The 72,089-nt window shown below is 34.7% G+C and overlaps 2 protein-coding genes and 3 long non-coding RNA genes across 5 annotated transcripts; 1 reads left to right on the forward strand and 4 right to left on the reverse strand.

Moving 5' to 3' along the window:
- The first annotated feature begins 3,655 nt into the window (after positions 1-3,655).
- On the forward strand, positions 3,656-24,891 carry LOC131939364 (uncharacterized). The gene is made up of 12 exons (XM_059297653.1): positions 3,656-3,758; positions 9,078-9,211; positions 10,576-10,662; positions 12,306-12,504; positions 15,624-15,702; positions 16,058-16,189; positions 19,228-19,380; positions 20,508-20,696; positions 20,851-21,057; positions 22,182-22,358; positions 22,797-22,946; positions 24,173-24,891. The coding sequence occupies exons 1-12, from the start codon at positions 3,747-3,749 to the stop codon at positions 24,187-24,189; spliced, it is 1,536 nt and encodes a 511-aa protein (XP_059153636.1). The 5' UTR covers positions 3,656-3,746; the 3' UTR covers positions 24,190-24,891.
- A 1,889-nt stretch (positions 24,892-26,780) lies between these two features.
- LOC131939394 (uncharacterized) lies at positions 26,781-32,735 on the reverse strand. The gene is made up of 8 exons (XM_059297677.1): positions 32,666-32,735; positions 31,435-31,635; positions 30,031-30,149; positions 29,875-29,944; positions 28,987-29,166; positions 28,090-28,239; positions 27,342-27,408; positions 26,781-27,027 (listed from the first exon to the last, which is right to left on the reverse strand). The coding sequence occupies exons 2-8, from the start codon at positions 31,547-31,549 to the stop codon at positions 26,781-26,783; spliced, it is 948 nt and encodes a 315-aa protein (XP_059153660.1). The 5' UTR covers positions 31,550-31,635; positions 32,666-32,735.
- Positions 32,736-32,762: 27 nt separating this feature from the next.
- Positions 32,763-35,834, reverse strand: LOC131939371 (uncharacterized). The gene is made up of 3 exons (XR_009386413.1): positions 35,771-35,834; positions 35,253-35,387; positions 32,763-32,818 (listed from the first exon to the last, which is right to left on the reverse strand). It is a non-coding gene; the product is annotated as an uncharacterized LOC131939371 (long non-coding RNA).
- A 3,335-nt stretch (positions 35,835-39,169) lies between these two features.
- Positions 39,170-41,555, reverse strand: LOC131939375 (uncharacterized). The gene is made up of 3 exons (XR_009386415.1): positions 41,446-41,555; positions 39,403-39,495; positions 39,170-39,290 (listed from the first exon to the last, which is right to left on the reverse strand). It is a non-coding gene; the product is annotated as an uncharacterized LOC131939375 (long non-coding RNA).
- A 15,690-nt stretch (positions 41,556-57,245) lies between these two features.
- LOC131939376 (uncharacterized) lies at positions 57,246-58,220 on the reverse strand. Its single transcript, XR_009386416.1, has 3 exons — positions 58,149-58,220; positions 57,507-57,581; positions 57,246-57,312 (listed from the first exon to the last, which is right to left on the reverse strand). It is a non-coding gene; the product is annotated as an uncharacterized LOC131939376 (long non-coding RNA).
- Positions 58,221-72,089: the final 13,869 nt, after the last annotated feature.

Consider the following 72,089-nt stretch of genomic DNA (forward strand, 5'->3'; position numbering starts at 1 on the left):
TACTATAAAATTTAATACTGAATTTTATTGTATTTCACAACACATATTTAAAAAAAAATATAATTAAAAAAAGAATTTTTACCATATTTTCAGAAGAAGAGTCCCTGATGTATGTAAATGATTTCCTTTAAGTTTCCCCAACTTAGAAACACAAAAAATAGGCTTATCAATTAAGAAGAATTTTTTTTTTCTGGAGCCTAGCTCATTAAATCTCTCGCGGGCCATGGCTCCATTTTTACTTTCTCGTATATACGAAGTATAGAGAAAGTATTGTAACCGTGCACAAAAAAAACATGAAATTTTGACAGTTTTCACCGTTTTACTCCTCAGTCCTTCATCACATCCGGAGTATAGAGGACTTTTTTTAATCAGGCAAAAATTATAAATACAAATATATAAACATTTTCGCGTTTTATGCGTTATCGAGTCATAAAAACTGGACTTTGCAATTCTGTCCCTATGTCTGTGTGTCTGTGTGTAAACACGATAACTTGAGTACCTTTACAGCTAGGTTGATGAAATTTCATATAGATCTATAAGTATTTTATCAAAATCGTAGATCCTGATCAAATTTTGAGCGATTTCCGATAACCGGAAGTGTTAGTTTTTCTACTTTGAATGTTTCAAAAGCCTATAACTTGAGTACTATTTGAGATAGTTAAATTAAATTTCAAACGTAAGTAAAAGATCTAATTCTGTCAAATTTGGAGTAATTTCCGTTGATCGGAAGTACTAATTTACGCTATTTCCGATTTCTCGAAAAACGCATGTAAATTTATAAAGTACTAATAATATTGCGCACTATTATGCACATTTTGTTTTGGCGTTCGCTTGGTGCGCAATTCTTTTTTCTATGAGATTCTATTCTATTGTTAAAAGTTTAAGAAATTAAAAATCATGTCTATATTCCAAGTTATATAAGAATATTCGAGAAAGTTTAAGGGAGATAACTCCCGGTTTATTTCTTTTTACATCCTCTTTATACCCATTGTCAATCTACCTCAAAACATGCCCGCCGTATATTTACACCCCACACGATCATTTAACCGCTTCACCGTTTAAAATCACAGCATATATCCTATACACATTCGAACGAAACTGTTGTATTAAAAATAGATACACATTGAATTTATAAGATTTTGTTACCAATCCACAAACGAAAAAAAAAAAATCCACTAACAAAAAAAAAAAAAAAAAAAAAAAAGAAATAAAGAAACCAACCAAAAATAAAAAAATGAACATACATACATTGTGAGTTAATTAATTAAAATACCTCACGTGATTGATGCCACAGGTTGCTGCCTCAAATTATAACAGTACCGAGACTGGCGACCGGAACAAATACTTACACAGGTAACATTCCTATAATGATTTATGCCAGCATTAAAGAAATCACGTATCGATTTCGTGTGTTTTATTCTATGCTTTTTAAGACATTCAACTAATGTGAGATATATGTATGTTAAATATGCAGTGGTAGATCAAAATAATGATTTAGAATGCTCAGCAATCTCCTTTCTAAATTATGATATTTATATTAAATATATCAGAGTCGTAAGCGGTGTGACCTACTTAGGTCTAGTAATGTTTTATTTTTAGTTTGACATTTGTTATAATACCATATATGGTCTGTGGTGCAATAACCGGTTTTTTTTCCGCTGTCTTACTAAGAGAGTCTTAGACTCAGAAATTTTCCATCGAGAGATGATTGATTGTTTCAGACCAGATGACCACCCCAACCAATGGTCTTATGATTTGAAGGTGACCTTCCATGTTACCTAAGTCTATAAATAGATCGCCCACAGGTGTCTCGAGGCAGTCTTTGGTCAGACGTCGTTGAATAGAGATAAGCCCTGTGTGTTGCCGTGCAGTATTAAGTTGTTATATTACTTGTGAATAAGTAATTCTTTATGCTTATAGCAGTGTTATGTATACAGTGGTGATTTTTCTGAAGTGTTAAAGCGGTGATAGTGTATCATACTATTTATTCCCACGAATTGTAAGTTGGGTTTTGATCATTCTGTATATCCATTTTATTCTTGTATAAATCTAGTGTTCTGCCACGACTTTGTACACTCATTACAAGTTATATGCAGATTAAAGGTTTTGTTGGCATCATTAGTTTCTCTAGTGTTTCCCCTAGACATCAATTACGAGTCCTAGCGAGCTAGTGTGTCAATTTTCTTTTATTTAGGCTTATCGCCATCTGTGTGTAATCAGTTAAACGAATCCGGGAGCGTTCGCCATCTATCTGGCTGATAGATTGGTGTCCGTTACAGCGGGGAGAGGGGGGGGGGGGTCTGTGGAACGCACCGTGTTACACCATTTTGGGGGTGGGGTTACACCATGGCAAAAAGTGACAAAACATACAGAAAAAATATGCATTCAATCACCAGTTGTATTTAAATTCCATTAGTGTACTACTTGATTTCATACACTCTGTTATATTTCTGCTTTAGGCACTACTATCCAGACTGATGATCCTATTGCGGTTATAGTGCTCTCCCAAACAATAGTCGACGGTAAAACTTTGTTTTACCCAGCAGGTAATTTATTTATATTATGATGGCAAACGATAGATGACGCGGTTGTAAGAATTTGATGGTGGTGGATGGCGCTGTTCTAACCATATGGTGGATGGCGTTGTTCTAATCATGTGGTGGATGACGCTGTTCTAATCATATGGTGGATGGCGCTGTTCTAATCATGTGGTGGCTGGCGCTGTTCTAATCATGTGGTGGCTGGCGCTGTTCTAATCATATGGTGGATGGCGTTGTTCTAATCATGTGGTGGATAACGCTGTTCTAACCATAAGGTGGATGGCGCTGTTCTAATCATGTGGTGGATAACGCTGTTCTAATCATGTGGTGGGTGGCTGGTGCTGTTTTAATCATGTGGTGGATGGCGCTGTTTTAATCATGTGGTGGATGACGCTGTTTTAATCATGTAATGGATGGCGCTGTTCTAATTATGTGGTGGATGGCGCTGTTCTAATCATGTGGTGGGTGGATGACGCTGTTCTAATCATGTGGTGGGTGGCTGGTGCTGTTTTAATCATGTGGTGGGTGGCTGGTGCTGTTTTAATCATGTAATGGATGGCGCTGTTCTAATTATGTGGTGGATGGCGCTGTTCTAATCATGTGGTGGATGGATGACGCTGTTCTAATCATGTGGTGGGTGGCTGGTGCTGTTTTAATCATGTGGTGGGTGGCTGGTGCTGTTTTAATCATGTAATGGATGGCGCTGTTCTAATTATGTGGTGGATGACGCTGTTAAAAGTCTATTGTGGACAGTGGGTGGCTATGTTATAGGCGTGTGATCAAGCGGTAAATCTGGATACTACTTCATCGAAAGTTTTGAGTTTATGATACAGTTTCGAGTATGATAGAAGTCCATGAATACCCTTAGATAAGTCAGCTCGGTATAGTCCTGACCACACATTCCCCCAGTATGTAATGGTAATTGTAATATTAAGACTCTACTTCGCCTGCACCAAGAACGGTAAACGACGGTGATGAGTTGTATTTTTATTTACATAAACAGCTAACGTCTATACTTCTTATTGTATTATGTTTTTTTAAGAAATGCTCAAGACACTGACAGTAGATGACTGGTGGAACGAATTCTACTTATTGAACACGTCCGTATTCGATGTTGAGTATTATATTATCGCTGAGCAACCAGACACCATAATCAAAATCCATACACTGGACGAGGTACAAAACGTCTCGTTGACCGAAACTAGCATGGTGTTAAGGGTGAGTCTACAAGTGAATGCCTGAATGTATAAAGAGAAGAGAGAAACTAGCATAGCTTTATCGAAAAGGCAAATGTATATGTAAACTTACACGCACATATATGTAGTATACGCAGACATATATGTTTATAAATGTCAATATAAATATATGGATATACATACATATGCATATGTATATATATATATATATATATATATATATATATATATATATATATATATATATATATATATATCCGCGGGGATAGAAGAAAGTCCGACAAAATATTTAAGAAGGGATTCATCCATGCGTTACCAATCCTATATTCTTAGACTCGTGAACTTGTTTTCTAAAAGTGAGTTATTTAAATGTAAACGATGCCTGCGCTTGGATCATTAATATTGGGACACGGGTTTACCTACACTACCGCGTGAAAACCTTATGTGTACATTAATCAATCACCGAAATAATCAGGTAGAACACAATTCGGTGACCACCCATGTATCAGGGACGTAGAGGGGCGCTCTCAGGAGCACCCCCCCCCCCTCGATTAGACTACCGCATAGGGGCCACGTACGGCCCCTGGCTCCTTAAAAACTAACAGAAGCCATCGTGCCAAATAGCATCCTGTTAACAATGATGCAGATTGCGTCATTCTCAAAAGTGACACAAATGAACAGGATTTTTTTCTTTAGTACGTAAATAAGTATTTGACGTGTTTTAAACATCGGTGTCAATGATGCAATATGTTACTAATAGTCTATTATTCGAAATTAAATATGATTTTTTTAAAGAACCCTTCCCCATACTGTTCTAATGAACTCCCCAAAGTTTGATGGCAATCGGATGAACGCCGTAAAACCGCAATCGACGTTTATTTTTATATACCATATATAGAGAAAATCGCACCCTCCTGTGGCGCCGCCCTTGCGGAAATGAAAATGACTTTTTTTACAAAACCCTTCCCTGAAGTGTTCTAATCTAGTCCCTGAAGTTTGATAGCTATCAGATGAACGTTTTGAGAGCGTAATCGACTATTATTTTTTTATATACCATATATATATAGAAAACAAATCGCGCCTTACCGGGGCGCCACTACTGCGAATTTGAAAAGGTTTTTAGCGCAGAAACCTCCCCAGGAATATTCTGAACAACTTCCCAAAGTTTCACGGCGATATGATGAGAGGTGTAGTAATGCATAAAGGACACACACACATACAGACACACATACATGGTTATCGGATAACGGTGTCACACCAAAATCGACTTATTTTTATAAACCGTATAGAGAGAAAAATCGCACCCTCCCGTGGCGCCGCCCTAGCGAAATAAAAAATGATTTTTTACAGAACCCTTCTCTAGAGTTTTATAGAGTTTTATAATGAACTCCCCAAAGTTTCATGCCTATCGGATAAACGGTGTCACTTTTATTATTTTTATATACCGTAAATAGAGAAAAATCGGACCCTCCCGTGGCGCCGCACTTGCGAATTTAAAAATTATTTTTTACAGAACCCTTCCCTAGAGTGGTATATTGAACTCCCCAAAGTCTCATGGCTATCGGATGAACGATGCCAAACCAAAATCGACTATTATTTTTATATACCTTATATAGAAAAAACAAATCGCGCCGTGTCGGGGCGCCACCCCTGCGAATTTGAAATATTTTTTTTTCGCAGACACCTCCCCAGGAATATTCTCAACAACTTCCTAAGTTTCATCGTGTGAACGGTGTCACGGCAATTCACTTTTATTATTTTTATATACCGTATATAGAAAAAAACCCTCCCTCCCGTGGCGCCGCCCTTGCGAAATTAAAAATGATTTTTGTACAGAACCCTTCCCTAGAGTGTTCTTATCAACTCCCCAAAGTTTCATGCCCATCGGATGAACGGTGTGAAACCGAAATAGACTTTTATTTTTATAAACCTTATATAGAGAAAAATCGCAGCCTCCCGTGGCGCCGCCCTTGAGAAATTAAAAGTATTTTTTTACAGAACCCTTCCCTAGAGTTGTATAATGAACTCCCCAAAGTCTCATGGCTATCGGATGAACGATGTCAAACCAAAATCGACTTTTATTTTTATATACCGTATATAGAAAAAAAAAACAAATCGCGCCCTGTCGGGGCGCCACCCCTGCGAATTCGAATTTTTTTTTTCGCAGAAACCTCCCCAGGAATATTCTCAACAACTTCCCAAAGTTTCACGGCGATGTGATGAGAGGTGTAGTAATGCATAAAGGACACACAGACACACACACACACACACATACATTGCTTTATATATATATACTAGCGTACCCGTCCCCCGCGCGTTGCCGCGGGAATAGAATAAAGTCTGACGAAATATATTAGAAGGATATCACCAATGCATTACCAATCATATGTTCTTAGACGCGTCACCTTGTTTTCTAAAACTGTGTTATTTAAATGTTAACAATGCCTGCGCTTGAATAATAATTATCGGGACACGGGTTTTCCTACACTACCGCATGAAAACCTTGAGTGTATATTAATCACTCACCAAAATAATTAGTTAGAACACACTTCGGTGACCACCCATATGTCAGGGACGTAGAGGGGCACTCTCAGGAGCCCCCCCCCCCCATCCCCCGATTACACTACAGCATTGGCGCAGCGTAAGGCCCCTGGCTCCTTAAAACTAACAGGCGCCATCGTGCTCATAGGATAACCCAGCGTGCCAAATAGCATCCCTTAAACAATGATGCAGATTTCGTCATTGGCTAAAGTGACACAAATGAACAGGATTTTTTTCTTTAACACATAAAAAAATTATTTGACGTGTTTTCAACTTCAGTTTGAGTGATGCAATATGCTAGCGTTACTAATGGTCTATTATTAAATGCTCGGTCTCAATTTCGGCCTGTATCGTCTAATAATAGATGCTTATTGCATCATTCGCAAAGTGACGAAACTGTACAGTAGGTTCCTCATATTCAAGCCGTTATTTTTTCATCTTTCGCAAGGTGACGAAACTGTACAGGATTTTCTCGCGTTACAAAGTTATTTTTAGAAGGCTGTTGTAGTTTTACCGCTGAATATAGTAGTACCCCTTACTCGCTATGCAGGACGCTCGATTAACGGATGCCAAGTGCCAACTTAGTCGCTCTAAAACTCGGCGCCAAACCGTGTACTGACGAAAGTTGTACCCTATATGGCGCCGCCCGTAAGAAACTTTAATTTTCTTTTTCGCAGAAATATTCTCGGGAGTATTCTCATCTACTCCCTAAAGTTTCATGGCACTCAGATGAACCGCATCCGCGTTTTATTTTTTATATACCGTGTATAGAGAAAAAAAATCGCTCCCCCCCCGGTGGTGCGCCGCCCTTGCAATATAAAACAATATTTTTTGCAGAACCCTACCATTGAGTGATCTAATCATCTCCCCAAAGTTTCATGGTACACGGATGAACGGTGTGAAAACGAAATTTTATAAACCGTATAAAGAGTAAAATCGCAGCCGCCCGTGGCGCCGCCCTTGCGAAATTAATAAAGGTTTTTTTTTTTTAACAGAACCCTTCCCTGAATTGTTCTAATGAACTCCCCAAAAGTCTCATGGCTATCGGATAACGGTGTCACACCAAAAACGACTTATTTTTATAAAGAGAAAAATCGCACCCTCTCGTGGCGCCGCCATTGCGAAATTAAAAATGATTGTTTACAGAACCCTTCCCTAGAGTTTTATAACGAACTCCCCAAAGTCTCATGCCTATCGGATAAACGGTGTCACTGCAATTCACTTTTATTATTTTTATATACAGTAAAAAGAGAAAAATCGGACCCTCCCCTGGCGCTGCCCTTGCGAAATTAAAAATTATTTTTTTACAGAACCCTTCCCTGAATTGTTCTAATCATCTCCCTCAAAGTCTCATGGCTATCGGATAACGGTGTCACACCAAAATCGACTTTTATTATTATATACCGTATATAGAAAAAAATCGCACCCTGCCGTGGCGCCGCGCTTGCAAAATTAAAAATGATTTTTACAGAACCCTTTCCTAGAGTTTTATAATGAACTCCCCAAAGTTTCACAGCGATCGTGTGAACGGTGTCACCTCAATTCACTTTTATTATTTTTATATACCGCATAAAGAGAAAAAACAAATCGCGCCCTGCCGGGGCGCCACCCCTGCAAATTTGAAAATGTTTTTAGCGCAGAAATCTCCCCAGTAATATTCTCTACATGTTCCCAAAGTTTCATGGCGATCGTGTGAACAGTGTCAACGCAATTCACTTTTATTTTTTTTATATACCTATTATAGAGAAAAATCGCACCCTCCCGTGGCGCCGCCCTTGCGAAATTAAAAATTATTTTTTTACATAACCCTTTCCTAGATTGTTATAACGAACTCCCCAAAGTTTCATGTCTATCGGATGAACAGTGTAAAAACAAAATAGACTTTTATTTTTATATACCGTATATAGAGAAAAAACAAATCGCGCCCTGCCGGGGCGCCACCCCTGCGAATTTGAATTTTTTTTTTTCGCAGAAACCTCCCCAGGAATATTCTCAACAACTTCCCAAAGTTTCACGGCGATGTGATGAGAGGTGTAGTAATGCATAAAGGACACACACACACACACAAACATACATTGCTTTTTATATATATAGATTATTTTTTTATATACCTATTATAGAGAAAAATCGCACCCCCCTGTGGCGCCGCCCTTGCAAAATTAATTATTATTTTTTTTACAGAACCCTTCCTCAGAGTGTCCTAATCAACACCCCAAAGTTTCAAGCCTATCGTGTGAACGGTGTCAACGCAATTAACTTTTATTTTTTTTATATACCTATTATAGAGAAAAATCGCACCCTCCCGTGGCGCCGCCCTTGCGAAATTAAAAATTATTTTTTTTACATAACCCTTTCCTAGATTGTTATAACGAACTCCCCAAAGTTTCATGTCTATCGGATGAACAGTGTGAAAACAAAATAGACTTATATTTTTATATACCGTATATATAGAAAAAACAAATCGCGCCCTGCCGGGGCGCCACCCCTGCGAATTTGAAATTTTTTTTTTCGCAGAAACCTCCCCAGGAATATTCTCAACAACTTCCCAAAGTTTCACGGCGATGTGATGAGAGGTGTAGTAATGCATAAAGGACACACACACACACACGCAAACATACATTGCTTTATATATATATATATATATATATATATATATATATATATATATTATATATATATATATATATATATATATATATATATATATATATATATATATATATATATAAGTTGCTGGGCTTGTCTACACCGAAACTATCGTCCTCTGCCTTATGATTAATTCTCTGTTTTTTTGTTTCAGCTAACGGGGTCGGACCTTAGAAAAACCACCATAAAAGTCCAATCCGACACTCCATTCATGGCATACTGTATCATCGGACCTACAGAAAGCTACACCAGAATGGCACTGTATATTTACAACTTATACATTATATTGTGAGTTCCTCGTGTGTTCATAAACTGCGAAAGTGTAGCCATCTATAATAATAGTTTCGCTGTCTGTGTATCTATCTATCTATCTGTCTGACAAGAACGCTTTAGAGAAAACACAAGCAATTTAAAAACTTTCACAGTGAAACGGAAACGAAATATGACGTCATTTAGTAGAAAATAATATCAAGCCGGAGAGTGCACACAGTAATATGACGTCATTGATTCTCGAGTAAACATTGAATAAAAAGGCAATTTTGTCTAATCTAAGTGGTTTGCGTTAAGAGTTTCTTTCATACAATTCTTCGTGTAGGGGCGAAGCCCCACCCCCGCGTAAGAACGTCTGAGCACCCCCCCCCCCCCTCCCCAACTCAAAAGAAATTTCTTCATCGATACTCTATAATAAAATTACCGCCTAATTAATGTGTCTAATCTAAAAAGTGGTTTTCTTGCCATTTCTTTAATGCAATTCTTCGGGTAGTGGCTAAGCGCGACACCAGTGTTTCTTTTAGACTTTTTCCTCCCCGGAAGGGGGAACTTTTTCTAATCTATAAAGTGTTTAGCGTGCATTTTTGTTTTTCAAGCATCTCTTCCGGTAGGGACGAAGCCCCGCCCTGATTCTTCCTTTAGTTTGTATGATCTACAAATGCGATCAGTGTTTCTTTCAGACTTTTTCCTCCCCGGAGAGGGGTGGGGGTACATGAAATTTTCGAGGGCGGGGGTAGAATTTTCTGGGAGGGGGCGGACACTGGAAAAAGTATATAATTATATTTCGTTGAATGGGACGGTAGACATGTGTTGGAGTGTGTGTGTGTGGGGGGGGGGGGGGAGGGGGCGGAGCCCCCTCCTCCCAAGTAGAGTTGCCTGAAATAAACTCTAAATGCGACTTTTGTCATGAATGAGATTAGGTGCATGGTTTAGGGATATGCATATGACTTTATTTTGTATAAATTAAAGTACCGAGATAATAGACAGCACTATCAAACTAGCGCCCGTTGTATCCTTCCTCAACGGGCCATTTTTCTCGTTAATGTATAATATTGGCACTGCAAAATTATTTTTTGTTAGTAATGTGTCTAATCCCACAATTGTTAAGTCTGATAGTGTTTTGAAAAGTAAGAGACCTAAGTTTTATGGTGTCATTTTATTCATATAACCATCCGCAAAAGAAAATAAAATTCGTCAAATGAATAAACAAACAAGAGAAAAAAGAATAAAAGAGTAAAAAATAACAACTGTTTATTTACCTTTACGCTATAAATATGCCAATATTGTAGTCCAGTTATATAGTAGTTTGTTTGAATTATAAATTAAATCATGTATGAATTGTTGATGTGCAAGTCTTAATGGCTACCGTATTTCTTTTAAAGAGTACCAAAAAACAGTGACGTCAGACATTTCTTGCTTCTAACGTCAAATATGTTGGGTCAAATCCAGATCGAAGATGAAATCATCCCGTAGGTCTTTGTGTTGTGTTGAATACGATGGTTGAACTTGGGGTTTATATTGGTGCACGTTTCGTAATTATCTAGTGACTACTGTCACGGGTTGAGGATCAGAATGTTAAATATGATTTTTTTTTAACTTGAGGTGGCAGCTGGTTCATGGGTGCCAGGTTATATGTAGTTAAGTAAAGTTCCCTTTCAAATCTGACGGTTTGTAGTGCAGGTAAAGTAGAGTTCACTTGTTTCAGTGACCCCGACATATGAAAGGACAATGTGGTCAGCGCTATACACAGCAGCTTTTTACTTGCACTTGTGTCTGAACTCAGGGAAGGTCTACTGACTTGAACTCGAACTCGAGACTTACGGGTTAGCAGTCCAGCTCTCTACAGCTAGGCCACTCCGTCCACTATATATATATATTATATATATATATATATATATATATATATATATATATATATATATATATATATATATATATATATATATATATATATATATATATATATATATATATGTTACGAGTCCCCGAGTCTATCCTGCCGACAACGCCAAATGTAACGAGTCTCTGGCTACCCTGCCGACAACGCCAAATGTGACCTTCCCGAGTCTAACCACTCATTCCACACAACATTGACCACAGCATAGATACTCGAAGATGCAGGTTCATTATTGATCCTTTTATTACATGAATCAAAGAATGTTTCACAATAATATAATGAATCAAGAGAGATGTTTCACAATAATAGTCTGAATCAACGGACCCCCAACAGTCCTCACTAGGCTTCATCTAACTGAATACACATGTCTAACGTCCTTCTTAACACAATACGGCTAACCCGTTCAATAACCAACTGCCACACAGACTGACTGATCGAAAGCGAGCGAGAGAGAGAGACTCTGAGTCTGCGAGCTCAGCCGTCGCCTTCCTTATTTATCCCCTTCATATCCGTAATCATATTCGGTCCTATCATACTCGTAATCGTAATCGTTGCATTACGCCGCTTCTGTTGTACAGTCCGATTTAATAAGCCATCTGCATCCTGTCACATCAAAGTTGACAGACCGTCTTTCGTAACGCTTCCCGAGATACTACGCCCTGGCTTTCTGATCGTTATCAGCCACCACCTGTGTTATTACATCAGTCGTGTCAAAGTTGACAGCGCTGTACCGCTTTCTTATGTCTGGTAACTTCCCCTAGTTACATATATATATATATATATATATATATATATATATATATATATATATATATATATATATATATATATATATATATATATATATGGCACACAGCGCATTGATTTAAAAAAAGTAAACCTATAAGTCTTTTTTCATTTTAATTCTGGTTAGGGTAGTAAATTTGTGACTTTTTTTTAGGATTTGTTTAGACGTTTTAACGATATGCGGTGATTTGGTTATTGGGATCAATAATCATACTTACACAAAATATGTCACACATATATATACAATATACACAATATATATAAACAATATACACAAGCACCCAACCCCATATACATATATATATATATATATATATATATATATATATATATATATATATATATATATATATATATATATATATATATATATATATATATTTATATATATATATATATATAAATATATCATAAACGTTGCTTTTATAGAGAGAGCGATTGGTTGGAAAGAAATCCGCTCGGCCCACACCATGAAACAGGATTAGTAGACGTTTCGAACATGTCTGATACCATGTATGTTCGTGCTGGCGCTGACTCAATGTTATTCATCTGCTTCGTCCTAGGCCTAGCCCACCCGCCTCAAGGGTTCTACATTTTCCCAGCTGACACGACGAAAATCAAACTAGAGGTAATCGACTATTATCTCTAACATTGGCGCTCACACATGGGGGGGGGGGTATGGCGCAGTTGGGTGGGGGTACCCACACGACGAAATCAAAAGTAGAGGTAATCGACTAGTATCTCTAACATTGGCGCTCACACTTGGGGGAGGGGGGTATGGCGCAGTTGGGTGGGGGTACCCACACGACGAAAACAAAAGTAGAGGTAATCGACTAGTATCTTTATCATTGGCGCTCACACATGGGGGAGGGGGGTATGGCGCAGTTGGGTGGGGGTACACACACGACGAAAATCAAAGTAGAGGTAATCGACTAGTATCTTTATCATTGGCGCTCACACATGGGGGGGGGGGTATGGCGCAGTTGGGTGGGGGTACCCACACGACGAAAATCAAAGTAGAGGTAATCGACTATTATCTCTATCATTGGCGCTCACACTTGGGGGGGGGGTAAGCGCGGCTGGGTGGGGGTACCCACACGACGAAAACAAAAGTAAAGGTAATCGACCAGTATCTCTATCATTGGCGCTCACACATGGGGGGGGGGTATGGGTGGGGGTACCCACACGACGAAAATCAAAGTAGAGGTAATCGACCAGTATCTTTATCATTGGCGCTCACACATGTGGGGGGGGGGTATGGCGCAGTTGGGTGGGGGTACCCACACGACGAAAATCAAAGTAGAGGTAATCGACTATTATCTCTATCATTGGCGCTCACACTTGGGGGGGGGTAAGCGCGGCTGGGTGGGGGTACCCACACGACGAAAACAAAAGTAAAGGTAATCGACCAGTATCTCTATCATTGGCGCTCACACATGGGGGGGGTATGGCGCAGTTGGGTGGGGGTACCCACACGACGAAAACAAAAGTAGAGGTAATCGACTAGTATCTTTATCATTGGCGCTCACACATGGGGGGGGGGTATGGGTGGGGGTACCCACACGACGAAAACAAAAGTAGAGGTAATCAACCAGTATCTTTATCATTGGCGCTCACACATGGGGGGGGGTATGGCGCAGTTGGGTGGGGGTACCCACACGACGAAAACAAAAGTAGAGGTAATCGACCAGTATCTCTATCATTGGCGCTCACACATGGGGGGGGGGGTATGGCGCAGTTGGATGGGGGTACCCACACGACGAAAACAAAAGTAGAGGTAGTCGACCAGTATCTTTATCATTGGCGCTCACACTTGGGGGGGGGGGGGTATGGCGCAGTTGGGTGGGGGTACCCACACGACGAAAACCCAAGTAGAGGTAATCGACTAGTATCTTTATCATTGGCGCTCACACTTGGGGGGGGGGGTATGGCGCAGTTGGGTGGGGGTACCCACACGACGAAAACAAAAGTAGAGGTAATCGACTAGTATCTTTATCATTGGCGCTCACACATGTGGGGGGGGGGGGGGTATGGCGCAGTTGGGTGGGGGTACCCACACGACGAAAACAAAAGTAGAGGTAATCGACTAGTATCTCTATCATTGGCGCTCACACATGTGGGGGGGGGGGGTATGGCGCAGTTGGGTGGGGGTACCCACACGACGAAAACAAAAGTAGAGGTAATCGACTAGTATCTCTATCATTGGCGCTCACACATGTGGGGGGGGGGGTATGGCGCAGTTGGGTGGGGGTACCCACACGACGAAAACAAAAGTAGAGGTAGTCGACTAGTATCTCTATCATTAGCGCTCACACTTGGGGAGTATGTCGCAGTTGGGTGTGGGTACCCACACGACGAAAACAAAAGTAGAGGTAATCGACTAGTATCTCTATCATTGGCGCTCACACTTGGGGGGGGGTATGGCGCAGTTGGGTGGGGGTACCCACACGACGAAAACAAAAGTAGAGGTAATCGACCAGTATCTCTATCATTGGCGCTCACACATGTGGGGGGGGGGGTATGACGCAGTTGGGTGGGGGTACCCACACGACGAAAACAAAAGTAGAGGTAATCGACTAGTATCTTTATCATTGGCGCTCACACATGGGGGGGGGGGGGGGTATGGCGCAGTTGGGTGGGGGTACCCACACGACGAAAACAAAAGTAGAGGTAATCGACTAGTATCTCTATCATTGGCGCTCACACATGTGGGGGGGGGTATGGCGCAGTTGGGTGGGGGTACCCACACGACGAAAACAAAAGTAGAGGTAATCGACTAGTATCTCTATCATTGGCGCTCACACATGTGGGGGGGGGGGGGGTATGACGCAGTTGGGTGGGGGTACCCACACGACGAAAACAAAAGTAGAGGTAGTCGACCAGTACTAAATAGCGGTCGGCTCGTAGTATATGATCCATTATCAATTGACTGCTATATTTATTCAGAAATACATAATTTTAACAATTTTCTGATAGTTTTGTTTTTAAAATTGTATTTGCTTACTTATAATTGTTATTTGAATGGTGGGCAGGATGTTATCTCCGGTCAGTTAATTACCATCAATTCACATCCCCGCCACCATTCTACACAAAACTACAATATCCTTTCAATTCAAATCTGTATAAAAGCTCCGCCTAAAAAACTATATCTCGATAGTTATTCATATGTTTTCTCTGTATCCGTGTATGTATACCTGTATCCCTGTATACTTGTGTACTTGTATCATTGTGTACTTGTATGCTTGTGTACTTGTATCCCTGTATCCCTGTATACCTGTATACCTGTATAACTGTATCCCTGTATCCTTGTGTACTTGTATCCCTGTATCCCTGTATACCTGTATACCTGTATCCCTGTATACTTGTGTACTGGTATCATTGTGTACTTGTATCCTTGTGTACTTGTATCCCTGTATCCCTGTATACCTGTATCCCTGTATACTTGTGTACTTGTATCCTTGTATACTTGTATCCTTGTATACCTGTATCCCCGTATCCTTGTATACCTGTATACCTGTATCCTTGTATACCTCTCACCTGCTCTCTATCTCTAACTAAAACTGAATCCACCAAACTTTCTCTGTATTCGTTTTTATCTATATATCTCTCCCTGAACCCCTATTCCTATAATCCCTAACCTTAACCCTTATCCGTAACTAATCACTCTCTCTCTCTCTGAATGTCCCAGAGGTATTATCCTAAACCATAGTTCGGCACTTTAAAAGATTAATAATGTATTCAACATAGATGGATCTAGAAGAATTATTGAAGACAAAACAAACGGCGGCCTCGGAAGTTTTATTTGAAGCATCCGATTACCAGTTCGGTAAGATCAGACATAATTATCGAATTGACTTGATTATCTTTAGTCAAAAAGAACCCCCATACATACCACACAAAAACAGTACCGTCCCACACACGACCCAGAATGAGGTCCCTCCCACACGTACCAGAATGAGGTCCCACACACCTCCCAGAATGAGGTCCCTCCCACACACGTCATTTTCACCCGCAACCATAGAAACATCTAACGTGAACACGTTTCCATCATACTAAACTGTGATTAAAGACTTCCCAAACGAAAAAAGTGTCCAATTTAAAAAAAAAAAAAAAAAAAAAAAAAAAAAATAACAGTAAAAAAAAACATTATCGAAACTGTTTTCTTAATTTTCTAATGCCAGAATGCCCGTCTGGCTTCTACGGCCCCGAATGCATGACAACATGTAATTGTGGCGATGAGTTTTGCAACAGAGATGGGTCCTGCTACTCTGCTAGCTGTAGACGGGGAAGCTTTGGCCCCCGATGCCTGCTTGGTGAGTAGAACAATGATTCTCAAATAGAAGCCAGTGCAACAACAGAATAAACCGAGAGTAATCTCCCCTAAACTTTCTCAATATTCTTATATATTATATACTTTTAATAAACCGGGAGTGATCTCCCCTAAACTTTCTCGAATATTCTTATATAAAACAAGAGGGGATGGGAACTCGGGCTATAGACATGATTTTTAATCCATTTTAAATACTTAAAGTTTTAAAAATAGAATAAAGTCTCGTAGACAAAAGAGTTGCACTCCAAGTGAACGCTAAATAAAAAAAGTGCATAATAGTGCGCAATATTATTAGTACTTTAAAAATTTACATTAGTTTTTTGAGAAATCGGAAGTAGCGTGAATTACTACTTCCGGTCAACGGAAATTACTCAAAATTTAAGAGAAGGTAGAGAATTAGATCTTTTACTTACATGTGAAATTTCATTTATCTTTCTGAAATAGTACTCAAGTTATAGGCTTTTGAAAAATTCAAAGTAGAAAAAGTACCACTTCCGGTTGTCGGAAATCGCTCAAAAGTTGATACGGATCTCCGATTTTGATAAAATACTTATATATGAAATTTCATCAACCTAGCTGTAACGGTACTCAAGTAATCGTGTTTACACACAGACACACAGACACACAGACACACAGACACACAGACACACACACAGACATACGGACAAGATTGCAAAATTATGTTTTTCCGTATCAGTGAGGTGTAAAACGTCGAGATTTGTAAAAATCTCGATTTTTTTTTTTTTTTGCACGATTACAATACTTTCTCTGTACTTCGTATATACGAGAAAGTAAATAAACCGGGAGTGATCTCCCCTAAACTTTCTCGAATATTCTTATATAAAATAACAGGGGATGGGAACTCGGGCTATAGACATGATTTTTAATCCATTTTAAATACTTAAAGTTTTAAAAATAGAATAAAATCTCGTAGACAAATTAATTGCACACCAAGTGAACGCGAATAAAAAAGCGCATAATAGTGCGCAATATTATTAGTACTTTTAAAATTTACATTAGTTTTTTGAGAAATCGGAAGTAGCGTAAATAAGTACTTCCGGTCAACGAAAAATTCTCAAAATTTGACAGAAGGTAGAGAACTAGATCTTTTACTTACATATCAAATTTCATCTATCTATCTGAAATAGTACTCAAGTTATAGGCTTTTGAAAAATTCAAAGTAGAAAAAGTACCACTTCCGGTTATCCGAAATCGCTCAAAAGTTGATACGGATCTACGATTTTGATAAAATACTTGTATATGAAATTTCATCAACCTAGCTGTAACGGTACTCAAGTTATCGTGTTTACACACGGACACACACACACACACACACACACACAGACACACAGACATACGGACAAGATTGCAAAATTATGTTTTTCCGTATCAGTGAGATGTAAAACATCGAGATTTGCAAAAATCTCGATTTTTTTTTTTTTTGCACGATTACAAGACTTTCTCTATACTTCGTATATACGAGAAAGTAAAAACGAATGTAAATTTTTAAAGTACAAATAATATTGCGCACTATTATGCACTTTTTTATTTAGCGTTCACTTGGTGTGCAATTCTTTTGTCTACGAGATTCCATTCTATTATAAAAAGTTTAAGTAATTAAAAATGGATTACAAATATTGTTTAAGTCCTGAGTTGCCATTTTTCGTAGTTTTATATTAGAATATTTGAGAAAGTTTAGGGGAGATCACTCCCGGTTTATTTTTTTGCACGATTACAAGACTTTCTCTATACTTCGTAAAAATCAGATTACAATAGGGTTTAAAAGTAGTTCACCGACTTTCGTTTTTCGCTCTCGCCTGCTAGTATTTTTCAAACCAAATGTGAATACTTTTTAATAAATCGGTAAAAAATAAATTCATAAAAACTTACTTTCACTACTGTTAAGTTATTTAAAATGATAAAATTTTGATGACAGACTACAAGATCTAGACTAGCTTAAAGTAAAATATATCCTACCTTAAAATATGTTTTTAGCGCAATTTCCTTACAGGAATTGCGATTATTAACTCGTCATTTCTGGATGGAAGTGTGTCCGCAGCTTTAAGTCGTCTTTAAGTCATATCTCCGCCTCAACGAAGCAATATCGAGGACTAGTTCCAAAAGCAAATATGTTAAGCAAGTTCCGAAGATGATTGTGGGCCAAAAAAATTCCCGGAATTCCTTCCTGGATTTCCCGGAAAAGCCAAAAAAAAACTCGAACAAATGCAGTTTTTGGCCCATATCTCGGCAACCAGACCACTTAGCGACTTGAACATTTACCAATCGATTCCTGCCATAACTTAGAACAATATTGCCGAAGAAAGTTTTCAAAAATATCCTTTTGTTCGGTCACAAAAAATTAATTAAGGAAATTGCGCTTAAATTGTCACTAGACTTTTTATTAACTTGTTTTTTAAAGAACATACAGATTTTTATTGTTTCATTGAATCCGTAACAAGTTGTTCTAAAAGTTGTTACTAATGTATATTATTAATAGCCTAAGCCTATTATTACTTACATTCATTCCGGTATTAGTAAAAGGAATACTAATTGTTGCATTGTGTGTACATTTGACATTTAAAAACTTAAAGCAATGCATATAAACAAATAGTTAATAGACGTGAATTGTAATCAATGGGAATCATGTTTACACCAAATAAATTAGGACGAAAATGATTATCTCTCCATGGATAACAAAGATTTATATAAATTATGGCGTAGTATAATGTTTGGTGAAAAATTATTGGACAAGGATAATATCTACATTGAGATGGAATTAAGCATTTTTAGAGGTAGAAAATCACAGATTTGTGGAAAAAGGAAAATTGTTGGCTTTAATATGGCTATATAAGTATCGTTAACATGCAATCACCAAAATTATATTGCTTGAGATTTACTTACTTAGCTGTTTGTGATTTATTAATCGCGTCTGTGTTTTCCTATTCAATTGCTGTCAGTTGATGCATGTCAATTAAGATATAAATATAATTACAAGATATAATTACAAAATTCTCTAAACAGAAGACATCTCAGTATACGCGCTAAACTCTACACCCCATGAATTGTTTGATGGGGATCCTGCGACCTGCGTCACTCCGAGTGATAATCGGATCGACGTGGAGTTGTTTGATGTGTTCCACACGTCATCGGTGACTGTGGTTCTTAAAACATCAGGTAACTCTCTACACCAAATGGCTTGTGATTTTATTCGTAGCTCTCTGCACCAAATAGTTTATGATTTTATTCGTAGCTCTCTACACCAAATAGTTTATGATTTTATTCGTAGCTCTCTACACCAAATAGTTTATGATTTTATTCGTAGCTCTCTACACCAAATGGCTTGTGATTTTATTCGTAGCTCTCTACACCAAATAGTTTATGATTTTATTCTTAGCTCTCTACACCAAATAGTTTATGATTTTATTCGTAGCTCTCTACACCAAATGGCTTGTGATATTATTCGTAGCTCTCTACACCAAATAGTTTATGATTTTATTCGTAACTCTCTACACCAAATAGTTTGTGATTTTATTCGAAACTCTCTACACCAAATGGTTTGTGATTTTATTCGTAACTCTCTACACCAAATGGTTTATTTTATTCCAATGGTTTGTGATTTTATTCGTAGCTCTCTACAACAAATAGTTTGTGATTTTATTCTATTCGTAGCGCTCTACACCAAATGGTTTGTTATTTTATTCCAATGGTTTGTGATTTTATTCGTAGCTCTCTACACGAAATGGTTTTGTGATTTTATTCGTAACTCTCTACACCAAATGGTTTTGTGATTTTAGTTGTAACTCTCTACACCAAATGGTTTTTGATTTTATTGGTAACTCCCTACATCAAATGGTTTGTGATTTTATTCGTAGCTCTCTGTAATTTTTTTTCGCAACCCTGTACCATAAATAGTGTGTGATTTTATTTGTAACTCTCTACATCAAATGGTTTGTTTTTTTAAATTTTATTCGTAAATCGCTATACCAATTTGTTTGTGATTTTTTTTGTTACCTCTCTACACCACTTTGCTTGTGAGTGTATTCGTAGCTCTGTACATCAAACACCAGGCAATTCTTTCCATCTAAATTGTGTTCTGATCAGTGGCGGAACTAGAAAAAAAGGGCCACCCCGCAAAAAATTGGTTAGCCCCCCCCCCCCCTCTTCCATATATATAGGCCTATATATGTATATATATTTATATATAGATATATGAATACATACACACACACACACACACACACACACACATATATATATATATATATATATATATATATATATATATATATATATATATATAGAGTCCGTACCTGTAAGCTCATTTGAGGTGCTACTGGAGAATAAAACAGATTCGTACCAAGCTATTTTAAAAACAACCATAGACACTGATACTGCTGTGGACCTTGTTTTCGCGGATTTAAAAGCATTCAAGAAAATGACTGTCTCGTTGAAACAGCAACTCCAAATCTGTTCGTTTCACATTTCTGGAGGTAAAGTACTAGTATTCGTTCTTCCTCTAACAAAAAAAAAAACAACTCGTAAATCACATTACAAATTTAATTCAATCGAAACTGTGCTACATATGTAAATGACATTGTATCCAGTTTTTATTTTTATTTTTTTTTTTATTTTGTACTCCTATAGGTATTAATTTTCTGCGAAAAATAGACCCCAATTTTGCAGTTGTGTCTTTCCCTATGGAAGATATAACAGTAAACGAGGAGTATTTAAAGGCGGTGACTGACGGGGATCGATATAAAACATGCATAGGTGCCACTGGCAGCACTAGGTTTGGATTGCAAACAAAAGACATGATTCCAAAACTGTTCTACAAAGTTGCTATCTATACAGGTACACACTGGTTTTTTTTGTGTTTTTTTTTTAATGGCTTTTTGTGTTAGAATTTGTACAAAGTTGCTATCTATACAGGTAGACATTGGTTTTTTTTTTGTTTGTGTTTTTTTTTTCCAAATGGCTTTTTGTGTTAGAATCTGTTAGAGATATGTCAAAGTCTGTGGGATGGCGAGACCAAGCGGTAGAGCGCTAGACTGCTGACCCGCAAGTCTCGAGTTTGAATCCGGGGTTCAAGTAAGTAGAACGTCAGTAGTCTAGAGCGAGCTATTACTTTCCTTAACTTACATTAGGGAAAGTAAAGACTGTTGGGCATAGTGATGACCACACTATTTCTTCATAAACGTTAGGCTATTGAATCATGAAATGAACTTCATCCCCTTCAACGGGAAAAGCTGCTCATGATAAGAATAAGATGCTACGTAATAATTTGTATTAATATTGCTTACTGAGCAGAGGCGTAGCGAGGGGAGGGGGGGGGGCGGGGCGTGTGAACCACACCGGGTGACACCATTTAGGGGGGGTGAGGCAAAAAATAGCTAAATTTATAGAGAAAAATGATATTTTTTTCCACTTAATTAAGTGATTAATTCGAGTGTTAAATAGTCTTGTGAGAGATGCCAATCGTAAGTTTGAGGGGGTGGGTGCAAATCGAAAATTGAAAGTTTGTCCCCGGGAAGGGTCGATACGCCTCTGTGGGGTGGCACCAGTAAGTGACGCAGACATGTTTAGATTGGATTGAGAAATCTGAAACAATCGTTAGATTTGCATAATATTTTTTTTGCGAGTGAAGTTAAAGATTTTTGGAAAAGTGATAGTTTTCACAAATTTTCGTAGTTTTCAAGGCAACCAGAACTGTTAGCGGTAACTCGATAACAATGTCGTCTATAGTTTTAACATTTCAATGTATTAAACACCCTAAAAACATGATAAAAATGTTTGTTTGTTTCCGTGATGTCTAGCCAAAATTAACTTGACTTTGTTCAATTTTTTTTGGCTTACTTGTGACACATGCAGCATTAAAAAGAACTGTGTAAAACAAATAATAATACCTTAGAGCTTACTTTTCAAATTAGAATACCTATTATCTTTAAAAAAAAAATGTTTTTTTTTTTAAATTTCAGATAACGAAACAGCATTCGAACTGATATACAAAACAGAGACTAATTTCGATTACAAGGTTAATCTGGTGGTAAAACCGAAACGAGCGGGCATCATTCAACTCAACCGACTTGTTATATTCCTAACCCTCCAAACAAAATCCACTCAATTTTCAATTTGCGAAATTGAGATTTATACAGGTAATAATACCACGTTCTTTAGTAAGAATAGGCATGAACAGAGGCATCCAACCCCCCCCCCCCCCCACGAAGAAAGTCTACCGCCCCCACCCCACACCGACGGAACTGATTGGGATTTTATATAGATAACATATACTTTTACCCATGTCCCCCACGAAGAAAGTCTACCGCCCCCTTCCCCTACCCACCCTGACCGAACGAAATGGAATTTATATAAATAACATACTTTACCAATGTCCGCCCCTCTCCCTCCATTCCCCATCCCCCCCCCCGGAAAAAAAGTCTGGAAGAAACACTTGACTTCAAACAGGCGTTATTAATTTAGTTTTTTTTCTGCTTTCGATAAAACGCTCTACTATTTTTTTTATTTTTGTGTGTTTATTGATACCAAATACAACTCTAATAGTTAAATACTTATTACGCGTTGCGTCTGTTTAGATATCGCAGCATTTGATTCTGAACTCAGCAAAAGCGACACGTCTAAAGATGAGATATCAGATTCGCCGTTTCTGTACATCGGGGTGGCAGTCTTCTTCGTTGTATTGGTTGTCGCTTTCGTGTGTTACAGGAAGCGATCGACTAGACGAGGTGAGAGCAGCGCGTCAATATGGAGGGTTTTCTATAGAGTTAGCACGTCAATATGTAAGGTTTTCTGTAGAGTTAGGCGGTCAATATGTAAGGTTTTCTATAGATTTAGCACGTCAATATGTAAGGTTTTCTATAGAGTTAGCACGTCAATATGTAAGGTTTTCTGTAGAATTAGCACGTCAATATGTAAGGTTTTCTATAGAGTTAGCACGTCAATATGTAAGGTTTTCTGTAGCAGTTAGCCCGTCAATATGTAAGGTTTTCTGTAGCAGTTAGCCGTAAATATTTGGTTTTCTGTAGCAGTTAGCCGTAAATATTTGGTTTTCTGTAGCAGTTAGCCGTAAATATTTGGTTTTCTATAGATTTAGAACGTCAATATGTAAGGTTTTCTATAGATTTAGCACGTCAATATGTAAGTTTTTCTGTAGCAGTTAGCCGTAAATATTTGGTTTCCTGTAGCAGTTAGCCCGTCAATATGTAAGGTTTTCTATAGAGTTAGAACGTCAATATGTATGGTTTTCTGTAGCAGTTAGCCCGTCAATATGTAAGGTTTTCTATAGAGTTAGAACGTCAATATGTAAGGTTTTCAATAGCAGTTAGCACGTCAATATGTAAGGTTTTCTGTAGCAGTTAGCCGTAAATATTTGGTTTTCTATAGATTTAGCACGTCAATATGTAAGGTTTTCTGTAGCAGTTAGCCGTAAATATTTGGTTTTCTGTAGCAGTTAGCCCGTCAATATGGATGGTTTTTATGGCAGTTGGCACATCAATATGTAAGGTTATTTAATAACAGTTACCACATCAATATGTAAGGTTATTTAATAACAGTCAGCACGTCAATATGTAATTGTACCTTGTGATAGTATTGAAAATTGGCATAAAGTGCATTTTTTATATAGTTATTTTTCAACATACCACTATGTACTTAATGTATTAAAATTTTTAAAAATAATTGTTTCAGATTAGATAATACTAACTCAACACGTTAAGTTGTTTAGTTTCACATGTGATTTAAGTCATTGATCGTAAAATCCATAGTGAATGAAACACAAACAATGCACGATTCTTCTTAACGCATTATTTCTACGAGCATTCATGAATTACTCTATACAGCAGTTAAAAAAGTTATTTTTCATTTCACACAAAACAATATTTTAAATTCTTAGATTTAAAAAAACACAACAAATCCAGTGTTTAATTTCCATTACACTTTTTGTACTCCTCAGATTATGTCGACGAATAAGATCCTAACGTTCATATTGGGCTAGACACTTCAAGTTCACTTTTCATTTCACCACCAACATCCGCCATACTCGTCTTCATCCAATATTGAGTTTTGTTTTACTGCACCTAAAGTAGCATTAATTCTGTTCATCATGCTATTAACGCGTTGTGCAATATGCGACCCTGTGTATTCAATGCTAACTTTATGCAGCTTTAAATTGGGTAGAATAATTTACTGAATAAAATGCCGTTACATGTGTTATTATTAAAAAAATGATTTGTTTTTGCACTTGAAATAATTTTGAAGTCAGCGTCTTCTATTTTAATTTTGGTTTATAGAGAGCTTATTTCGCATAAAAACAATTTTGAAGCGTTAACAATATCTCGATCAGCTTCTGCAGAAGGTATTTGATGTTACCAAAGTTATAGACGCAAAAACTGAACAGATGGTGATAGAATATACGCTCTATAGTCCCCCATGTTAATTTTTTAAAATAAGCTGACTTAATAAAATATATTAACACGAATTTTTGCACTAAAACTTTTCGTTGTTAAAGTATGCCTATAGAAGTATTGCTTTTCATCATGATAACATTATAGTAATAATATAGCAGTTGATGATACACCATTTGAAGCGCATTTTGTAAATTCATTTGTCGTACCTTGTCTTTTCTAAGATTTTCTAATAATTTGACATAAATAAAAGTACCTTTTAGAAAAATAAAACTCGTCTAACATTGACATTCTAAACTGAAATTTGTATATTTTAAAAATTGCTCTTTTGTTATTAAAATTAATATTAATTCAACTGTGTACAAAAACGTATATATATATATATATATATATATATATATATATATATATATATATATATATATATATATATATATATATATATATATATATAGATGGTCCTCGCTTTTGTCATTTGTTTTTCTGCTTTAAGTTTTCTTTGACCTTTCTTGTTTTCTTTGCCCCATTTCTATGTTAAAACAATGTATACTACTATGACTTTAAATGTAGTGTAAAAGTGGTTTATTAGATTATTGTTTTTGTTTAAACAAATGCTCAAGTATATAGCAGTACCACTAACGTAAACACTATTTGCATCGGTAATTTACAGAGCGAAAAATGTAACAAAAGTCTAAACATATCATTTATTTTTTTTATTTGGCAACCAACTTGAGTTCAAATAACATCTTCATCTTCCGCCAATTCTTCTGAAATGAAATTTAAAATATATTTTGTTAAATACTCTAGCCATTGCAATGCTACATTATCTTAACAATTAAGAAAAACAGCATATTATTTTCAAATCTCTACATTTGTATATGACGGGTTTGGTTGATGCTGCAATATTTAATGTTGGCGGAAATTATATGTTCAAGTCCCGCATACAAGTTAACAATCGCTTGGATCTGTTGTATTAATCAAACATATTGTCGACGGTTAGGAATATTGGCTGTTAAATGGGAGTGAAAAGGGTTCCGCCAGGGAAAGACATGTTTTCTTGATATCGAACACCTAAATCTTTATACCTAGCATGCTCACAATCTATAATTAGCAGAGTATCAATCTACATCAACACTATTCCTTCTAATTTAGTTTTAGTACTTCCAACGGCGTGGCCTAGCGGTAGATTGCTTGGACTCGAAATTCACTAGTTCGAATCCAGGTTCAAGTTAGAAGAACTTCCCGGATTCCACCTAGCTCTGATGGGTACCTGACTCAAGTAAGGGAAAGTAAGGGTGGCTGGGTATAGTGCTGACCACATTATCGCATCCTAGGTCGAGGTAAAGAAACATGCACTCTACTTTATCTGCCCAATGGAAGAAAGGAACCAAGTGGTTTAATACAAATGTTGAAATATACGAGATATTTCAATATCATTTTTAAAACTTATGTTAAATATAGATTTAGTCTACTCGAGAACCTATCAGAAGAGGGCACCAATACTCAATGCAAGAAGATCCTGGATGTATACACGAAAACAAGCCAATGCATACTAGGACACAGGAACAAACAAAGGAAGGAATGGATATCAAACGATACTTGGAATCTCTTGAAAAGAGAAGAGAAGCCAAAATTAAAACACTATCAGGAACCATGGAAAGCAGGGTACGGAAAGATGTAGAATATAGAAGACTGCAAAAATAGGTAAAAAGGAATGCTAGGAAGGATAAAAGAAACTATGTAGACACAATGGCCACAAAAGCACAGGCTGCAGCTGATATTGGAGATAGCAGAACAGTCTACCAGATTATCAGGACTCTAACAGGCGGAATAGCAAATAGATCTTGTACTATCAAGGACAAAAACAGGAAAGTTCTCACAACGGAGAAACATCAATTGAAAAGATGGGCTGAATACTTCGAAGAGACACTAAACAGACCAGACCCAGAAGAAACTGCTGACTTCACTGACATGAACATACATTTCGAAATGTATAGAGGACCCATCCTAGAACAAGAAATAATAGAAGCTATCCAAAAAACAAAAAGCAATAAGGCTCAAGGGGAGGACAGAATCACTGCGGAGATGCTAAAGGCAGACCCAAAAAATAGGTGCAAAAACTCTATCAGTGTTCTTCAATAAAGAATGGAATGAAGATTAAGTCCGAGATTCTTGGAAACGGGGAATCACTATCAAATTAGCCAAAAAGGGCGACCTTAATGTTTGTGAGAACTGGAGAGGCATTAATCTTCTGTCAGTACCAGGAAAAATCTTCTGCAGAGTCTTATTACAAAGAATGAGGAAAGGAATTGGTGGGATCCTTCGTGAAGAACAAGCTGGCTTCAGGGCCAACAGGTCATGTAATGACAAAATATTTGTCTTGCGCACTATAGTGGAACAGTCCCTGGAGTGGAATTCGTCTCTCTACCACAACTACATAGATTTCGAGAAAGCATTTGATAGCATCCACCATCCATCATTATGACAGATACTAGAGCTATATGGCTTTCCAGGAAAAGTTATAAACATACTTAAGGACATGTACTATGACAACCAATGCTGTGTGCGACATGAAAATCAGCAAAGTGAATGGTTCAAGGTAAAAACAGGAGTAAGACAGGGCTGTGTCATCTCACCTGTCATCTGTTTGGTGGTAATAGACTGGATTATGAGAAGAGCCACTGAGGATAAGCCAAGAGGAATTGTTTGGGAACTTACCAACCACCTAGAGGAATGTGACTTTGCTGGTGACTTGGCTTTACTCTCACATGCCCAAAAAGACATCCTAGCAAAAACCACAAAAATAGAGCAAATTGCTAAAAGCGTTGGGCTAAAGATAAACTCCGGAAAAACCAAGCTAATTAAAATAAAAACCAAAAGTCCTCTCAAGACCTTTGCGAATATAGCAGAGCTAGAAGAGGTCGAAGACTTTAAGTACCTCGGCAACTATATATCAGCAAATGGCAGCATGGAGAAAGAAATGGCCACCAGAATAGCAATGTCAGCACAAGTTTTCAACAGACTCGCTAAGATCTCGAAATCATCCTCACTGCAGCAGAGAACTAAAACTAGAAAGAAGATCCCTCCAACGCATCCTCGGAATAAAGTGGGACGACAAAGTCCCGAACAAGGAAATATGGCGAAGGACAGGATTAAACGACATTGTTTCAGAAGTTCGAATGAGGAGATGGAGATGGCTGGGCCATGTCCTACGCATGAGCAAAAGAAGACTCCCCAACATGGCACTGAAGTGATGAGGATTAAGTGTGTGTTTAAAACTTTGAACTCATTTTTGTCAAAATTATAAAATTAAAACTTTTTCCATTGAGCACTTTAAATGGAAAGCTTATATCGATAATATGACGGACTGGTAATCTAAAAAAAAGTTTGTTGTTCTAAATGACCGCAAATGTACCGCGAACAACCAAAGTACGCCAGTACATAAGAATTTCAGCATTGAACATACCTTCTAAAGCCGTATTTTCTAACTGGGAGAGGATCAAAATAAACGCCACACAGATGATAAAAATGTAAAAAAGATTTTTTTCTGTGACTGGAGATGGCAACACCAGAACGTAGTCATCGGGGTTAAATGGTAAAGGGACCGCATCTGCACCTATTTGGAATTGAGAGATTGCTTTGTTACAGGGTTTTACAACGTTGGAACTATAACAAACAAAAACGATTCACATTTAGTTTATTGGCATACAAGAAATAATTCATTTTGTAAAATGCAGGGTTAGAAATGTATGCTAGATGAAGTCCGATTAACTAGACTGCTAAGCCGAAAGTCTCTGATGGGTACCTAACTCAAGTTAAAGTCAATTCGTTTCGGCATAGTGCTGACTACATTATCCCTTCATATGCCGAAGTCACAAAAACAGTTGAATTCTACTTTACTTGCACTATAGACCGTACATTTTGAAAGGGAACTTGACCCACTTATCTCTAAATTTGACTACATTTGTAGTCGGTCGTTTCCATTATAACACGCTAGCACATAACATAAGTTATGTGAGGGGCAAATAAAATGTAAACATATTTTTCAAACTATTGTGGGATTTGTAGGCCAAAGATAAATTGCTCCTTTGTATGATAGACGGATAATTGCGCCTTGGAAATCAAAGACGAAAAGCCAGGCAGCACGTTGAGAGGAACCATGTGTTGCCTATGTTTCAGATCCACTCTTTCCATCTCCACACAACAGATATACCCAAGGGAGAGGTGATACCTATACTACACGGCATTAACTTTGTGACAGGAACCATCCCATTCAATCATATGCCGATGTTATCTGCCGTATAAGTATAATTGGAACTTTACTCACTGTTTTATTACGAAGACGTGCTAATCGAATACTCACTTCCAAAAATTTCAACTTCGCATAATGATAACCCATGGCCCTTTGTCGTGATCTCTATTTTGTGAACGTAAGAATTCAAATGAACGAACGAAGGCCCCCTGGTATGGGTGGTGATTGTATCAATGAAAACACTTTCGTTGTGATGGTTGGTGCAGTTCACATAAAATACCACATCTGGATCTGTGGGGTCAAGTTTGAGTAGAAATTATAGTTGTAACACAGAATTAAGTTAATGTAACATGAATAAATTATCCTTTTGACAATTCTTAAACTTAATTGAATCTAATGTTTTTTACACTTATTTCTGAATTGAAGAGCTTAATACAAAAATTACTCAAGTCATATTGTTTGTAAAAATCAAACAAAATAACTGCTGCCTTGTAGTTTGTTCTTGGTTGGAGTGCGCAGTGTTTCTTTCAAACTTTTCTATTCGGGGGGTGGGGGGCACTAAATTTTCCAACGGGACGGACGCCGGTAAAAGTATACATTTTCTGTATAATTTACATTTCGTTCGGGGGAGCAGTTGACTATTTGGGGGGGGGGGGGGTTGGGCCGGGTGGGTGGGGGTGTGGCTCCTCAATGCCGAAGAGATGCCTGGAAGAAACTGTATTTCTGTATAAACTCTGTATTTACTGGGACTTCATTTCGTACCTATGTCAACCTTCGGCATTTTAAAAACACTCTGTTGGCGCTCCTGCATCTAGCTGTAAACTTACTGTTGGGGTAGATGGCGATTCTGTAGATCTTATTCATGGCCTCAAACTTGGCGCAGATGGTGTCCGTTACCTAGCTGTACACTTACTGTTGGGGTAGATGGCGATTCTGTAGATCTTATTCATGGCCTCAAACTTGGCGCAGATGGTGTCCGTTACCTAGCTGTACACTTACTGTTGGGGTAGATGGCGATTCTGTAGATCTTATTCATGGCCTCAAACTTGGCGCAGATGGTGTCCGTTACCTAGCTGTACACTTACTGTTGGGGTAGATGGCGATTCTGTAGATCTTATTCATGGCCTCAAACTTGGCGCAGATCGTGTCCGTTACGTTGGTTGAGATGCAGGTGTTGTAACGCTCGCCGTCCGATATGTACCAAGACGACAGGTCGTCGTCTAGACCTGGGATGTACACCCTGGCTGTGTTGTTCCACGTCACTAAGTTTAAACCTGGTTAGTGCACGAGTAAACAAATGTCAAGCACAAGTGGATCCATTGTAAAATATGTAGTAGTAAAGTGGATAAGTTTCCAAAATGTATAGTGTTTATTTAAGTGGATAAGTTATAAAAAAGTGTTAATAACTGGATAACTTACAACGTTTATAGCATTAAAGTCGATAGACGACGAAATGTAACGCATTAAAGTGGATACGTTGCCAAATGTATAGTGTTTATTTAAGTGGATAAGTTATAAAAAAAAGTGTGGATAATTGGATAACTTACAACGTTTATAGCATTAAAGTCGATAAACAACGAAATGTAATGCATTAAAGTGGATAAGTTGCCAAATGTATAGCGTTCATTTAAGTGGATATGTGACAAAAAAATGTGGCATTAAGTGGATAAGAAACCAAACGCAAAACATTTAAGTAGATAGTGACAAAATATTTAGCATTAAAATGGAAAAGTGATGCAATGTAAAACACTTAAGTGGATAATGACGAAATGTATATAATTAAAGTGGATTACTGTTGAAATGAAAAACACTTAAGTGGATTAATGACAAATTGTACGCAATCAAATTGTATCAGTAGCAAAATATATAGAATTACAATGGCAAGTAACGTAGTTTATAAACATATAAATTTTGATTTACATTTCCACAAATTATCGACAGTAAAAGACTTTTAATGATATTTGTTTGTTGTACCCTACACACTTTTTTTTGTGTGGAATGTTATTCTATGTGTGCTCGTTTAAAGCATACAATTCTTTTCAAAATAATATTATTAACCTTTTTCTTCAGGAGTAATACTGATTATTTTCAAATAAAACGTTCTAAAATCGCAAAGTTTCAATGGAAAACCAAATTTTGAATGTCTTCTTTTAAAAATACTTTCTTGTTCCTTCTTAGCATCTAAACCAGGGGTCTCCAAACTTTTCAGTCCGAGGGCCGCATTAACTATCAAATTTCAGTTCGGGGGCTGTTTCTTCCAGGCATGTCTTTGATTTTTCTAGGCAAAGTTCCTCAGCCATCACCTACAAACGTTTTTTCCGTGGACAAAAAGATCTCCGCGGGCCAGATGAGAGGACCTCGCGGGCCGCATTTGGCCCGCGGGCCGTAGTTTGGAGACCCCTGATCTAAACGGTTATATTTTTTCAATATCACACATTTGACCGCTTGGGGAAATTAACTGATACATAGTAATCGCACTGCCCACTTTTTCGATATTGCGTTGTGTGAAAATTAACTTTAACTCAAGCTGACATGTAATGTTAGTACGAAAATACCTACCCCCATCAATATACACAGAACAGACATTAAAATGTTTCTTAATTTCGAGTGTAAATCTTCTGTTACTAGACGACTTAGAGAGCTGCATCACAAGGTGATTAGTATTCTTCTCCATAACTATGAATGTCTGTTTAGCAGTTTCATAAGATTGCGACGCCCTGCTGTAGAATCTAAGTGTAATGTCACGATTCTCCAAAGTCACTGATAAATTAAAAACAAAAAACAAAATGGAAAGAATATATTTTTTCAGTACATTTATTTATACCAGTCAACATTTACGTTTACCTTCACGTTTCTCAAACGTTTTGAAATTTTTAAACAACTTACTTATTTCACATTATTAAAAAACTGTACAATACTTTAAAGCCGGGTGTCACCGTAGAAAGCAGTTCTTTTTATATTAAAACTTAATTAAAAAAATATAAACATTTCCTATCGATTACTTTTTAAAATTAATTGTTTTCAATAACCATGGTTAAGCGTTAGTTAAATTGATTTGAACATGCCTAATTTTAATTAATTAATTACCCTTTTTTACAACAAGAAACGAATTCGATAATGCTTTCGATAATATAATCACTTGAAATTTAGATTTATATTTGATTAATATTATTTTCAATTTAAAATAGCATTGTTGTTTCTTTTAATAAATTAACAAACTTCCAACGGGATTTATAGTTTTAACCAATCAGTTATCGTTTTTCTAAAAATAACTCCAGATCTATTTTGTATGCATTCTTTTACCGTAATGTATAAAGCTATGTTGCTGAATTTTGGTATATATGCTCGAAATGTGCCCTTTAAAAAAAATGTTTCATTTTTATCCGGATATTTCTAAAATATATAGGGGTTAAAAGGGAGATAGGGACGGCGTGGCCTTCTCGGTAGAGAACTAGGCTGCTAACCCGAAAGTCTCGAGTTCAAGTCAGTAGCACATCTCTGAATCCACCTAGCTCTAATGGGTACCTTACTCATGTTAAGGAAAGCAAAGGTGACTGTACACACTTTCTCTTTAGATGCCGAAGTCCCAGAAACAGACGAAATCTACAGATGGACTCTACTTCATCTGCCCCACGTGTCTTGGATACGAACGCCATAAGATAATGAAATAGGGAGATATGTAAATATAATAAAAATACTTTTGAAGATTCCATGAATCTTCGCACAGTTTTGTTCATATCTAGCATTGCATCAGACACGAACATAAATTTCACCCAAAATTTTAATTTACCAGGTTCTTCAAAGATTACGGTGATAGATGTGAGGTAGAATCTCTCTGACAGCTCTACGTGTATTGTGTTGTTGACAGGCAGACTGCAGGTCGTAAGGTCGGCGTCAAATAACTCTGCAGGGTCAGCTAGGTACGCAAATACTGCCAGGTCCTCTGTTTTTTTCCGCCACGTCACCAAGGATGAATGCATTGGAAAAGAATACGTTACAAAGGTAAACTGTAAACAAAGTATCATACATTTATATCCTAAATTACTAGTCAATACATTAGAAAATTCATGTGAATTAAGCAATAAAAGATAACGTGTTCCGTAAAGTATATGCAGACAAGATTCATAAAGCATTATGATCTGTTTTTATTTCTCTCTTTCTCTCTCTCTCTCTCTCTGCATATATATATATATATATATATATATATATATATATATATATATATATATATATATATATATATATATATATATATATATATATATATATATATATATATATATATATATATATATACATATATATATATATATATATATATATATATATATATATATATATATATATATATATATATATATATATATATATCAGATCCACTCTTATATATATATATATATATATATATATATATATATATATATATATATATATATATATATATATATATATATATATATATATATATATATATATATATATATATATATATACATTGCATTATATAGTCTAAAATAAAAAAGATCGTATTTCGAGAGAGACAGTATAGATTAGTATAAGGACAGATAAAATCTACTATTTATAAGTTTTCAAAATTAATCGGTTTAAATCGTTTACCTATTTTCCCGCAGGAAAAGTATGCTAAATTTTTATACTCTATTTCGAATGCATATATTAACATACAATATCATTCAACAAATTTAAAGCGTGTTCCTGTACTTGTAGCTAAACATACACTTGAAAATCTCAAATGAACAAAATGTTTGATCACAGTACATAGGCACAGCAAATCTATTCGAACCTGATATAAAAAAAAATAACTTCTATACTTCATAGGCAAATGTAGTCTGTTTGAATTTCAAAATCTATATATATAAGCAAAGTGGTCTAGTGCGCTTCAAATTTGGCAGGATCATGCATTGGGTCAATAGAACACGAGAGCCGGTGCCGGTTGGCCAACAAGTCGACGTAGAGGGGGTCAAATACTCAAAACTGATCTCGACTGACCGGCGCCTTATATGGGACATATCACGAAAAAAACTTTTGCCCGACGACCCCCTTGAAATTTTGTGAGGTGGTAGGAGAACGCCTAGGGATGTCACAAAAAACTCGCCATGTCCGGGAACAATTTGAAAATGGGTAAAAACTGACCGGTTGTATTTCCCTATATAATCTTTGTATTTTATGTGAAAAACAGAGAGTAATTTCAACGATGATTTCAGGGTACTTACCCTCTGTACATCAGGCTAATGTTTGGCATGCTCTTAGGTAAATGGCTAGACCGTAGGGCCAACTTGTCAGTTTCACTCAAAGCCCTCGACGAGGGCTAAGAAGTGACCGCGAGTGAAATTCTCTTTATATGAGCTCTTTTAGGAAAAAAACTTTTGCCCGACGACCCCCCCCCCCCCCTTGATATTTTGTGAGGTGGTAGAAGAACGCTTAGGGGTGTCACAAAAATCTCGCTATGTCCGGGAAAAAAACTGGAAATGGGTCAAAACTGACTAGTCGTATTTCCCTATAATCTTTGTATTTTATGGGAAAAACAGGGTATTTCAACACAAATTTTAGTATACTCAATCTCTATTTATCTGGCCATTTTTTTCATGCACCTCTATAGATGACTAGGCCGTATGGAAAAACTGTTGGTCAGACTCAAAGCACTCGACGAGGGCTAAAAGTGACCTCGAGTGAAATTCTCATTATATAAGATATATATAAATACATTGACGAACGACCCCCCTTAATATTTTGTGAGGTCGTAGACCAACAATGGGGGGTAACAAAAAGTTTGTTCCCGTCGGAAAAAAACGTTTTACGTTCGTAAGATTATTCCAGATGCCGTTTTTTCTTATCTAAATAATTTTCTGTAAAAAATAAAATAAACCAAGACTACGACATTTAGTCTTTGTACATGGGCGGTAACATATCCAAGTAATATTTTTTAAATAATTTTTATACTGTTTTAAAGACAAAACAAAAAATCACCAAGTATAGCATTCGTTTTAATAAATATTTCGCTATAAATTAAGTTATTCAGTGTACTGAAATGTAAAACATCAATTGCAAAAGTTTATTTAATATAAGATTTATATTGTTATGGAAGCATTTTCAGTTCTAATAACTTGCGAGTTTGCATGACATGAAATTACTCAGACTGTTTAAACTTAGGCCCTAAGCACTCCACAAAACAGCCAATCACCAATTAATTAATCATTCAAATTCTCAACAGTCTTTTTGAAATGTGAATACTAAATAGTAAAAATCGTTTAAAATAATTTTAGCTTTGTATACTATAATAACATTTTTATTCTAAATGTAAAAAAATAAGGAAAATGCAAGTGGCTATACTATACGTGGCAATACTAATTATATCTTACCTATTTGACATTCTTTTCCAAACCATCCTTTAGCGCAGTCAGCCTCATAGCATGTGCCATTAATTCGTTCACAGAAAGGTTTAGGACAGTTGCAAGCGTATTGACATTGTATACCGTAGAGACCAGAACCACAATCTAAACACAAACGGTTTAATGTGCATTTGTATCTGGGCGTATTGTTTAGCTGACAACATAAAAACATGTTTGTTTCTACAACTTCAACTACAAGAACGGTGAATCCAGACAACAACAAAAAGTTAACAGCGTGAAAGTTATTTGTAGAGTACATAGATTGCAAATTATGTGTGTGTGTGTATAAATCAATCTCAGTATATATATATATATATATATATATATATATATATATATATATATATATATATATATATATAATATATATATATATATATATATATATATATATATATATATATATATATAATATACTCACAGCTGTGTGTGTCATTACATGATTTAAAAATGCGTACACAATCATACTTAATTAAAGAAACTAAAACCTAAAGGCGGCGTGAAGTATAGCGTTGTCATTTCAGTGGTGTCAGTGGTGTCAGTGGTGTCAGGGATGTCTGTTTCATTGGTTACAACCACATATCCTTCTAGTGACCTAACGATATCCCTGTACTTCTGGAAAAAAAATTTAAAAAATTAAAACAAAAGCAAATATTTAGCAATCTCATATAATAAAGTAGATTTTAAACACAAATACAATAAAAAGACAATGCATATATATATATATATATATATATATATATATATATATATATATATATATATATATATATATAGTGAGAGAGAGAGAGAGAGAGAGTTACATTTCAAACAGCAAAATATCTCAAATTGAGTACATTTATCACCGATCAATTTATGTATCGATTGTTCTGGCGTTACGTCTTTTTAATTTTGTGCAATTTGCATTTTTAAAAAAACATTCTTATAATAGTAATCAATAAGAGAAAATGATTTTAACAAACAAATAATTCTCTGAAATTTTTCGTTTATTTGGTGTAATACAACTAGTGTTTTAAAAATATTTGTTTCCTAATATTTTAAAAATAAAATATTAACTTTTAGAAAACACATAAGTTGAAAGAAAATCAATACTAATAGTTTCGCTGTCTGTGTATCTATGTAAGTATCTGACAAGAACGCTCTAGAGAAAACACAAGCAATTTAAAAACTTTCACAGTGTGACGGAAACGAAATATGACGTCATACTGAGCATGTAGTAGAAAATAATCTCAAGCCGGAGAGTGCATACAGTAATATTACGTCATTGATTCTCGAGTAAACATTGAATAAAAAGGCAATTTTGTCTAATCTGAATGGTTTGCGTAAAGAGTTTCTTACATACAATTCTTCGGGTAGGGGCGAAGCCCCATCCCCGCGTAAAAACGTCTGTGCCCCCCCCACTCCCCAACTCAAAAGAAATTTCTTCATCGATACTCTATAATAAAATTACCGCCTAATTAATGTGACTAATCTAAAAAGTGGTTTCCTTGCAATTTCTTTAATGCAATTCTTCGGGTAGTGGCTAAGCGCGACACCAGTGTTTCTTTCAGACTTTTTCCTCCCCGGAGGGGGGAACTTTTTCTAATCTAAAAAGTGTTTAGCGTGCAGTTTTTTTTTCAAGCATCTCTTCCGGTAGGGGCGAAGACCCGCCCAGATTCTTCTTTTAGTTTGTATGATCTACAAATGAGACCAGTGTTTCTTTCAGACTTTTTCCTCCCCGGAGAGGGGTGGGGGTATATGAAATTTTCGGGGGCCGGGGTAGAATTTTCTGGGAGGGGGCGGACACTGGAAAAAGTATATAATTATATTTCGTTGAATCGGACGGTAGACATGTTTTGGTGTGTGTGTGGGGGGGGGGGGGAGGGGGGCGAAGCCCCCTCCTCCCATGTAGAGTTGCCTGAAAAAACCTCTAAATGCGACTTTTGTCATGAATGAGATTAGGTACATGGTTTAGGGATATGCCTATGACTATATTTTGTATTTACCGCCTAATTGTTGGTTTTCACTATAAAAACTAAAGTTTTCATGTTTGCATCACAAGTTTCACTTTCTTTTTAAATTTCTAACACTTGAGATGTACGTATAAGTACCACCGGTCATCACCTCCTACCCAGACACTGCTTATATAAAGCCGACGCTCCCTAAAAATAACATAGTCTGGACCAGCGATCGCTTATGACAATAAAATGAGTGTTTTTAGGGAAAACGCACACAGCAGCCGAATTGTGATAAATGATTGACCCATCTTTTTAAAAAACACGCAGCAATTAAAAGTTATTTCGCCAGATCGCGTCACTCTGTGGTAACAAAATATATAAAATAATACTGTATATGCCTCCCTAGGATTTACACTGAATTATTTCTCACTCTCAAGCATTCAGACAATCAGATTTATAGGCTAACCCTAGCAATCAGTGGAAACATTCCTGACCATTCTTTAAATTGTGTTTAAATGACAAGCCATTTTATTTACCAAACAAAGGCCACAAAAATGAGTTTTCGCCACGAAAAAAACCTTCAAAATGCCCCGCCCCTCATCAGCTGACGTCGCTTTCTGCTCGCAAAATGTTTACATAAAGCGATGCTCCCTAGCACACAATTTGGTTGATCAACTAATTTCAGGAAATAAAACACTGAATCTTAAAAGGCTAGAAAAACATGTTTTACTTGAACATGCGATTGTATGAGTGATCCGTCTTATGGCTTACAAATGGCGCTTTAATCCAAACGTTTTTAAAAGGCAGGAAGTAACCTGTTTTGAAAATTAGTTATTTGAAGTGAAAGGTAGGTTGTTGCTTTATTTGCCGAATAAATAAGAATTAAAACAGAAACTCGACGGCAGGTGGGAGCTACATGGGATATGGCAAGGTTTATCTCAAGAGTACAGAAAATTTTCTTGTAAGGCCATAGCTCATTAGCAATGGCAGATTATGGAGTTGAACAGGAGACACCCTAATTCGGGGGATCAAAAAAATTTTCTTATCAACAACAGTAAAAATAATTTTCCTTCCGATTTTCTTATAAGCTATTTTCTACTAAATTTACAAATACGAAAGAATGGGTTTTTTTTTTCTCTCTTATGAAATATACGCCTGTCACTTAGTCGGACATCAACCCCCATACTCTACAGTTTAAACTTAAGCTGTCGTCTCTTCATGTCAAACAATGTTTATTTAACGTGAGCTCTTCCTAAAATAATAATGAGTTTCTGGTTGATTTTGATTAGTCTATAAAATACGACTAGTAAGTATATTCGTTTTTCGTTTCATTTCACACACACACAGAAATATATATATATATATATATATATATATATATATATATATATATATATATATATATATATATATATATATATATATATATATATATATATATATATATATTTAATTATTTATTTATTTATTTAGGGCCCCCAAAAAATTTCAGCCGGGGGCCCCGCGCAGCCTTAATCCGCCCCTGCCTATACCTACATCTATATCTATATCTATATCTATATCTATATCTATATCTATATCTATATCTATATCTATATCTATATCTATATCTATATCTATATCTATATCTATATCTATATCTATATCTATATCTATATCTATATCTATATCTATATCTATATCTATCTTTATCTATCTTTATCTATCTTTATCTTTATCTATCTTTATCTATCTTCATAAATATATATATATATATATATATATATATATATATATATATATATATATATATATGTATATGTATACATATATATATAAATTATATATGTATATTTATACACAGAGGAAAATATTAGAAGAGAGATAAAGAAATGTAACCTGAAATAGAATCTGCGTCGATTTCGCATAGGTTATGTAATTCATTTCATTCTGTTGTCCTTTATTGTCGTAGATTTTCCCGAAAATGTAACACCCGAATGGCGTATTTCCTGATACTTGTTTGTTTATTGTCGTAACCGCAACAGATCCATACATTACTTTATCATCTAATTGCGCTTTTTGCTCCCATTTTCTAAACGAAAGATTATACATATTATGAATAAATATACAGAGTGTTACTCTTTTTTTTATCATAAGTCGGTTTTAAACTTTTTTCGCTTTACTTGTCATCAAAAAATACGTACCTTACCAACTGACCATCAATGCGAATCGTTTTCAAACTGTCTGATTGGATCATTAGAAAATATTTGCAAATCAAACTTCGCATACTTGGCACGCTATTAAAAAGAATATATATATATATATATATATATATATATATATATATATATATATATATATATATATATATATATATATATATATATATATATATATATATATATATATATGTATATATATATATATATATATATGTATATATATATATATATATATATATATATATATATATATATATATATATATATATATATATATATATATATATATATATATATATATATATATATATATATATATATATATTTTTTTTTTTTTTTTTTTTTATTTTTTTTTTATTTTTTTATTTTTTATTTTTTTTTATTTTTTTTTTTTTTATTTTTTTTTTATTTAAAGAAAATCATTTGTTTTCTACTTTTTAGTGCATTATTACATAAAAGCTTGCTATTTTAAAGGTTTTTGTATATTTGTTTCATTTTCAATTTTTAGCGATTTCTTCTTTATGAAGTCGACATGACTATAAACTTTTTGCTTTAATACACAATTATTAGCTCGCAATATCTGGAGGACCATTATCTACCCTGTGAAAGCAGCCGTCCTTGACCAAATTTTACAGACGACAGCAATTTCTCAATTCTCTTACATTCAGCGTGAACTACAGTTCAACAGACATTTCGGGTGATAGCGTTTAAGTCGAGCGTCTACGATTGTAAACATTCAGCGTGAACTACAGTTCAACAGACATTTCGGGTAATAGCGTTTAAGTCGAGCGTCTACGATTGTAAACATTCAGCGTGAACTACAGTTCAACAGACATTTCGGGTGATAGCGTTTAAGTCGAGCGTCTACGATTGTAAACATTCAGCGTGAACTACAGTTCAACAGACATTTCGGGTGATAGCGTTTAAGTCGAGCGTCTACGATTGTAAACATTCAGCGTGAACTACAGCTCACCAGACTTGTCGGGTGATAGCGTTTAAGTCTAGCGTCTAGAAAACTAAATGAAAGCATGTAATAACATCAACAGTTGCGGTCCCACAGGGACAACACATCCTATTCATTTCAGAAAATTTTAATTAAGTTATAAAAAATTAATTGGTCATCCAATTAAGTATAATTTAATGTCACATTGCATTGTCTAGTTCCACGTTGCGAATTTCAGAGAAATTTATCCGTTAGAAATACCCGAAATTTCGCTCTCCAGTTTCGATCTAGACAGAGGAAGCAAGTTAAATAAAAGCTTGTGAAAAATACTTAACTGTCGACAATTGATAAGTGAAACGGTGAAAGCAAGAAAAGCAAATATCCCCACGAATTCTAATTATAATCAAAATCATAAGTTTTACTGTTTTAAATATTAAACACATGTTATTCCGCTCGTTATGTTTAAGTAGAGATGATCTTCATTGACCAGCATAAGACAGGTGCCTATGTTAAACAACAGTTTAGTGCAGGTCATCATTTTTACTTTCTCGTATATACAAAGTATACAGAAAGTCTTGTAATCGTAAAAAAAAAATCGATATTTTTACAATTCTCGACGTTTTACACCTCACTGATACGGAAAAACATAATTTTGAAATCATGCCCGTATGTCTGTGTGTCTGTTTGTGTGTCTATGTCTGTGTGTGTGTAAACACGATAACTTGAGTACCGTTACAGCTAGGTTGATGACATTCATATATAAGTATTTTATCAAAATCGTAGATCAGTACCAACTTTTAAGCGATTTTCGATAAACGGAAGTATTACCTTTTTCCCTTTGAATTTTTCAAAAGCCTATACTTGAGTACTATTTCAGATAGATAAATGAAATTTCAATTCTTTTTTTCTATGAAATTCTATTCTATTTTAAACAGTTTAAGTATTTAAAATGGATTAAAAATCATAACTATATCCCAAATTCCCATCCCCTGATGTTTTATATAAGAATATTCGAGAAAATTTAGGGGAGATAACTCCCGGTTAATTTTAATTTTGCAAAATGAAAAAAAAAAGAAACTTACAATAGAAAGTAAATATCTATCCAGTAGGCAGTAGGAAGAAGTAGAGTATACACTCTTTCTGACCCAGTGTCCGCATAAACGATAGCTTCGGAACTTGAAGTAAACTTTTTAAAACTATCTGTGAGCTTTAAGTATAGAAATACATATATATATATATATATATATATATATATATATATATATATATACATATATATGTGTATATATATATATATACAGTGTCTTATTATAAGTAATAGAGTAGTGTTTGTTTATATAACGACATAGAGCTATTTTTATAATTGCCACTGTTTTTACTTTTTTGCACAACGTAAAGAAAATAATAAATACACGCACACTGCTAAAACATATTAAAAGTATTAATGTCAAATATCATTTTCGTTTATATTCCCCGAAAAAGTGGATACATTTCAATAACATAATAACATTACGGTAGAAAAATCAAATTAATTTAACTCTTTTTTTTCTAATTTTGACAAAGGAGGTAATTTAAAAATACATTAAACTCACGCTAATAAAAAATGTGAATGCAAATATACGGTCGTCATAGAAGGAATTAGTGTTGCAATAATATAATTAGCAAAATGTGAATGCAAATTATTCGGATGTGTAAGAGGAAATTATTGTTAGAAAATTATAATTAGCATGGATTGATAAAAGGCAAACTTTTATTTATTTTATTCACTAAATGTAGGCCCTACTGTTTATTACTTATAATTTTTAATCAACTATTCAGCACTATTATAGACGCGTCATCACGTTCGTTAGGTGCGCAATGGTTTTAGTTATGAAAATCTATTGTAGATTTTTAAAATTTAAAGCACTGGAAAAAAAAATGCGTGAATGGATAAAGTGAAATATTGTAGGTAAAACACGGATATTTTAAGTACTGCCTATTATTTATACTGTTTACTAATTATTATTCTATCTTTCCGGTTGCGGACAAGCTAGGGGTTTTATAGGAGAGGCGTAGCGAGGGGGGGGGGGGGGGCATATGTCCCCGGGTGCCGACCTTAGGGGGCGCCAAAGTGGGTTGGAAAAAATATGCGAGGGGGGGGGGTGGAAATCGAAAGTTTTAGGGCGGGGGGGACAAGGGTGCAAATTACCGGAAAGGGCGCGATTTGGCGCTACGGGCTAGACTGTGAGCAATATGCCTTTATGATTGAATTCAAATTGTGTTTATGTTATGATTGTTGTGTTTGTTTTTTTCGTTTGAGTTTTTTTTTTGCGTTCGTTTGTGTTGTGTTTTGTTCTGTTCCCAAGTTGGTGCATTTAAAAAAGATTTACCGTGGCGGAGCACGGGATGCAGCTAGTATATATATATATTTATATATATATATATATATATATATATATATATATATATATATATATATATATATATATATATATATATATATATATATATATATATATATATATATATATATATATATAAATATTAATATTAAAATTCGAGTCTAGCGAACACTAAGTATTTGATGATACGTCAGAATTTAAAAGAAAAACATCTTTTTTAAAAAGAAAAGAAGCATTTCAATATATCTTACAACAAAATTAATTTTTAAATGTATTAGGTAGGTAAACACTTCAAATACAAACGTTTTTCTTACTTTAATTGCAGTGTCTTTGTCAATTATTGTAATTATCTGTTGAAGTGACGGCACAGTAATTGTTAAATTGCACGCATTTCCCACGATAAAATAATTGCTTTTTTTGTCAAGATTCGCCGCGTCTATTTGATACCACTCTAATCCTTCTATTTCAGAAAAAAGCAATTCTGAGGGATAAAGTGTTCAAATTTCTAATGATTGTCTAAGATTGTACTCATTATGTTATATACACTGTGTATATATAATGTATATATATATACATTATAGTATAGTATATAGTTATATATATATATATTATGCTTTTAAAATATACTAATAAATATAAATATACAAATTCAATTTTAATTATATGCACACATACTATTATTGTTGATACGATCTACAACTAATACATCTAAAATAGCCATGATATATAATATATATTTCACCCGATGCATATAACAGTGTCTGTCCCGAAGCGTGTGCCTTCTGAAAACCCATCACCATAACAATGAAAGGACGCTCTGAGTATAGATTTACAGCTGAGAATAATGACATCACATAAGACAACACATAGTGTAAAAAGATTCATGCTTTATACAAATAAAAAATAAAAAAAATAAAATAAAAAAAATTAATTTAATAAAGCGTTGCAAGCGGTGAAAACTTGAACGTTTTTTCGGGTTAAATACAATATTTCTATTTAATTGTACATGCATCGATAATAACCTGTTTCACTTTCGGAAGAAATTTTTTATCAGAAACTGATTAATCTGATTAATCTACTTTGTATTAACTTGAAATTTAAAAAATATAAATAATTTCTTTTTTAAACAACAAGACCTAGATATCAATGACAAAATGAAAACCACCAAATTGCTTTTAGCCTTTTTAAAAAGTTTGTATAGTTACCGAAAATACTAAAACATGAAATAAATCCAATGTGTAATTATATATATATATATATGTATATATATATATATATATATATATATATATATATATATATATATATATATATATATATATATATATATATATATATATATATATATATATATATATATATATATAAAGTTAATTGACCTTTCGTCGAATTTCGAGACTATATTTTTTGGTTTAGATTATCGCCATTTCATCTATGTCTAACTATGCCCAATATTTTACAATATCCAATAGAACTTTATTTTTATTTATTTTTCAAATTAAGCTCACACTCAAAAACAATATACCGACATAAATCTCCTTGAAACGAATTATTTTTTTGTCAAATCAAAAGACTTTAAACCATCGGCTCTCGTTCACACCACTGTTTTAAAATTAACCGCTATGGTGTAAAAAATGTCAAAGAAGTGTATACGAATGTATGTTTTTAGAGTATACAAAAGTATCATCGATGGTTTTAAAAGTGTCACCCTTACCGGCAGCATGTATCACTCCATCGGTTAGCGGTATACTTGATTTAAATGATATTAACAAAGGAACCATTCTGCAGAATTTGGACAAATGTACACTAGTTACAATGCAAAACTTTGATAAATAACTTCATCAAATATAGTCTGGAAACAATACTATATACATTATACATCTTTTTTTTTTGTTAATGATAGCTAATTAAATATTTGATGGTAATCGGCTGGATCCCGAGGAAGAATAAAAACAACGACTCAGGAATCCAGTGGTCTTTTACCAAAAAGCTGTAAGATTTTGATTTTGTGAATAACATCTGTCTACTATGTCACAATCAACAACATGCCCAAACCAAACATACATGTACGCGTATGTGGCAAATATTTAAATTAGAGGCCTATGTAGACACACACACACACACATATATATACATATATATATATATATATATATATATATATATATATATATATATATATATATATATATATATATATATATATTGCTTTTTTTTTGGGGGGGGGGGTGACACCACGAAGTGCCGCACCGGGTGACACCCGATCTATCGACGCCACTGGGAGAATATAACATTTTGATAGAAGCATTAGACTGGAATTCCAAAGGAAGAGGAAAGTTGGCCAGCCAAGGAAACCCCCCGGAGAAAGACATAAGATGAGACAATGGCAGCTGGGCTTACGTGGGTGCAGCTAAAGCGAGCAGCTCAAAACTGATGGAGAATTGTGGCTGGAACCCTATACGTCTCAGTAGCCACAAAGGAATCAGTCAAGTCAACGCACAATTTTCTAGGGAATTATTCGTAAACGAGAGGTAAATTCTCGACTGCCAACCCAAATGTCTCTAGTTCAGATCTAGTCACTGAGTCAACCCAGTTCTGTTAGGTTTTTGATTCACGTTAGGAAAAGTAATTACGCCGAACACACTATCTCTTCGCATGTGGAAAAAAAAAACATTCTATTTTTTTTTATCCAAAAGCTGCAAAAAACTTTTTAAACAAGGAAAACTAAAGTGTCAATTCATAGCTCAGATACCTGGATAATTCGTAATGAAGAGGATCGTTTGCAGTAGTCTCACAAAGGAACAGAACATCAAGCCCAGCGTCATAATCACTCACGATTTCCAAATAGGAATGTAAGCTAAATTGTAAGGTTCATGTAATAAATTAAAAAAAAAATGAAAGAAAAAAATTAATAAATAAATTATATTATACGAGCCGACCCGCGGCATATCATACGCCGCTATTTAGTTGTTGTTTTTTCTACTTTTCAGTTATTCCTAATTTGTAAATTCGACACTACCAACGCTGCCACTGAAAATATTTATTTAAAACACTATACGTAGCTCGTTAAGGACGATAACCCCCCCCCCGCTCATTCACTCCCCCTCCGTTTAAGTAAACTCCACTTAGTTACCCCCCCCCCCCCCTACGTTTAAAATCGTTTCAAACTAAATTATCTGCCCCTAATAGTCGTCACTAAACCCGGCTCTGTTTGTAAACATTTAGAGTGAACCACAGCTCACCAGACCATGTAGGGGTGGGGGTGGAAGGGAGCGAGTTTACAGCTTGTTTGCTAGAGTCTCCCAGAGGAGAATTATATATAATATATATATATATATATATATATATATATATATATATATATATATATATATATATATATATATACATATATATGTGAGTGTGTTCGTGTGTGTAGGCATTCACGCAATGTCGCAGAGCTCAGAACCGGTGTGTCAAACATACTGTTTCACATTTTCAACGCGTGTGTTATGGTTATCACATAGCTACATTTCAACGTTGTGTCAAATATATCTCGGTTCTAAAAAGAAATGGGGAATTCTTTTTATGTAGTTTAGTAGGCCTACGTATTTTTACAGGTTTTGTTAATCGTTTACTTTATTAAACGTCGAGGCAAAAAGTGTAACTTTTGAAAAAAAAAAAAAAAAAAAAAAAAAAAAAAAACTGGGTTTTTTAAAATTTACTATACAATATTGTAAACGCTGTGAGCAAGCCCATAGACTGCTATTGTTAGATATTGCAGTTTTCTATTAGCTATACAATTATTTTTATAACGCTGTAGCATTGTGAACATGTTAACTTTTTTTATCCACTATTGTAAAGAAGAAGCACCAATATAAATCTTTTTAACAATTTTTAAAAATAAATTATTGAAATGAATCTGTACTAATGTCAAACGTAGCATATTATTTCTCAGAAATTATTATAAAGAAGCTGTCCCAATGTAAGAAGTATTAACGTTTTTTTTTTAAATCTATTCTTAAAAATCCGTTATTTTAATAAGTCCTTACTTAAGTAAAAGATATAACCTCGTTGACTAGAGTACTGAAGCTGTACTATTGTAAAACTTTGTAACGTGTTTGTTATCCACTACAGTAATGAAGCTGTATTAATTTAAAAATATTGTTACTTGTTTAAAATCTACTACTGCAATGAAGCTGTATTGATGTAAAACATTATAACTTGTTTAAAATATAATACTGTAATGAAGCTGTATTGATGTAAAGCATTGCAACTCGTTTAATATCTACTATTGTAATGAAGCTGTATTGATGTAAATCATTGTTACTTGTTTAATATCTACTATTGTAATGAAGCTGTATTGATGTAAAACATTGTAACTTGTTTAATATCTACTATTGTAATGAAGCTGCATTGATGTAAAACATTGCAACTTGTTTAATATCTACGATTGTAATGAAGCTGCCTAGATGTAAAACATTGTAACTTGTTTAATATCTACTATTGTAATGAAGCTGTACTGATGTAAACTGATGTAAACTATTGTAACTTGTTTAATATCTACTATTGTAATGAAGCTGTATTGATGTAAACTATTGTAACTTGTTCAATATCTACTATTGTAATGAAGCTGTATATTTGTAAAACGTACTCGGTGACCGCGAAGTAATAGCTTTGGCTCCACATGTCATAATCCAGCAAATGAATAGTTTCCAGGATAGATGAATAGTCCGTGATAACAATAATCACGTCAAATTCATACGGAATATCATTCAAAAAATGGTAGATGGTAAAATTCGTATCCCGCATTGTCCTTCTCGTCTCATCAAGCTGATTCCTATGGGATTAAGGGATTACATTTTTGTACTGTATATATTACTTTTTTAAAGTAAAGTCTAATTTTGTAATTTATGCATATATATATATATATATATATATATATATATATATATATATATATATATATACTTATATATATATATATATATATATATATATATATATATATATATATATATATATATATATATATATATATGTGTGTGTGTGTGTGTGTATAGGACTATAGATTTTCTTAAACGCAATATATTTTGCTTTGCTAACATTTTAAAGAATTTTTTGATAACTCTTTACTAGTTGTATTTTCTAACCCTATGCTCCACATGGAGTCATGATGACGATCACTGGCGGATTCTCGTACCGTAACCTATCTAAAACAATTCCTCACTGCACACATTAGAGCACACAAAGAAAACTACGCCATCCTTCATACTCTGTGCAGCTAAATGTTTACGTGTGTGCTTTTGGTGTGTAATTGAAAAAGAGATTAAGAAACTTGAAAATTTGTATTTACATTAAAAATGTTTTGTACTCAAAGTGTATTTACCATCTCAGCAGTGTATACGAGCTGCTTGAGTTTAATTTTTGCACGTTCTGACTGTGTTTGGCAATGACACACCGTGCAGTATGGTCATAATATTCAATCTAGAATTTAAAAAAAAAGCATTCAGTTACATTGTTTTAATCTGCATTTGCTCTTTTTGAAAAGTTAATCATACATTGACAATGACTTGTAAACTAGTGTATTTTTATTTATTTAAAAGTAACAAATTAGAAACCATAATTATATTCTTAAATAATGCTTTTATTTTAGTGATTGTATTCAATATATTTAGTTCACAATAACCCCTTGAATTGGGTATAAAATATTATATATTCAAAAGAAATTATATTTAATAAGTAATTTTTGTGTGGTGACACATAGGTTATAAGTAAAATGTAAGCCACTCGTATACTTTTGTTATAATATTCTGTGAGGCGCCAAAGGGCCTTAGGAAAAATCTCTTAATAGACATGGAGATAATTAATTTGGAGAAGTACGTACTGTGACTTCACAATTCTCTACACTTAGAAAGTAAGCTGTCATTGTTAAATGTTTCAGAGCTTCGTTATGCGTCCAAAAGACATACTCCAAATATAGATCAGTCGAGGCTAGAACTTGAACAAAAAATGCAATATTGTTATCTTTGAAGGCAATTTGTCAAAAGTTAAACTAGTCTTGGATCAAATAGTCAATCAGCATAAATATTCCACATATCAATATTTTAAAAAAATGTTTCCTGTTTAAATTATGTTAAACGAATATCTAAATTATTTTTATATCAATATCTAAAATGCAAATTTATTTAATAAGTAATATACAAAATATTTTTATTTTATTAAATGTTCCAAAAAAATAAGGGGAAAAATAATTTAAACGTAAAGATAATAATTAGGTTTATACCTTGTCTTTTTGATATATCTGAAAATTAAAATACAATTACAAAAATATTAAAATCGCTGGAATTCAATATGGAAGTAATACAAACAACTGCATGTCTTGTGTGTAAAAACTATAAAATGTTCGTTTTCGAAGCGAACGTTTAAATAAAGAATTATTTACTATACTGACCCATTCAAAAACCTCATTAAAAAGAGCAATTTAACTTATGTTTTTATTTAAAAACAAGCCACATAAGCTCAGGCAATGGCGTAGCGAGGTCGGGTGTCACCTGGTGCGGCACTTAATGGTGTCATCCCCCAGAGGCGCAGCGACCCTTCCCGGTGGCAAACTTTCAAATTTTCGATTTGCACCCCCCCCCTTCAAACTTTCGATTTGCACCCTCCCTTCAAACTTTCGATTTTCACCCCCCCCCCCCCCTCAATGGTGTCACCCGGTGCGATCCGCACCCCCGCCCCCCTCCCCCCCTCGCTACGCCCTGAGCTCAGGTTGTATGACATTAAGCATGAAAATAAAATAAAATGACATTTTCACCAACCACATACCCCGCCTACCGGTACGCAAGTCCCCTGTCAAGTCCTGGTACGTCACCGAACTCCATTTCGCCATGCCGTCTTCTGAAAAGCTATATCAAATCTTTCATAAGAGCTTACTTAGACCTTTTCCCGAAAGTTACATAAGAGTTTTTTGTTTTTAATTAATTTTGTTTTACTAAATTTAGAAGTTCCCTTTTGTATGGAACTGTTTATAAATTGTGATTTAAAAAACAAAGCGCGCCTACTACATCAAAGTATGCACATTTACATTTGCACTTTAAAATTAATAACCGTTTTCAACAAGTATTGTTTTTATAGTAAAAGATAATTACAAATATGAATATAATTCAAGTCTGCAGAACTGTTTATATCTTCGGACAATGACATTACCAGGTTCTAGTACAGAGCATCTCTACACCGTTTGTTGTCACAATTCTTGTTTGTGTCTCTCCAACTTTTGCCTCATCCCATGTTACTGTCTTAAAGTACTTCTGTGTTGTGCTCTTTGGACAATTGTTGCCATCTAGTTTTTTTAGAGATTATCTACATGACGTTTCATTTTAGAGATATTTTAATAGTGTTTTCAATTTTTCTATTGATTATAGTAAATGAAGTATAAAATAACTCAATAGCTGTTTAAGTAGGATTTGTTTATCAATAGAAACCATACATATCTATTGCATCTGCTGCCATTATATAGCATTTACACTTTGCTTTAATTATTTAAGTTTACATGTTACAAATCAGAGCACTTTTTTCAGCAAAAACTACTGAATCTATTTTTTTTAATCCTGTGAAACTTTAGATCGTATTTAATTGATCTTCTAGTTAAAAAATCCTGAGATTGTCATCACCTAAAAAGTATATGGAATCCAAGTCGATTTTCTCTTTGAGGAACCAGCTCTCGGGTATTTTGGCGTTTAAAGAAATGCCGTTCTGTATCGCTTCACTGACTTCCTGAAAACTCACGACACTAAACACTGTCACTTCAAGTCTTAATAATATTCGGTAGAGAGATCTGCTTTCTATATCCTTTCTGTTAGATAAAAGTAGAAGATTTTTGTTAAATGAGGTAAGTTAACGTGACAATAAAACACATCTAGACCTTTTGTATGTTTTCGTGTTTTGTTAATCGTCTTTATTGCTTTTCGTAAAACATATTGATATCTATATTTTAAAATTGTGTTTAATGTGAAACACTTAAAATCAGTTGGCGTTTGAAAACAAAAATAACAATTTTCAATTTACGATTAAAGTGAAAAAAAAATTGTGATTATAAGAACGAGACTGTGTTAGTGCAGGGGTCGGCAACCTGCGGCTCGCAAGCCGGATGCGGCTCTTTTGATGTCAAGTTGCGGCTCTCCAGTTCCATGCACAAATATCAATAATTATTTTACATTATTTTCAAAACTCATTAAAATTATTATAAAAAAAAACAACTTAAAACAGGATAAAAACACTCATAAGAGAACAATGTGAGCAGTGGCGTAGGCAGGGGGGGGGTAGGGGGGGGTAATAACCCCCATAGACCCCTCGGTATATTATATATATAAAGTATGAGGGGGGGGTACAAATCGAAAGTTTGTCCCCTTGAGACGATCCTGGCTAAGCCACTGAATGTGAGTTGGGGAGGCGGAAAGGATACGGACAGCTGACAATCGCATGGGCACCAGACCCACAACAGTGCTGTAGCCAGCCCCGTGGCGAAGGTTCCATTCTTGACACTGACGACTTTTTCGAATATCGCTAAATGAGGAATATTATTCTTATTCAGAATGCATTTCTCTATCGGTCAGTATGCATTAATGTGACCTGAGTGACGTGTTATTTTTTTCAGTTATTAGCTTCCTACGGTTGAGCCGGTGGGGTAAGAGTTTACCCTGCATTCAGTGGGGTGGAAGATAAGCCCGGTGAGAATCGAAGACAGAAGCGACCGATATCCAAACCAGTGGTCGGAGTTGACCGTGTTGAGGGCTGCCTGGCTATGGGAGACACCTCCCGGATTGGGATAGTCGTATAGTTATATAATTTGATTACTAATTTTAGCATAGCAGAGCTAGGTAAAATACTCTTTAATATGTTTTGTGCGAAATATTAGTATGCTTTTTAAGTATAAATATTATTTCATATTTAAAGCTATTTACTTAAAATCAAAATTCAAAAGTATATATCCAAACCATAATCAAATGGCAAAATATTGAAATAAAAATGTTGGCGGCTCTTTAAAACTGTGAAGTTATGTAAATTGTAACTTTTGGCTCTTCTGGCTCAAAAGGTTGCCGACCCCTGTGTTAGTGTATTCCAAAGATACAAATCTAAATAGGTGTGGATGTTTCAATGAGCCAACCTTTAATACATTCTACTAATTTGATATGCAATACTTACTCATAACTTAAGATATACGCGTCCAACCCACCTGGTAGTGTACCAACCATCTTTTTAATCTATAAATAAAAAAGTTATATATATATATATATATATAATATGTGTGTGTACGTTCCGGTGTGAGTGAAGGAATGTAGAGCAGAAGAATCCACTACTACTTGCCTTCTTTGTTATTTAATTTTTTACTACACTTTAACGTTTCAATATTTCTGTATAAAAATACAGTCTTTCACGAATAACCGTTTCTCAGGAAATGGTCTATAGTCTATAGCATAAAACATTGAGAATATTTTAAAATACATACTGCATTCGAAATCCTATTCTGCTCTTTATTAAAAGCCGTAATATTTCCATTGATATCGTCGTGTAATGATAAGCCATCTCTCATGTAGGCTAGATAGTAAGTATAATCCACAGTCCGACCTGTAAATACTCTGTACTAGCTTAAGTGTATAATATTTTATAACCGAAATTTGGATCGTATATTCTTCTTCTTTTTCTTTCTTAATTATTAGTGTTGAAAGGGATCGAGATTTATCTGCCAGTTTGAACTCGAGCCTTTTTTTTCGAATTTTTCAACCATGCTAACGAGCTTCATCTGCCCGAGGGTTCGAACTCGGGACTTTTCGGTTTAGCAACCATGAGCTTTACCGACTCGACCACGCCGACCTCTTATATGAAATAGAGAGATAAATGTATAGTGGTGTTTTCCCATCACAGAAGTCCATTTTGACTGTGAGAGATAAACGGTTTTACTAAAATAATAAAATAGTCTGCATACTCTAAGTACCCTAAAATTCAGATATTTGCATTATAGAAAATATAACCTTCACATTAAAATAGAGGCGTAGCGAGAGGGGGAGGGCGGGGGTGCGGACCGCACCGGGTGACACCAAGGCAAAAAATAGTCAAATATATAGAGAAACATTTGAAAGGGGGGGGGGGGTGCAAATCGAAAGTTTGAGGGGGGAGGGTGCAAATCGAAAGCGGGGGGGGGGGGGTGACACCATTAAGTGCCGCATCGGATGACACCCGACCTCGCTACGCCACTGCATTAAAGCAAAGTGATCAAATAATCATAGAAGTAATACACGATTTTGTATTTCTCCAAATTCTATCATTTGTATAGACACGCTTAAGATATTCAAGATGGAGTTTTTGGAAAAACATAAGTAATAATAATATTATAATATGTTAGTATTTCCATGAAAGGAGTAGACTAAATATGATCGTATCAATAAACCTTTTAATCTATCGCTGACAAATATTTTTACATCTATCTACCTCCCAATAAAACATCCAACCACCTCTCATAAAACATCTAACAATCTCTAATAAAACATCATACTACATCTCATAAAACTTTTTACTTTCTTTCATAAAACATCTAACTCCCTCTCATAAAACATATTCCTACCTCTCATAAAACATCTAACTACCTCTCATAAAACATCTAACTACTTCTCATAAAACATATCACCACCTCTCATAAAAGATCTTACTACCTCTTATAAAACATCTAACTACCTCTCATAAAACATCTAACTACCTCCGATAGAGTGCTCTTGACAGTCATGTCCTAAACAGCAGAAAACACACGTGACCGGAACCCCGCCTGTGTAGGTGCAAAGGTCAGGGTTGTTGACCTCTGAGTTCAAACACACCCCAATGTCCTCACACCGGGCGGTGATCAAAAAACCTGTTTCATCCCACGTGATCTCGGAATAACACATTCTCTGGTAACACACAAATTAGATCGTTAATTTATTTGATTGGCATTAACATATATATATATATATATATATATATATATATATATATATATATATATATATATATATATAAAAATATATATATATATATATTTATATATATATATATGGCCTGGTATGGTGATCAAGACGTATGCACACAAGCAAGTTATTTAGTTATTTATTCAGATTTATTCGACCAACGGGAAGTATGAAATGGGTGAGGACGATAGATAGAAAGGGGGAATACCCATCTTTGCCAATGTTCATATGTTTTTTTGTAAGAACACATCTTTGTAAATTTAGACTTCAGTTCTATAAAAGACTCAACATTTGTATATACCTTTTCCCCAACACAAGCAGTGTAGCCCGACTCCAGACATGCGTAGTTGGAGCTTTTGTTGACACAAACTGGGCATTCAAAAACCTCTGACAGCAGGTTGAAATCTTGCCCTGATAATACAAAAAGAATTGTGTATCGGAAGAGCTGATTTCATCTTAATTAAGCAGTCGCTAAATTTTCCGACTCTGTGGCTTAGGGTTATAGCTAATGGCATCTTCTTCTTCTTCTTCGTTCTTAATTTTTAGTTTTGGGAGGGTTCGAACCTTATCTGCCAGAGGGTTTGAACTCGAGACTTTTTTTTTTCGAATTTATCAACCATGAGCTTTGCCGACTCGACCATGCTTCCGTCACAATTAAGGATTACGTGTCAACTGGTTATGTACCATTGATTGACTCCGATTTCAGCCTGCTTTCTTTTTGGATTTGCTTCCATAGCCTTTGTCCAACCAAGAACAAACTACAAGGCCGCAGTTGTCTCTCCTAGAAGAGTGGCTGTCCCCAGCTAACGAGCCTCATCTGCCCGAGGGTTCGAACTCGAGACTTTTCGGTTTAGCAACCATGAGCTTTACCGACTCGACCACGCCGACCCTAAGCAGTCGCTAAATTTTCCGACTCTGTGGCTTAAGGTTATAGTTATAGCTAATGACATCAAACTGGACATTTTAAATATTTCGTGTCTATCACAAACCATGATGTCATCAAATAGGAGAAAACCACCAACAAAGTAAATTTACGGTGCAAACCTAAGAGATTAGATAAACAATAGGCGAAGGGACTTCTTCTTCTTCTTCTTCGTTCTTAATTTTTAGTGTTGGAAGAGATCGAGCCTTATCTGCCAGAGGGTTTGAACTCGAATTTTTAAACAACCATGAGCTTTAGCCGACTCGACCACGCCTCCATCATAATTAAGGATACGGGTCAACTGGTTATGCGCCATTGAGGCCATTGACTCCGATGTCAGCCTGCTTTTCTTTTTGGATTTGCTTCCATAGCCTTTGCCCAACCAAAAACAAACTACAAGTTGTTTGATTTTAAAGTTGTCTCTCCTAGAAGAGTCGCTGTCCCCAGATAACGAGCCTCATCTGCCCGAGGGATCGAACTCGAGACGTTTCGGTTTAACAACCATGAGCTTTACCGACTCGACCACGCTGACGAGGGGACGATGTGATCTAATGGATAACATCGCGACAGCTAATCCGAAAGTCGTCCCCTGACCAGTGTTTCTTTCAGACTTTTTTCCCCGGGAGGGGGCGCACTACATTTTCCGGAGGGTTTGGGCGGAAGATGGTAAAGTATGTATTTTCTATATAATTTCTATTACGTTCAGAGGAAGGTGGAGGGGTAGGTGATACTGGGCAGGCGGGGGGGGGGGGCATAGTTGTGATGTATGATCTAACTAAATTATACGAACCTGTATAAAATGTGTGATTTACCTAAAATGTACAAAGCGTTAACACAGATTGTGACATTACTAAAATGTTCAAACCTGTAAAACATTTATGACCTAACTAAAACAAACACAACTAAAAACAATTAGTGATGTCGCTAAAATGTGCAAACGTATAACACAGTTTTTGGCCTCACAAAATGTACAAACTAGTAAAAAAAGTGTTTGAGCTAAATAGAATGTACAAACCTGTGCACTGTTCAAACTGGTCTGGTTTTGCTAAACCGTAAGGTATGGTTATACCGTCTTTTATGCAGTGAAAGTTTTGTAATGCGGTCAGTACATCGCTTGCGACGAAAATCTCAACCAATTTGTCTTTGAGCAGCATCATCTCGCAGCTACATGTAAGAGACTGGCTATCAATGTAACTGTAGTTACAGAAAAATAAAAATGCATTAGAAAAATCATTTTAAAAATGGTTTTAAAATCGGAGTAGGTTATAGTTTTAAAGCTTATTTCTACATAAATTTACTACTGGGCAAGAAAGCTAACACTTATTTTATTATGCACAATCATATCGTTCAAAACAGACATGTTATTTCCTAAGATAAATTCTAATACTATTTAATAATTATTAATTAATATTATTAATATTATTAATGATATAAATATTTTGTATTACGTATTTTCGTCCATAACTTTATGATCTTTAATGAAGTAAAACCATTTTACATTTTTAAGTCCAGTCTCATGCCAGTCTTATTAATGTTTCCCAGGCGTTCAAGTTCTAATTTTTAAACCTTTTCCAGCAAACTGCGTGTTTTGCCCTGGGTATTCCATTATTCCCAGTCCTGTCTGAATCTATTGCAATGTTTTAGTGTGTGACAAATCCATTTCCATTTTCTTTCCAAGTTTTATATTTCTATTCTTTTCCGTCTACACTTCGTGTTTTTCTTTTCTGTCATGACGCTGTATTTTCAATACATCCATTGGAACTTTTGTTCATCTTCTTCTTCTTCTTTGTTCTTAATTTTTAGTGTTGGAAGGGATCGAGCCTTATCTGCCAGAGGCTTTGTTCGAATTTATCAACCATGAGCTTTTGCCGACTCGACCACGCCTCCATCACAATTAAGGATACGTGTCAACTGGTTATGTACCATTGAGGCATTGACTCCGATTTCAGCCTGCTTTTCTTTTTGGATTTGCTTCCATAGCCTTTGTCCAACCAAGAACAAACTACAAGGCAGCAGTTGTTTGATTTTGGAGTTGTCTCTCCTAGAAGAGTGGCTGTCACCAGCTAACGGGCCTCATCTGCCCGAGGGTTCGAACTCGAGACTTTTTGGCTTAGCAGCCATGAGCTTTACCGACTTGACCACACCGACGTTTTGTTCATAAATGTCTGGATTGTTCTACACCAGGGGTCGGCAACCTTTTGAAGCAGAAGAGCCAAAAGTTACAATTTTCAAATTTTCCCTGGTTTTAAAGAGCCACTAACATATTTTTATTTCAAATATTTTATTTTTTTATTAAGATTATTAGTATTTGCGCAAGGAGCTGGAGAGCCGCATCTTGATATCAAAAGAGCCGCATGCGGCTCGCGAGCCGCAGGTTGCCGACCCCTGTTCTACACACCTTGGATCCAAATGGCATGAATATTTTTACATTTGAGTTCAAGATGAGAAAAAAAGTGGTTTGTGTTTCCGCACAACAGTGTGTAAAGTTGAAAATGAATTAAATTTCGTTTTTTTCAATGTGCTGAATCTTAATCAAAAAGGAATAATATAAGTATTCATTGTTCCCTAGTATTTTTTTCAATTGAAGATACTTACATTGTATGTTTAAAACCAACCATGGTTAACAGAATATAACCATCTATCCGGCTGACGGGGTTTCCCCGTATGTCTCTGTTAAAAAAGGATAATCAAGTTTATCTTAACGCAGTGCTATACAGATTGTTCAAGAAATGATCTACTAATCATCGGAGTTAACAATGTTTTTTAGGATGAAAAACTAGTTATATCTTTAATAGCGTATACTTTTAAGACTGGCTAATTTGTTTTGCAAAATTAAATGTTGATGATATTTATAAATCGCTTACACAAAAAGGTTCGGTATGTGCGGCAAGTTAACATTCATCACACTAACCTCAGCAATACGATTTTCACTTAAATCTCTGTTATAGAAAAGAAAAAATTCGAAACATCTTTTAAAAAACAGATTATTTCTGTACAAGCATATGTGAATATATATATATATATATATATATATATATATATATATATATATATATATATATATATATATATATAAAGAGAGAGCCTACACATACTTCAATAATTATGATGAATATTTAATTTGAATAGAATGTAATTGATTTTTGTTTAATAAATAAATATATGTACGCAGATCAGAGCAAATAATTGTGAACGTGTTTTAAGTTCTACCTTTAATTAAATTATATGTGTCACTCTAATTTGTTTTCTCTCTGGTTTTTTGTCTGGGAACTTATAAATCATGTGATCATTTTCAATAGCTATATTAATGGTTTTATTTATGTCTTTATACGATTTGGATCGTTTGTTTATTTTGTGTTTTGTAAAGAGCTAAACATGCCCCTTTACTATTCACACAGAATAATGTCATGTTTGATTTCAATTCGAATAATCGGAAAAGGAAAAAAGAAAACAAAAAAGAAAAAAGAAAACAGCGAATACAAAATGTGGAATAATAAATATCTTACAAAATTCGTAGCTGATACAAGTTTTTGAAGGCTTTTAAATGAATAACAGCTAATTCATTATATCTGAGATACCTATATATATATATATATATATATATATATATATATATATATATATATATATATATTTATATATATATATTTATATATATATATATACAAGTATTTATATATATATATATATATATATATATATATAGGGAGAGAGACAGAGAAAGAGAGAGAGAGAGAGAGAGAGATTTGATTCAGACAGTTTTATTATTCTAAATTTTAAATTGATTGGATAATAAATGCCACACATTTTTAAAGTCATGGTTTACATTTTGGAAAAAAAAATAATTGATTTGAATAGCTTACAATTGCCTCAGTTGTTCAAAATACTTGAAATCACTTTCTCGAATTTCTCTGATCTTGTTATAATTTAGTTCTCTATATTTGTAGCAGATAAGAAATTTGCATGTTTTTAATTCTTTTGTGTTAGGGTTTTTGTTGTAACTGTATGTATGCAATGTTAAAATACCGGTTACAATAAAAACAACTAATTTGTATTTCATGGAATTAAACACACGAATCTCTCAACAGAAAATGTGCAATTTTTTTTCCTTACTTACAATATTTGAACGGTATTGTGTGTACAATATGGAACTCGGTCTAACTTAGGATCAACGTTCTGGCAGTTGATTCTATGTTGGCTGATTGAGCACATTGACAAGTTCACACGTCCTGGGGCAGAATAACACTCTAATCTCATAACATCGTTGGAAACTCCATCTCCAACAGAAGTTGACGTAGAATCCGCACAAATATCGAACAGGAAACACCGGAGAAGGAAGACATTCCAGAAAGCTCTGTACGTGAGTAGCCTTTTGTATTTCATTACTCTGTTTACTTCTGAAAAATGTACTTCTGGAGATTACTTCTTACTTCTGATTTACCGTTTTTAAAAAGCTTTGTACACTTGTTATATAATTTTATTTTTTGTAAAACAACTTTATTTAAATGTTAATAATATTTCTTTTTTTTAATTACTCCGTTTACTTCTTAAATATTAAGTTTTAAATTTTACCCCGTCTACATCTGTAATTTTATTTTGTGAAATTACACTGCTCAATTTGTTTTTTTTTCATTGTAAAATTTATCACTCACCACCATAGCACTTATCATTATATTTAACAGTTGAAAACATGACTTCAATTTGCGGTAGTCAATTAATTGCAATATAGCTCTTTTAATGCATGAAATGAACGTCTATTTTTTGCTAGATCTATTTTTTGCTAGAATCCTGTTTAGGGCGGACTGCGATGGTGATTATGGAAATTATATCGAGTTAAACATGGGAATAAATTTGTAATCTAGCGTTTTTCTTATATAGGCCTAATTCATTGTGGTATAGATAATGGCTTCGTTTGGGAGTAGTCAAGAGAGGTCCTTTAAACATTAATAAAATCGTTATCATTTGTAAGAAAAAACATTGACTGACTGTACAGGAACTCGGTGATCGATTTAAAAAGAACCTCACTTTGTAGTAATTTATACTCAAAACTTTGTCTCTAAAATCTTAATGACCTAGTTCTGCCATGTTTATATTTACATTATCAGTACTAAAATAAATGCGACGTAATTCTATTCAACTTCTTAAAATGTTTCTTAAGTTACAAAAAAGTAAAAATATTAAATATATTCAACACTTGAGGTAATCTACAAAAAAACAACAATCTCTCCATAAAGTGGTATGTAATATTTTGGACAAAGAAAATCTGAATACAAAATCACCCAAGTTGTTTGTTCATGTATAATTAGCCACAGTAAAAATCTACTGTAAAAAATGTATATCAACATAATGAAACAATCCTGCTCAATTATTAAGGCAAAGTTACATAAAAGAAGCACCATTGTTTCCTAAATAATCATTCAAATTCTAAAGTATTTGCCAAATAATAAAATAGCCATGGTTATATAATCTAAGTGTTTGATTTTTATTTGGACTTTACTGAAGATTGGATGTGGCTAGAGATCTACAGTAATCTAGATTTAGATCTAATTGATGTTTTTAGTGTTTTAGTTAAATAAACAAAATTAAAAAATTGGGGAAAAAAATGTTGTTTGTTTACATTTGTATAGTTTAAAGTAATGTCTTAAGCTGTACATCAAAAGCAAAATTACGGATAACTTACTATGCCAATAATTTTTATTTACTCAATTTAATCCGGTTGAATAAGTCAACACTTAAACCTCTTCATTTCATTTTTACTTCCGGCAAGCATATTTTGTTAGTGCGTTTTTGTGCAGTTATCTCTTCGATGCGCAAAGTTTCAACATCATTTGCATTTGGTAGAGCTACTATTGACTTTACTTAATCCTCTTTGCTCCTTATGAAACATAGGGCCTCAACCATTTCCTTCCATTTCATCCTACCCCCGGCTATTAATTTTGTCATCTCAAAAGACATCACTGTTGGCTTCAGTTCTTCCAGAAGACTCCGCCTCCAGGTCTGTCTTGGGCGCCTTCTCTTCCGCTTTCCCTGGGGGTTCCACTCAAGCGCTTGGCGTGTAACATTTGGGTGAGCCTTCCACAGCGTGTGACCCACCCAGCGCCACTTTCTCCTTCTTATTTACACACCTATAGGCTCTTGCCTAGCTTTCCTCCATAGTTCCAAGTTCGGCACTTTGTCCTGCCATCTCAATTTCAGTATCTGTCTAAGGCATCTATTCATGAAGGTCTGTATCTTTGCTGTGCTTGCTATTATTTCTTATGCAAAAAAATAATTTGCGCATTTGTTTGCAGTCTGGATCAGAGGCGTAGCGAGAGGGGGGGCGGTGCGGAGCGCACCGGGTGACATCATTTACGGGGGTGACACCAAGGCAAAAAATAGCAAAATATATAGAGAAAAACTTGAGGGGGGGGGTGCAAATCGAAAGTTTGAGAGGGGGGGGGTGCATATCGAAAACTTCAGGGGGGTGCAAATCGAAAGTTTGAGGGGGGGGGGGGGTGCAAATCGAAAATTTGAAAGTTTTTCCCAGGGAAGGGTCGCTACGCCTCTGGGGGGTGACACCATTAAGTGCCGCACCGGGTGACACCTGACCTCGCTACGCCACTGGTCTGGATGTTCTTCGCGGTGTTATTAAAATCAATACGGTTATTAAAATGTTATCGTATAAATTTTGTAATTGGAGTTCTGGAGACTAAAACAGTGTTATAAAAACAAAAACAAATATATTACTGAAAATGAAAGGGAAAAAAAAGCAATCGAATGGGGTTTTAAAAAATTAAATGATTTTATTCATAACAGCTTCTACAATGTTAGTTTAGAGCGAATATCGCTAAAAATAGGGTTTATAATAAACCGGGAGTGATTTCCCCTAAATTTCTCGAATATTCTAATATAACACTACGAGGGATGGAAACTCAGGACACTATTTGTAATCCATTTTTAATTACTTAAACTTTTTATAATAGAATAGAACCGCGTAAAAAAAAAGAATTGCAAACCAAGTAAACGCATAATAAAATGTGCATAATAGTGCGGGATATTATTAGTACTTTATAAATTAGCATGCTTTTTTTGAGAAATCGGATATAGCGTAAATTACTACTTCCGGTCGACGGGAATGACTCAAAATTTGATAGAAGGCAGATATTTATATCTTTTATTCACATGTGAAATTTCACATATCTATCTGAAATAGTACTCAAGTTATACTTTTTCTACTTTGAATTTTTCAAAAACCTATTACTTGAGTACTATTTCAGATAGATAAATGAAATTTAACATGTAAGTAAAAGATCTAATTCTCTACCTTCTGTCAAATTTTGAGTAATTTCCGGTGACCGGAAGTGCTAATTTACGCTATTTCCGATTTCTCAAAAAAAGCATGTAAATTTATAAAGTACTAATAATATTGCGCACTTTTATGCACATTTTAATTTGGCGTTCGCTTGGTGCGCAATTCTTTTTTCTATGAGATTCTATTCTATTTTTAAAAGTATAAGTAATTAAAAATCGTGTCTATATTCCAAGTTATATAAGAATATTCGAGAAAGCTTAGGGGAGATCACTCCCGGTTAATTTTTTTTTGTAACGATATTTTGTGTGTGGTCATAATGTCGCAATTCTCACTACCCATGACCAACTTCTCAAGAACATGATGTGTGATAAAAGTCTGCATTTTCCTCCCAAACTGTTAAGGACTTTGACACACATACTGTTAAGGACTTTGACACACATTAAAATATAGTTTATTTTATTGATTGGAACAGTTTTTGTGTTATTCAATACATAAAAACGTTTTTTTTCTTGAAGGTTAAAATCATTGTCCCCCTTCTAACTACTCCTCCCTACAGCTTGTTTATTTTAATAAATTTAAAAAAAGAATGTTAATGATTATTGAATTTTTTTTTTATTTCAGTAAAAAAAAAACACACGTAAATATTCCTTTTAAGAATGTTCTTCTACTTCTGCTTCTGAAATGAAATCACAAACAAAACAATGTGTATCATTAATGGATGAATATAAGCCATTTTTTCGATAAATTCTGTAATGAAGTGTTAACATAATGATTCAAAATAATTGATTATAATTGATTATCTACATCTACATCTACATCTACACCTATACCTATATCTATATCAATATCTATATCTATATCTATATCTATATCTATATCTATATCTATATCTATATCTATATCTATATCTATATCTATATCTATATCTATATCTATATCTATATCTATATCTATATCTATATCTATATCTATATCTATATCTATATCTATATCTATATCTATATCTATATCTATATCTATATCTATATCTATATCTATATCTATATCTATATCTATATCTATATCTATATCTATATCTATATCTATATCTATATCTATATCTATATCTATATCTATATCTATATCTATATCTATATCTATATCTATATCTATATCTATATCTATATCTATATCTATATCTATATCTATATCTATATCTATATCTATATCTATATCTATATCTATATCTATATCTGTATCTGTATCTGTATCTATATCTGTATGTATATCTATATCTATATCTATATCTATATCTATATCTATATCTATATCTATATCTATATCTATATCTATATCTATATCTATATCTATATCTATATCTATATCTATATCTATATCTATATCTATATCTTATCTATATCTATATCTATATTTATATCTATATCTTTATCTGTATCTATATCTTATCTATATCTATATCTTTAACTATATCTTTATCTATATCAATGTATATATATATATATATATATATATATATATATATATATATACGTGCTTATATATGTATATAGATAGTGTTTAGATATAGTTTGAAATTTAGAATTTGTAATTCGACTTTATAGGTTAAACAAAACCATGCCAAGATTGAGGTCAAGTTATAGTGAATAATAAAGGAAATGGTATAAAATAAAGTTTAAGAAGTTAGAAAAAGATTTAAGGGGGAGGTGGAAGTAAGGTTAAAGTTAAGATTTTGGTTTTATTAATTATTAGGCTCCGGTTAAAATTTAAGATCACTGAAGATAAATATAAATGATAAGTTTTACTTTTGTGTCCCCTTATAACTTGAATATGTGTGAATTTGTGTGCGTATGCATATGCTGAAATCTGGACTCAAGATAAAATCTTCTCTCACAAATCGTCACTTTTCTTTTTTGAATACTTAATTATAGAAAATTTTAATACTTTTTACACTGTAAAATTGTGTGTCAATTTCGCACGTGAATACAAACAGTTGTAACAGTAATTGTTTCATAAGGCTCCAACTTACCAGCTTCAAACCTATTTTCAACTACGCCGATAATCATAACAGCCAATACAACAATAAGGAGAATGTAAAGTAAATTTGCTTCTGTTATAGGTGTAGGCAACACCAGAACATAATCCTCAGGACTAAATGGTATTGGTATGGAATTTAAACCTGTTGAGAGACCAGAAGTATTTATTTCTGCAGCAACAATAGTTATCACTTAATCTCCTTGGACTTAACATCCGCCCCTTCCTAATGAATAACACCCCCCCCCCCCTCAAACCCCTTTTATTCCCCAAGTTTACAAACTGCTAAATGTTATAAACCTCATATTGATTCCAGTTGACATACTTATATAGAGATGGGGATATTTTTTTGGATCAGTTTAGGTTGGATTAAGTTTGAAGCAGAGGCGTAGCGAGGGGGGGGGGGGAGGGGCGGGGGGACACATGTCCCTTGGCGCCGACCTTAGGGGGGGGGGGGCGCCAAAATGGGTTGGAAAAACAAATTGAAAGTTTGAGGGGGGGGGGTGCAAATCAAAAGTTCGAGGGGTGCGGGTGCGGGTGCGAATCGAAAGTTTGTCCCCGGGCGCCTGGAAGGGTCGCTACGCCTCTAGTTTGAAGTTAAGGTAATGATTAGGGTTAGGAATGTGGTTATGAAAAGGGTTACAAATTAGGCAAGGACTAAATAGTGTTAGGACTTGCGTCAGAAGTATGTTAAGAAATAGGATGAGGACTAGAAATAAAAATATGGGTTAAGGTGGTGCCCTGTCAAAACGGCCCGGGACAAATCGGCCCCGTCAAAACGGCCCCGTTAATTTGACCCCGTCAAATCGATCCCCGACAAAACGACCCAGTCAAAATAGCCCCGTCAAAAGGGCCCCAACTTATTGGCTCATATTGACTACCGACAAATGGGCTCCCGACATATTGGCTCCCGACATAAGGGCTCAAGACAAATGGGCTCACGACATATTGACTACCGACAAATGGGCTCCCGACATATTGGCTCCCGGCAATCGGGCTCCCGACATATTGGCTTTTGACAAAATGACTCAGGACATATTGGCTCCAGACCAATGAATGGCATGACCACTATTGGCATAAAAGTAACAAATTCGTCCTTCCCTCCAATACCACTATAAACTATTTTAAATGCCCAAATGAAATTATTTTTCATGAACCAACATTAATTCACAAACAAATCGAGCCCTTAACAGCTAAATTCCACCAATTCTAAAATTTTGTTAATGTTTAATTTACAACAGAAAAGATCTGTTGCTTAACAGTGAACACAGAAGTGTAAATGTATGATATACATGATGTTTACATGATAACGACATTTTGTTTTGATAAAATACAAGCATACTGCAGGTAGGAATGTACAGCGTGAACCCTTCTCCCCACACACTGAATTGGAACAGCCTATAACCGACTCAATTATGGAAGTCATAGATAGATGACCCTTAAATTAAAACATACTATATTTTATAATAGATAAACTAATATAAAAATAAGGCCTGCATACGTTGAATAACATATGAGTGTTGGATAAGCTAACTCTAAAGAATATTGATGAAGGGGTCCCACTGGCAGGTGTCATTTTCAGTGAGACCGCTTTGCCGGGAGACTTAGTCTCTACAGAAACGGTATTGTCAGTGGTCCTTTTGTCTGGAGCCAAATTGACAGGAGCCTTTTTGTCGTGAGCCAAAATGACGCTAGCCTATTTGTCGGGAGTCGTAATGACGGGGGCCGTTTTGTGGAGAAACTAAATGGCGGGAGCCTATTTGTCGGGAGTCGTAATGAAAGGGGGCCGTTTTGTGGAAAAAACTAAATGACAGGAGCCAAAATGAAGGGAGCCTATTTGTCAGGAGCCTTATTGACTGGAGCCCTTTTGTTTGGAGCCTATATAACGGGAGCCTATTTGTCGGTAGCCTAAATGACGGGAGCCTATTTGTCGGGAGTCTATATGACGGGGTCTATATGTCTCTGGCCCTTTTGACGGGGTCAGTTTGACGGAGCCCGATTTGTCGGGGCCGATTTGTCGGGGTCGTTTTGACGGGGCCGTTTTGTCATAGGCCGTTTTGACGCCGCACGGTTAAAAACTGCTCTTTTCTGTTTGCAGATAAATATATAAATTCCTGGATGATGCATTTTTAAAATGTCTATATTAAACACAATTATTTATTTCAGCTGAAAAGGACTGGGACGTCTTAAAGGTTGGAGGTAGAGGTCCACACTAGATAATTCTACGTCTCAATTGGACTCTTTTCATGTTGTTTAAAATACTTTCCCTTTTTTATGCCGAGGTTGATAATCAATTTGGAAAGCAACGTCTAAATTTGAATTTTTAACTTTTTATCTTCTCCTAAAATTTTAAATGTATGCACCCTAAACAAATTCTAAAATTGTTTTGCTATATATTTTGAATCGAACCTGATTCTATCTTTATAATTTTAAAACTATAAAATAACACATTTTCATACTTCCGTAAACTTCAACTTCATACAATAAAAGTGCTTCAGCGTCAGTTGTTATTGTTACTTTGTAAACCAAAAGATTCATATGAAAAAATACAAAGTTTGTATCTTGTACTTCAATCGTTTTGTTGAAATTCACGAAGTTCCCATGATTCGAGCACGTCACCGTAAAACTAGTCGATGCATCTGAGAATAAAAATCATTTACTTTAATACTAGATGTTGGTTTGACTATTTTTATCCCCATCATCCACACTGTCACTCATCGTCTCAAAAAGCTAACCCCCCCCCCCCCCCCAATCTAAAAAGACGCAAAACCTCAGCCGAGATGTTTTTTTGTCTTTTAAGAACACTGATTTCGGTTGAGTATTGTGTGACCACACCCTATGTTTATATGCTGAGGTCAAAGAAATAGGTAAACTCTACTTCACCAGTCCGTAATGCAACTTTACACATTTTTTTTTCTTTAAAAACCATCATTATCTTTTTTTATAATATTTTATTAGCTCGAGCCGAATATGAAAAATAAATGAATAAATTATCAAAGCTAATGTGAAATAATAACAATTAATTAGAAACATTTGCGTGTGTTGAGAATTTCCACCGTGCGCTCTCAATGTCCCGACCAGGTAAACATATTACTTATTATTTTACATACTGTCCGTAAAATTTCATAAGTGGTCGATAATAATTATATAAAATGTACGCCACATATTTTTTTAAAATTAAAATTTATCATAATTTAACCCGTTCCATTGTTAAACAAGTTAATTAAAAAAGTCTAGTGACATTTGTGCGCAATTTCCTTATGTTATCTAAAAATAGCTCTGACGTATAATGTTGGGGTGCGTTCAAGCTAGAAGAACAATCGGTTTGTAGGTGTTTATGTAATTTTAAAATTTGTGACCGAACGAGAGAATATTTTTGAAAACTTTCTTCGGCAATATTGTTCTAAATTATGACAGGAATCGATTGGTACATGTTTCAAGTCGCTAAGTGGTCTGGTTGCCGAGATATGGGCCAAAAACTGCTTTTTTTCGAGATTTTTTGGCTTTTCTGGGAAATCCATGAAAGAAACCCGGAATTTTTATGGCCTATGTTCATCCTCGTAACTTGCTTAACATAATTGCTTTTGGAACTAGTCATCGATATTGCTTCGTTGAGGAGGAGATACGACTTAAAGCTGCGGACACACATTCATCCATCCATCCATCCATCCATCCAGAAATGACGGGTTAATAAACGCAATTCTCCAGAATGGAAATTGCGCTAAAAATATGATCTGTTTTAGATCTGAAAATAAATTCAATTCTTTGTGTCTTTACACTTGTGTTTTCTTTTCAAATAATTAATTTTGATTGTGCCTAGATTCAAATTTCTCCGACATTAGATCAATATACATTTGTTGTATTCTCGAATTAGAAGATATGTCCAGTGCATTAAATTTTAAATTAATGACCAAATGGATATAAAATTTATAGCTGAAAAGAAATAAAACTTTATAATTCTCAATTTTATAAGTTCTAAATCAGCAACTTTGTATTAAGCCATTTTTTTTAATTTGATAATTAAAGAAAATTCAGTTTTGCAGTGCTTTATCAAATTTGCGTTTCAAAATTCAAATATTTTTATCAGTTTTAGTAACGTTTCTTAAAAGAGCCCCCCCCCCCCCCCACTACTGAATAAAAAGTCTTGTAGGAACACTGACTCAGACGTAGACGTAGACGTAGACGTAGACGTAGACGTAGACGTAGACGTAGATGTAGACGTAGACGTAGACGTAGACGTAGACGTAGACGTAGACGTAGACGTAGACGTAGACGTAGACGTAGACGTAGACGTAGACGTAGACGTAGACATAGACATAGACATAGACATAGACATAGACATAGACATAGACATAGACATAGACATAGACATAGACATAGACATAGACATAGACATAGACATAGACATAGACATAGACATAGACATAGACATAGACATAGACATAGACATAGACATAGACATAGACATAGACATAGACATAGACATAGACATAGACATAGACATAGACATAGACATAGACATAGACATAGACATAGACATAGACATAGACATAGACATAGACATAGACATAGACATAGACATAGACATAGACATAGACATAGACATAGACATAGACATAGACATAGACATAGACATAGACATAGACATAGACATAGACATAGACATAGACATAGACATAGACATAGACATAGACATAGACATAGACATAGACATAGACATAGACATAGACATAGACATAGACATAGACATAGACATAGACATAGACATAGACATAGACATAGACATAGACATAGACATAGACATAGACATAGACATAGACATAGACATAGACATAGACATAGACATAGACATAGACATAGACATAGACATAGACATAGACATAGACATAGACATAGACATAGACATAGACATAGACATAGACATAGACATAGACATAGACATAGACATAGACATAGACATAGACATAGACATAGACATAGACATAGACATAGACATAGACATAGACATAGACATAGACATAGACATAGACATAGACATAGACATAGACATAGACATAGACATAGACATAGACATAGACATAGACATAGACATAGACATAGACATAGACATAGACATAGACATAGACATAGACATAGACATAGACATAGACATAGACATAGACATAGACATAGACATAGACATAGACATAGACATAGACATAGACATAGACATAGACATAGACATAGACATAGACATAGACATAGACATAGACATAGACATAGACATAGACATAGACATAGACATAGACATAGACATAGACATAGACATAGACATAGACATAGACATAGACATAGACATAGACATAGACATAGACATAGACATAGACATAGACATAGACATAGACATAGACATAGACATAGACATAGACATAGACATAGACATAGACATAGACATAGACATAGACATAGACATAGACATAGACATAGACATAGACATAGACATAGACATAGACATAGACATAGACATAGACATAGACATAGACATAGACATAGACATAGACATAGACTTTGATTTTTACTTTGACTTTGACTGAATCTCATGCTTAAGGCTAAGGATTAGAGTTAGGCTTGCTTAGGCTTTGAAACAGAAACAGAAAACAGAAATAAATACACAAACGCAAAGACACATACAAAAATATAGACAAATAAAATAATATACTTACTCTGACCATAAACAGTGACCCTGTAGATTGTGTGCAGTTCATTAAATGTGATGATGATTGCATTCGAGCCATTGAAAACAATGGAATAATTGTGTTTGTCGCCATCTCTTAATATATCTGCCATAGTTTCATTCTCATATGCTCCGGGGATGGATAATGTAGCTGTTTCATTCCAAGTTAACAAGTTATGACCTAAAATGCATCACACTTTTAAATACGTAAATCACAAAGGGAGCTAGTCTATATTTCTATCTACATAACATCTCTCTCTCTCTCTCTCTCTCTCTCTCTCTCTCTATATATATATATATATATATATATATATATATATATATATATATATATATATATATATATATATATATATAAGGCAATACTATAATAATTTGTTTGATTAATTCAACTCAAAGTTTAAATTTGCATAACAGTGTGTTGTTATAATATTGAAACAAATCAGATAGGAAACTTAACACATAGCTATAATAAAAGTAATAAATTAAATTATAGTTTGTTTTGGAGTTTATGTTGGATTTTGCAGGCTAATTTTAATTAACGAATAAACTAACGGAAAAGTTAAATACATAATCTGAAACTTTCCCACAACGATTTTTGTTTTATTGAATAGAGTAAACAAAAACCATTGTGTAATTAAAATTACGTTAAAAAAGTCAATGTTGTTAATTATTTAAATATAAGCGCAGAGTTTCATTACATTTAGCACGTAAAGTATATTAAAAACTGATGTTTAGGTAGGCCTACAAGAAAATAATATTTTGCAACATAAATTAAAATAACTGATTTTATTCGATAGTTTTTTTAAATGTATGTTATTTTTAAACGTATGGAATAATTTATTGCATTAATGCTCTTCTTGCAATAATTAGATATGTGGAGTTAGAAATGATGTACCACACGTTAAATCGATCAGTTTTGAAGAAGACATTTAAAAATTATTAGAAATACAATTCCATTATTATATATATTTATATGTACCTCCATGTATGAACAGCGAGCAGAGAGAGACATGTTTTTGAAATCGAATCGATATACTTCGCTCGAAACTAGCTTTTGTCCATTGAAGTCTATAGCGGTTTGGTGCTTCTTGGATAGATACAATCCTATATTTCGGAACTTCGAATGATTTAGTCGCACTTACGTAGACAGAAAGTTCAAAATCTTTCTCTCCTAGGATTTCTGTTACCAAATCATAAGGTGGTTTATTTATCGTAACTGTAATAAACTTTATCAATTTTTACAAAAAATATCAACTAATTTTTTTTTTAAAGTAACATTCATTACACATCAATAATATTTACCATACTATTATTAATAAATTATTAATCAATAAAATAATTTAAAAAGCTATCTTAACATACCAATAATGACATTGAACTAAGTTAATAAGAACGTAACGCAAATACCTGGTTCTTCAAAGACAATTGAAAGTGAGGTCATAAAAAATGGTTCAAAAAATTCAACATCCACTGAGCCAGCTTCGAGCTGTATGCAGGTTGATGAATCGCTATCGAACAGTTCACTGGGAAACGCTAATCGAGCAAATATGGTCAAGTCTTCTGCGGAAAAAAAATTAAAAAGCATGAATAAATTTAGCGGAATAAATCTAAGGAACAACAAAAAATGCCAGGTAAAAAAAGAGTTCTTAATCTAAATTTTAAAAGAGATTGGGGTGGGATGGGTAGGCTCTGGTAAAGAAAAGTAATTAATCTAAATGTTGAGAGAGATGGGGGTGGGAGGGGGTAGGCTCTAGAAAAAAAACTTAATTGAAAAGCCTTTTTTATTTATTTGGGTGTATCTAAGTTAGGGAACTTATGGCAACATATTTGCAACGGAGACTCTTTTTAAGATCAGGTTAAAACCCTTAATTCAAAATCATGAGTTAGGACCGTTTTAAGAGATACGAAAGTTGTAAATTACATACAAAATAATAAAAATGCACAACGTTCTTTTAAATATCACAGTATTATCTCAAAATGGACATTTTTGGGTAAAAATATGATTTAATATATCTCAGAGATAACATAATAAAAATTGTCCTTTAATTAAGAATAAAAAGAACTTAACGATCTTATAATATACATATATTCCAACATTATAAATAAAATAATTATACAACAATAATAAATATTATTTATTGGTAAACATACCAATAGTACAGCCATCCCCAAACCGACCACGTTGGCAATCTGCATCGTAACACGTCCCATTTAACATGCTGCAAAAAATCCTCGTACAGTTGCATTCTTTATCACAGGATATACCATAATATCCCAACTCGCATTCTGTAAAAAAAAACGTAGTGTAAAACTGTGCAACAAATTACCAGCTCCGATTGTCTTTGCAGTAATACGAACATCACCTTACTTCACGCTTCGTCAACAAAGAAGTATTTTTACAGAATATGC

Source organism: Physella acuta, unplaced genomic scaffold (genome assembly GCF_028476545.2).
Source record: "Physella acuta isolate Inbredline_101_S28 unplaced genomic scaffold, ASM2847654v3 ptg000276l, whole genome shotgun sequence".
Classification (NCBI taxonomy): Eukaryota; Metazoa; Mollusca; class Gastropoda; family Physidae; genus Physella; species Physella acuta.

Coding starts and splice junctions, on each gene's coding strand:
- LOC131939364 (XM_059297653.1), top strand. Junction 16,190..19,227: donor TGGCCCCCGATGCCTGCTTG/GTGAGTAGAACA, acceptor TTCTCTAAACAG/AAGACATCTCAGTATACGCG. Junction 19,381..20,507: donor TGTGGTTCTTAAAACATCAG/GTAACTCTCTAC, acceptor ATATATATATAG/AGTCCGTACCTGTAAGCTCA.
- LOC131939394 (XM_059297677.1), bottom strand. CDS start 31,549: ATGGAGAAGAATACTAATCACCTTGTGATGCAGCTCTCTAAGTCGTCT. Junction 30,150..31,434: donor TTCTGTGTATATTGATGGGG/GTAGGTATTTTC, acceptor TGCACTAACCAG/GTTTAAACTTAGTGACGTGG. Junction 29,167..29,874: donor AATCGCCATCTACCCCAACA/GTAAGTGTACAG, acceptor TTGACCCCACAG/ATCCAGATGTGGTATTTTAT.